At 39.9% G+C, this 72,089-nt stretch overlaps 4 protein-coding genes across 4 annotated transcripts; all 4 read left to right on the top strand.

Annotated features, from left to right (window-relative positions):
- The first annotated feature begins 23,179 nt into the window (after positions 1-23,179).
- LOC307123292 (UDP-glucuronosyltransferase 2A2-like) lies at positions 23,180-31,676 on the top strand. Its single transcript, XM_079811784.1, has 2 exons — positions 23,180-23,304; positions 28,987-31,676. Exon 2 carries the CDS (start codon positions 28,992-28,994, stop codon positions 30,585-30,587), a length of 1,596 nt encoding a protein of 531 aa, XP_079667910.1. The 5' UTR covers positions 23,180-23,304; positions 28,987-28,991; the 3' UTR covers positions 30,588-31,676.
- Positions 23,200-57,794, top strand: LOC307123293 (UDP-glucuronosyltransferase 2A3-like). Its single transcript, XM_079811785.1, has 3 exons — positions 23,200-23,304; positions 32,471-32,504; positions 53,735-57,794. The coding sequence occupies exon 3, from the start codon at positions 53,740-53,742 to the stop codon at positions 55,333-55,335; it is 1,596 nt and encodes a 531-aa protein (XP_079667911.1). The 5' UTR covers positions 23,200-23,304; positions 32,471-32,504; positions 53,735-53,739; the 3' UTR covers positions 55,336-57,794.
- On the top strand, positions 32,204-35,957 carry LOC307123295 (UDP-glucuronosyltransferase 2C1-like). The gene is made up of 3 exons (XM_079811787.1): positions 32,204-32,269; positions 32,471-32,504; positions 34,098-35,957. The coding sequence occupies exon 3, from the start codon at positions 34,106-34,108 to the stop codon at positions 35,699-35,701; it is 1,596 nt and encodes a 531-aa protein (XP_079667913.1). The 5' UTR covers positions 32,204-32,269; positions 32,471-32,504; positions 34,098-34,105; the 3' UTR covers positions 35,702-35,957.
- LOC307123294 (UDP-glucuronosyltransferase 2C1-like) lies at positions 37,899-39,494 on the top strand (the record flags this gene model as incomplete). The annotated part of the gene is made up of 1 exon (XM_079811786.1): positions 37,899-39,494. The coding sequence occupies one exon, from the start codon at positions 37,899-37,901 to the stop codon at positions 39,492-39,494; it is 1,596 nt and encodes a 531-aa protein (XP_079667912.1).
- Positions 57,795-72,089: the final 14,295 nt, after the last annotated feature.

Here is a 72,089-nt window from a genome sequence, read left to right as displayed (position 1 = left end):
AATGTTGAAACTGTGATACTTAAAGGAACACTCCACTTTTTTTGAAAATAGGCTCATTTTCCAACTCCCCTAGACTTAAACAGTTGAGTTTTACCATTTTCGAATCCATTCAGCCGATCTCTGGGTCTGGCGGTAGCACTTTTAGCATAGCTTAGCATAAATCATTGAATCTGATTAGACCGTTAGCATCTCGCTCAAAAAAATGACCAAAGAGTTTCGATATTTTTCCTATTTAAAACTTGTCTCTTCTGTAGTTACATCGTGTACTAAGATGGACGGAAAATGAAAAGTTGCGATTTTCTAGGCTGATATAGGAACTAATCTCTCATTCCTGCGTAATAATCACAATGATATGAAATGATTACGCAGTGCATGAAAATAGGCCAATTTTCGCCAACATAACCAACGTGACAACCTGCTTGCACAGAGTGTTCCTTTAATATTTTTGTGTCTGTTTTTAAAAAGAAAAACAGCATTTATTTGAAATATAAAACTTTTTTAGTCACTTTTGATCAATTAAATGTGTCCTTGCAAAATAAAAATAAAAATGTCTTAATAAAATGCAAATTCTTACACACTGACAGGCCACAATTATAACAGGTTTCATTTTTTGGATATAGTCTTAATCTAATAAATGTGCTAAATTTTTACATTAATGACATTGGATTTATTGTACATGATTGTTCTGTATTCCCTGGTAATATGCTAATCATACAGTACCATGGCATTAACGTCACTGTACCATGGTACCACCACAATACTTGTTCTGAGGGTATTAAATATGTAACAATATTCAGTGCACTTTATATGTTATATACACTTCCATTTTACACTTAATCTTTTCCCAAATATTAGACTGATTTCCCTGCATTATTCAATATTTCCAACATTATCATATAAGTTAGCGCCTCAAGCATCTCGGTTACCTTTCATACAATTAATTTCTTGTTCATAGTTTGTGTGATGTTTTAAATGTAATTTTATAAACCAAAAGCCCTATATAACTTATACCCAACCCAATTGATTAGACTTTCTAAACACACAACAGAACATTATATGTAGTGGAGTATGAAAATCTGAGACCACATTGTTATATTTTGTATTCAATTAAAACCAATGCAAAAGGCAAGCATCTTCAATATTGGGCTCAGACGTTTGGACCCACTGTATATGTTACTTGCGTAAGCATGTATCTGTGTGTGTGTTTCTACACAAGGAAAAGAGAACAATGAAAAGAAATGAGCTTTCTTGCTCTATTTCTTTTTCTGTCCATTTTTCTTTCTCCAACCACGTAATGAATGTGCTGTTCTGTTAGAAAAAAAAAGAAAAAGAAAATAAACTTTTATTGGAGAAGGAGAAACAGGCTTGTCGGAGGGGAGGAGGAAAGAGGAATGGATAAAGATATGCATTAGTCAAAGGACGGGAGTGCAGGAGAAAGCCCATGAATCTCAATCTAACTTTATTCAGCTGGGAACAGGAAAGAGCAAAGCTAGCAAGGTCATCTGAGACAGAGTGACGCAACAATTACACAAGCCTGCCAGGCCCATTGTGATTGGTCATCTTGCTCTTTGATCAGTGTCAAGGAATTTTTTTTTTCTCGAGCAATACATTTCAAGATTTCTGCCCACCTTTAACTCTCAATAGTTTAGAAAGAGAGGAGGAAGTATAGCTTACATTCTGAGTTATGGTGTAGGTGTCAACATTCATTATATATGAGGGATTTTCATTACAGAGGGCTTGTCAAAAGAAATTATGCTGTGATGTGGTGTGGAAATTTACAGTGGGTATTTTCCCAGTGTTAGAATATGGTATTATTTCAACGCAAAATACCATTCAAAAGTTTGGGGTCGGTAAGATTTTTGTTAAATAATAATAATAATCATAATGATCTTGTTCAATGTAAGGTTGCATTCAATTTCTCAAAAGGAATAGTAACACAGTAAATTGCTTAAAAAGTGACAGTAAATCTTTTGTAATGTTAAAAAATTAAAAAAGATTTATGTTTTCAAATAAAATACCGGCTCCAACATTTGAACAGCAGCATTAATTATTTAAATGCTCCATATTGACTATTTTCAAGTTCACCCAAAAATGAAAATTCTGTCATTAACCCCTACGGGTCTGAGGCAGTTTTGGCGCCCTGTAGAAGTTCTGACATGCTCTGACATTTGTGCTTTCTTCAGTTGCTTATAAACATATTTAAGGCAAACGTGTCATTACACTGTATTCACTGCCTTTGAATAGAAAGCACTCTCTGTGGGCGAGGCCGCATTAGCAGATAATCTCTCTCTTTTCAAACAGATTACATAAACAGAATATCTGTTTTCGATTTGATTGACATTATTTTAAACCTGACATTTCAACGTTTCTTTAGACATATGTCTCATATTTGTATTCGCCAAGTTAGAGTTGATTTTCTGACAAGTATCAGAATGGACTTCATTAAGAGATAGGCGGCAGATCATGCGCATCATGTTTGCTTTCTTTATTTTGCAGAAAGCACAACATTTTGTTTTTATTGTATGCACACAAATGAAAGTAGACACTTAACAGTTTTGAATAATGTATAACACGTGTCTATGACCAAAATAGTTTTTTCAGTCTCTTTCGCACTGATAAGAAAAGAAGTGAGTTGGTCACGCTGGCACGACCACCGACCCCTGGGGGTTAATTATTCACTATCATGTCGTTCCAAACCCGTAAGACTTTTGTTCATCTTCAGAACACAAGTTAAGATCTTTTCGATGAAATCTGAGAGCTTTCTGTCCCTCTATTGACTACGCAACTACCACATTCAAGCCACAGAAAGGTAGTAAAGACATCATTAAAGTAATCCATGTGACTCCAGTGGTTTAACTTCAATTTTATGAAGCGACGCGATTGGTTTGTTTGCGCAAAAGAACATAATTTATCATTTTATTTACAAAATATAAATCTTTGACACGCGTTCACGTAACAACGTCTGCTCTCGCATCAACACAAACACGCATGCGTCATGATGCTCTCGTGAACATATTGAGATTGATATTTTGGTAAAATTATGTTTTTTTTGCGCAAACAAACTTTCATAAATTGTTGTTGCTTCATAAATTTGAGGTTGAACCTCAATAGTAGTTGCAGCTGTCAATGGAGGGACAGAAAGCTGAGTAAATGAGGACAGTAAATGTGTCTGAAACTTCTAAAATATGTATATAGAATTTCCAGTTGGTTTGGGGTTGTAATTTACAACTGATTGTGGTGGAATACAATTAGAATCATGTGACATTCAACTGGATAAACTAAAAATAACGATAATAAATGGTTCTATAGGAATTCTTATTAGATTCCAATTATGAGAGAATTTCTTTTAGCAATCCTTTTCTCTTTAGATTGTTTTTTTACTTAGAGTTGTACTCAGTCTTTACAACAATTCTTTGTACTGCTTGTTTCCTAAAGTTGAATAGACAAACACCTTGGCAGTTTTCACATGGCATCTAAAACAATCACCAGGGAGTGTATAATTTGTCTGTAAAGGACAGTCCTGCGCTGTGAAGTGTTTGAACATCAAGTGCCTGACTGAACGATATAGTAAATGCTTTCAGTGCCAGAACATTCTGTCCCGAAATCAAAGCTTTGAGTGAAAGACCACATCACCAAGAGGTGCAGTACAGAGAGAGACCATCAGAATGAAGCTACAGACGTTTAGCCCTGACCTCTGTGTCAGATGTATCATCACAGCAAAACTAAGAGAAATTACTGTACATTTGACCCTTTGGCATTGGCTCTCTATGGCTCAACACTATTGACAATGTGTGTTTGGATTTGGTGGCATTATGTGTTTTCAGTTTACAAAAGCAAATTTAGCATAATACCAGTTTATACTTCCGCCAGTAGCGTTCCTCATTTGCAAATGAGATGGAAATGGAATATTTGGAATATCCTTTGGTCATCATTTATCAAATGTGTTCACTATCATTAAGCCATAACTAGAGGTCAAAATCGTGTATCTGTGTAGATGTGGATGTCCTACCCACACATCTGATTGGTGCTCCCGGTTTCTCAAGTATCCAATCAAAGGCCCTTTGAGAAAATCTGCAAACACAGAGATAAAGACTTGAGTCATAAGACATTAAAAATTATTCCACAGCACTCCCATTTATCAAAAAAAATATGTATTACAATATTAGGCAAACATGAATGATAGCCGTAATCTTTTTGTTTGTTTGTCTTTGCCTGCAGACAAAAATCAGGCAGAATAAAATACTATAAACTCATATTGAAGCAGGTACCTGAGCCATATCTATGGACTAGAAAATCACAGAGGCCCGTAAGCCAGTATATACTCATAAATAATTTAGATTTATGTATTTAAATCACATACAAAATTTCAATCCTACTGGATTACACAGTTTTATCATAAACAAACTAATAAACTTAATGTGTTGCATACTTGTCAGTCATATATGAAAGTCTAACCGTTTTTATTGTGTATTTAAAAGACATTCAGTTTATTAGAACTATTATAGAAATCTTGCCTGTTTCCTATCCATTTTATTAATAAATGGCAGAATTATGTACTGCATTCTTTTCCTCATAAATCGTAAAAATGTAATCTGACATTGATACAGAGGTTTGAATATAACAAGGATTAAAACGTCCTTAAAAGGGCTTACATTCAAATGCTTGGCCTTCTAATTTTCTAGACAAGTAAGGATACCACTGCTTTATCATAATATAATTATTTGACATGAATAGACGTTGAACGAAGTTGGCATACAGTTGCAAGAAATGTGAACCGCTTGAAAATGTGAATAATTTGAACAAAATGAAAGATATCATACAAAATTCATTATTTTATACTGTCCTGAATAAGATATTTTACATAATTTTTTTTTTTTTACATATAGTCCACAAGACAAAAAAATAGCTGAATTTATTAAAAATGACCCGTTCAAAAGTTTATGAACCATTGATTCTTAATACTGTGTGTCGTTCCCTGGAAGATCCACGGCTGTTTTTTTGTTTTATGATGGTTGTTCATGAGTCTCTTGTTTGTCCTTAGCAGGAAAACTGCCCAACGTTCTTCAGAAAAATCCTCCAGGTCCTGCACATTCTTCAGTCACTGCTGGAAAGGGTTCAAATATGCAAAAGATGCTGGAAAACTGAAGATTGTGCAGGACCTGGAGGATTTTTCTGAAGAAGGTTGGTCCGTTTAACTGCTCAGGACAAACAAGGGACTCATGAACAACCATCATAAAACAAAAAAACAGCCGTGGATCATCCAGGGAACGACACACAGCACTCAGAATCAATGGTAAACTTTTGAACGGGTCATTTTAATAAATTCAGCTATTTTTTTGTCTTGTGGACTATAAGTAAACATTTTCTTATGTACAATATCTTATTAAGGACAGTATTAAATAAAAAATAACATGCATTTTGTATGATCTCTCTTATTTAGTAAAAATGATTCCCATTTTCACAGATTCTGCAAGCGGTTCACATACTTTTTCTTGCAACTGTATATAAAAGCATTGAATTCCATCATAATGGATGCTTTTTCCTACATATGGATTCATTTGAAGTTGAGTACACCCACAATGTCTATTGTTATATCACCATCATTGTGGATTTGTAATGAAATGAACAGCCATATAACAGAAATCATTTCCTCTGCACGCTTGTTTAAAAGCCTTTGTAGAAAAATCTACTGCATGCTGTGGAGAAGATACCGTTCCTTCATTATGCCCACATTTTATGAGATGATAATGCTCCATGTGCAATATTTAACAAATTCAAGAGGGGTCACGTGCAGCACAATGCTTTCCATGGGCTCTAAATCTTAATATTACATTGCCTCTGCAATGACTTCAAAAAGACAACGTGCCAAGAAACTTTTGACCTCATTCATCAAAGTCCTGGAAGCGTTCCATCCTGAAGAATCTTTTCCAATTTAGATTGTGTACAGCAGCAACATTACAATTGAATTTTCTTGTTCCTCTAATCGCTGTTTAATATGGAATAATTGGGTAACGACTTACTGTAGCGGTAACTTACTGTAGCATCTCCTAAGAGACACGTAGCTGACATTAATTTATGTATTTATTTGCTTTTTGACGAGGAAAAACTCTCTTGCTCTGATCCACCCATCTGTGTGGCCTACATACAGAACCTACTGTTCCTAAAACCTGCTCTATTAAGTCACACTGACCCAGGATTGAGAGGCCTCCAAGGAATATGCCCTGTGGCAATCTCTCTCTCTGTCTCCACAACCTGACACCTTTACAGTCACACATAAAATAGGCATCCGAGATATCACAAATCTGAGATAGCAACCATTTCAATATATTTCAATAGCCTGTCTCTGACAGAATCACAGCAGACTGTGTTGACGGGAAACTAGACCATTTTGTCTTTCTAAGTGGCTGTTTGTATGTTTATGCCTTTGCAAGAATGTTCTGTGTGATTGATAGGTTTGTTTTTTTTTACTACCCAAGTCTCTAGAATCTTGCTGAGCAACTTAGTTACTGTTAGTTAAACTGCCAACATTTATGATTAGCAAAACACATGGTTTAACCCTTTAAGCTGCACTATGTAACTTTTCCGTCCACTAGAGGTCACCTATTCAAAACAAAGGCGTAGTTTGATGACGCCAAGTTTGAGCGCAGGATCTTGGTACATGTGGTCTTCACCTCACAGCTGGTGGGAAAGAAACGGGATAGGACACGGGCAGAAATCATGTTCATGGATGCAATTATTAACGTTACAGTATGAAGCAGAAGCAGGAGCGATTGTTAATAAGAAGAGCGCAACACAAGCCTCGCGAGCACCAGAACCTTTATTATGGCATAGTTGCTGGCGGGACTTTTATTATGCGCCATTTCCTCTTCTCCGGTCATGAGTATGAGGTAACGCAGCTCTGTTTATGATATCAGATACATTTGAGTGTGGTGAAAATTAAGTTATGACATTACTTTGTGCGTTCGCTCGGTGGCTGCTATGACACTTGTTCACACTGCAGTGAGAGTAAAGCGTTTTTTGCTAAATAAAACCGGAAACTGAGGGGAACGCAGATATGACGCCATCGACAGGCGACTCCCTCACACGTCCCGGTTCCTCGGGTAAAATAGCAATTTTCTCACAAATAGTTGGAAACATTTGGGATATTGTAAGTACTCAACTGAACAAAATATATTACACTGGCCAGGTGGTTGTTGGATATTTTACTGAAAATTTTTTACATAGTGCACCTTTAAATGCATGAATGTTTCGCCAGTCATTATTACATATTCAGGTCTTATCGACCCGGATCTAAATCTAACACAGATGGCTGTATACACTGTAAAATCCAACAGTGATTTTACTTAATGTCTTAACTTAATTGTAAAAATCTAGTAATCTGTACTATTCACATATTATTCCTTGTTTACTCAGAAAACACAAGTTAAGATTAATTGATTGGTTTGAGTGCCATTTTTTTGATGCAACAAGAAATCACAGTTATTTGGTTTCAAAGGAAGAGAAGTAATAAATAGGCTGCTTTTAATAGCTGACCTAGCTTTTTTGATTTAGTCAGAAATTAAGGTCATCTTTTAAAATTAACCTATGCAATGTTTCCCTTTATGTCATATAATGATCATTTACAATTTTATTGCTAACACTTACGTCATAAACACCTGTGTAACTTTCAATTGGGTTGATATTATCTCTCTATATTTGTAACAATATCTTGCAGTTGATCATGCTTGAGTCACACACAGACTTCAACATTCAGCATGCAAAACACAACAATGGTAGCTATACTAAGTAAATCTAAAGTAAGAGATCAAGTACTCTCTACTTAGTTATTTTTTAGTTACTAGAACTCTTGTGTAAGTAAACTATACTAAGCATTTGTTAGCACAACATACTATTCACTTTACTTGTTTTTTTACCTAATTCAATTTTACAGTGTACCTGTTGCGATGATTCTCCTGATATTAGAGTAACAATTACAGAAGAATAAAATACAGCATATTTTGTTACTTTTTGGAATTTGGAAGGGTTCAGTTTGAGCAGATGTTTTATACCATCATCACTGTTCTTGTCAGAGCTCATTTCCCAGTACATTAAGCATCTGGCCAATATTCACAATCTCAAACACATTCTCAAAACTATCATTTTCAACATCTTCTATAAAAAATATATTTTGATCGCTGACAGCTTCTTCACCAGATCCACCATCAAGTGACAGTGGCACTAATATTTGATTGGGTTAGGGTTAGGGTTAGGGTTAGGGTAGGGTTAGGGTTAGGGTTAGGGTTAGGGTTAGGGTTAGGTAATTAGCACTAATATTTGATTGCGTTCAGTACTGTCTCTGGAGTAAATAACTGAGCCATTTCAAGTTTTGCCGATGATACTTTCTATTCTTTTGTTTTCTTTCTGCGGTAACTATGAGTGAAACGTCACTTCATCATTGTGTATCAGACATTTCCACCTTGTGGAATAAAGGTACTTATTCAGTCATTAAAGATTCAATTATTGTTGTGCAGAAAAAATATACTTACACTGTTACACACCTCGGAGGTTAGCGTTTTCTTGTTATATAATTCATAATGAATTGATTGAGGAATACAAAGAAGGCTGATGTCTAACTTTAAAAAATTAAAGAGGAGGAGGGTAGTGAATGATGTCCTTGGGTCACTAAAGACCTGATGTATGCATTTAAGGGTTAATAGCTCAGACATTTAAAGTTAACTCTATCGCCGCCTGTACTGTAGTTATTTAACTAAATGCTTGAAATGCATTTGCCAAGCATTCATATTTTCATTTGCATATTTGTATTGAAAATGTGACAGCATCCGTAAATGGAGGGATACAAATGAATCTCATCTTCTCAGGAAAAAATTATTTGTTAAAGGATGTTTAGATGATTTTACTTTTGCTAAAACAAGACAAAACCAGCTAACAGAGAACATTCTGGAAAGGTTCTATCAAAGTTCTAAGTCCTGTCCCCCATGTATATATGTACTTATTAAAGTAATTGCAATAACTGGGTAATAAAACTAGGTATTAATCCTGAGCCTACCCATAACCTTAACCCATTTAGTTACCTTATATTACTAAGTACTTTCTTAGGTAAGTACACTGTAAGTACACGTACTGTAAAATGCAGGTCAACCAAAAGTTCCTCCATTTTTTTAAAGATATCTGATGTTTAATAACGTTCTTAAAACATTAGAACAAAAACATTTTATTTATACATTGTTTGTGGATTTCTGTAATGTATCTTTGTATTAAATTTTTTGCTCATGTGTGAATCTTTGAACATTAATTCACAGATAAAACAATGATCTTGATCCTAAAAATATTGTCACAATGACTCACACAGGTCACAAGGAATGTCAGGCATTAAAGGTGCAGTATGTATTGACAGCTAGAGGTTGAAATGGGTACTGCAGTCCAAACTCAAAATATTGGGAGTTGTTCACCCGCTCCCTCCTCTTCAGACTCGATGCTCATATGGGTTGCCAGATTGAGGACAGATGAGTTGATTGATCCACATTTAATATGTCTCTGGACATACTGGACAGATGGATGCTGAGGCTTTTTATGTTGGGTAGCATCTGGGATCTCTAACCCAGTTCGTTTGCGTGCATCCATGGCTGCAATAAGCTGTGTTTCCCGCCAACTGGCAACCCAGGGATGTCAAATACTATTGGGTAAAATTGGCAGTGGGTGCCTAAATATCTGCAAACATATTATGGTATTTTTATGGTGTAGTACAGCCAATTACATACAGCACCTTTAAACATAGATGAAATTGATCAACGACATTGCTGTACTACAGTATGCAAACCTGCATCTTTGTAGCTGTTAAAACGTGTGCCATTATGAAATATGAGCTTGTCAAGTTATTGAAAAGTGAGTCTTTTTCAATCTTCAATCTTCTCTAAAATCAAATTTCTGTATAATGCTTACTGTGAGTTTGCAGTTTCCTTTTTATGCACATTAGAGATAAAAGATAATTACAAACCGAATTCTTAGAAAAGAGAGAAAAGTGATGGTGCATTCTGGGAAATTCAAGGGGGAAAATGTTTCAGTGCACTGGAATGGTTTTGACATTGAGGCATCCATAGAAATGTCTGACTCCAGTGCAATAGTTACAGAACTATGAAGCAGATTGATACTGATTAGGAATTTGATATTTGGCAGTCTTTCATTCCAACCATCCATTCATCCAAATGAAAGAGAGATTATTGGGTGTCAGATTCAGATAAGTCAAAGATGTAGTATCGTATTATCGAGAGTCATCTCACTTTTGCACTACTCTCTCTCTCTCTCTCTCTCTCTCTCTCTCTCTCTCTCTCTCTCTCTCTCTCTGTTTCCCCATTCAGTGACTGTTCTTTTGTCCTTTTAACTGGTGGTAATTAAATGAACAGGGTGCTTAAGGAGGGGTGTCTTTCTGTACAATTAGCTTGACATACTGTGGTACATTACTGCCATCTTTGCTGTGACCTAATATAATGTAGATAAACTTGCTCCAAATTAATTGCCAGGTTAATGAGTTCACAGCAGGTTGTGCATTTCAGCAAATGGTTTCTAGAGTGCCAGCAGGAAGGGGATGTATGTCTTTTTGCTGGAAAAAGAAAGGTTTTATGTTTGGGTTCACTTTTTTTTTTTTCATTCTTAATAACTTACATTAACTTTTACAATACTGCATTTGGGCCCCATTTTTTTATTACATTTTGAAGAATGTTCACACAAATCCTTTCCAAGGATCATGCAAATCTATCATGTGGCTTCAGGAGCATAGTGTACAAGTCATATGAATAACTTTAATGGTATTTTAATTGAGCTTTTTGTCCTTTTTGGAGCTTGACAGCCTGTGGTCATTATGTATAAAATAGCTATGTGAAGGCTCATTGGAAAAACATGACTCATACATTTTTGCAAACTCCAAAAACTTATATATAAATACAAATACAATTCACTGCAGTTTCAAGCTGGAATGAACACTAGTAGCACTAAAACTACTCCAACTACTTTTATTCCTGTTCACACAATTTTTATTTTTATGATTACAGAGCAGATGATCAATAAATATTTTCATACTATGTTATGACCTCAAAACACTTTTACTGTAGTGCATGATTTGTAAACAAATACATTTTGACTTCTTCATCACCTAAACAGCTCCATGTGTATGGCTTTTCTGAATTCAGGTTAATTGGGACAGGTCATCTCAATGACAAAAAGTGTCCCAAATAACCTGAATTCACCCAGTAATCTAGCTCAGTAGCTCACTTACGAGTCTCTTGAAACACGAGTCTCAAAAGATGTAGAAGACAACTAACTGGCATGGTTGCTTTAGAAAATATCTCACTAATTTACTTTACTACTAATGTTCTATCTTCATGCAGAATATATTCTCTGGCTCTGTAGGCATCTTACAACAGTTCCCACAAGAGCGATTTATAGACTATCATGACAGAATATGCTAATCGATGACTTGAAGATAACTCCACATCAGCTACATAATTTCATCAACTAACCAATTTAGAAACGTCCTGTTGCATTTCTACATGTTGTCACTTCTTCTTGAGTCTCTCCATCATTGTCCGATTCCTGTTTGAATATAAAAGGCTGAACAGTTTCTGACCTTTTCAGTGGTGTCTGCATGAGGTTGGCGCTGCTACCTTGAGCTCTTGAAGCTCCGCCCTCTTCTTGAAAGGGGCCGAGAGCAGCAGCTCATTTACATTTAAAGGAACACATACAAAAATGGTGCGTCTTTGCTCACCCTCAAAAAGTGACAATTTTAACATGCTATAAAAATCATCTGTAGGTTATTTTGAGCTAAAACTTCACATACACACTCTGGGGACATCAGAGACTTATTTTACATCTTGTAAAAAGGGGCATTTTAGGACAACCTAAACCATTTAGTGCTATGGACATTTTACGAACTGCCACAAAACTAACAACCAACATAATGACCAGCTGAGAACTGGTGAAGAGCTTATAAAATGTGTAAAGGAGTCAAAACAATGGCCTTCCGACACACACACAAATGAAGATCTGCTGGCAGGAGATGCAGTTCTGTCTGTACTGAACTATGATGAGAAAAAAACTTGTGTAACGGACATAGTCCAGTAATAGGCCTTGTTAGCGCGCCTCCTACCCCAGAGACCCCGGTTCGAATCTCGCTCGGAGCGGGTGGAGTTGGACAGGTTACATTTGGTGCAACATAACAGATTCAGGCCAGTAAGAGCTGTGCTTTTAAACCTCACTCCCCTGGCCTCAAGGACATGCCAAGTGTGAACACACCCAAGCATCATGAAATGTGAAATAAGCAACATAATATCATTATGCAGAAATATTGGCACATGCAGTAAGAGCTGTGCATGTAAACCTCACTCCACTGGCCTCAAAAGTAGAGTCAAGTAGGACCGGTTACATTTGGTGCTGCTACCCGGATGGGAGTGAGGTTTAGGCTGGTGAGTGTAACGGACTTAGGCCAGTAAAGCTGTGCTTTTAAACCTCACTCCCGTGGCCTCCAGAGGTGCACTAGCAACTGACGCAAGTGGCTGCAGTCTTTAGCGTCCTTGTTAACGTGCCCGCCTCCCACACCGGAGACCCTGTTCGAGTAGGACCAGTTACATTTTTTGCCCTGACCTAGATGGGAGTGAGGTTTAGGGGGTGAGTGTAATGGATAATAGGCCAGTTAGAGCTGTGCATGTAAACCTCATTCCCCTGGCCTCAAAAGGCGCTCTATAGGCTGAAGTCTTTAGCGTCCTTGTTAACACTAGAGCTGCAACTAACGATTATTTTTTCTGTCGACTAATCTATCAATTATTTTTTCGATTAGTCGACTAATCTAACGGTTATTTTTCCGGATTAATTTTATGATTCTTTTTTACTGATTATTGTATTTCAAAGAGGGTAGTGAATTTGTATATTATTTTAACATGAAATCAATGAATGATGACAATATTAATTGTATTTCAGGAAGGGTAGTGTACATAGTATGCCATTTTATAATGAAATATATTGAGCCAAGAAGCATTTTAAACAACATGTATAATGATACTATTCATCATAAAATGTATACAGAGTAGGCCTAATTAGGAAAAGTTGTTTACTATAGTAGTTGAGTATGATTTACTTATTGATTTGTGTCAATAGTAAATGAAAATGCTCTTGTATTTATCTGCAAAAGGTTCACATACAGGAGCTTTCAGCATAGTTTTAATGTATAACTAGTCGTCTATTTTGAAGATATACATGTGCAAAAACAACGACTAAAGCTGCCAGAAGTTTTTGCCCAAACTTCAAAGACACATTTAAATGATTAAAACTAGAGGCATATCTTAACTTTAATGTTACTTTAATCATGTAAACTACCTATATACAGCATGTTATTATGCATATGTGTTTGCAACAGAGGGGAACCAGGTCGCATTTACAGCAGATATATGCAGCCCATAATAAATAAAAGCACGAGACGTACTGGGGTCGGAGAAGAACACCGGAAAATGTGACCGTCTGTTGCAATACACGCGCCACGGTTCAGCTGCTCGAGACGAACACTGGCAGCAGGGTTGCCAGGTTTTCACAACAAAACCCACCCATTCGTTACTCAAAACTAGCCCAAAACAAGCCCAATCGCGTTTTGGGGAGGTTCTCCGGTAAACTTCGCGTTCGGGGGGTTAAATATGTGGGGGTTTTTTTTGCAGGGCTGCCTGCTAAAATTCTCATTCCCGGGGATAAATATCACATAATTGGGATCGCTTCAACCCGCGGACATGAGACATAGCCCGCGGCAACAGTGTAGAAGTAGCCCAATTCCGCGGAAAAAACGCGGACTTGGCAACACTGACTGGCAGTGTGAAAGCTCTCGCTCTCCACGCGCACAGCTTCTGCTCTGCCACTGCGCGCAGTGTGAAGCCGGCGTTACAGAGCGAACAAAGCACAGTTTTATTCGGCTTCTGTTTAAAGTACTCCCACACTTTTGAATGTCGCTGTCTGGCTTTATATGATAAATTATAATTTTCACTATGTCCGGGAGCAGAAGCCGCCATTATTTTAGATCTCCTGTTCTATTCTAGAACGTAAATAATGTGCCGCCGACGCGTCGTTGCAGCCCTAGTTAACACCCTCGCCTCCCACTACGGAGACCCCGGTTTGAATCGCGCTCGGAGCAGGTTGAGTAGGACCAGGTACATTTGCTGTCGTGACCCGGATGGGAGTGAGGTTTAGGGGGGTGAGAGTAACGGACATAGGCCAGTAAGAGCCGTGCATGTAAACCTCACTCCCCTGGCCTCAAAAGGCGTTCTAATCTTTAGCTTCCTAGTTAGCACGCTCGCCTCCCACTACGAAGACCCCGGTTTGAATCCCGCTCGGAGCAGGTCGAGTAGGACCGGTTACATTTGATGGCATTGACCTGGATAGGAGCGAGGTTTAGGGGGGTGAGAGTAACGGACACAGGCCAGTAAGAGCTGTGCATGTAAACCTCACTCCCCAGGCCTCAAAAGGCGCACTAGAGGCTGCAGTCTTTAGCGTCCTTGTTAACACCCTCGCCTCCCACATCGAGACCCCAGTTTGAATCGCGCTCGGAGCAGGTTGAGTAGGACCCGGTACATTTGCTGTCGTGACCCGGATGGGAGAGAGTTTTACGGGGGTGAGAGTAACGGACATAGGCCAGTAAGAGCCGTGCATGTAAACCTCACTCCCCTGGCCTCAAAAGACGCACTAGAGGCTGCAGTCTTTAGCGTCCTTTTTAACACCCTCGCCTCCCACTACGGAGACCCCAGTTTGAATCGCGCTCGGAGCAGGTCAAGTAGGACCGGTTACATTTGATGCCACTGTCCTTGATGGGAGTGAGGTTTAGGGGGTGTGACCGACATTGGCCAGGAATAGCTGTGCGTGCAAACCTCACTCCCCTGGCCTCAAGAGCATGCCAAGTGTGAACATACCCAAGCATCAAGAAATGTGAAATAAGCAAAATAATATCATTATGAAATGACTGGACCTGGTTTGGAAGAGTCTTTTGATTTGAAAGATTTTTGTGTGTATGAAGAAAGTCATAAGGGTTTGGAATTAGCTTGAGTAAGTAATTATAGAACTGATGGTAGACTATCCATTTAAAGTTTCTTTTTGTTATTTTTGGAGATAGCAAGGGGAAAGAGGAATGACATAGAATATGAGGATATAAGGGATTGGCAAGGACAGGAGTGGATGCATTTGCATTTCTAAGCAGAGCAGCATGTCTGAATCAGTATAAAATGTGGGTGCATTTATTCCACGTTAGTGGGTCATTTGTGAGAGGTATACAGTCTGTGTAAGCTTTCTTACTGTATTTTTGCTCTTAAATTCTCTCACACACCATTATGTATTTGTCTCTTGGCCATTACATTGCAGTGACCCAGAAAAGCATAAAATTGCATCAGTAAGCCACAAATCATCAAACCCAGTTCCAATAACCTTGCAGAACACTGGGATAGCGCATGTTTGGTAGAACAGGTGCTGTAATTGTGTCGGCAGTGTGTGTATGGTTTGTTTCCAGGCGTATGTGTTTGTTTTGTGTGAGCGATACTTCACTGAGTGTTCTACAATTTCTTTCAAGGACCTCCTGGTTGCATCACCTGTTTCAGAAATCAATGGGTGAATAACCAAACACTTATATATTCATTTGTATTCCAGTCACAGTAGGATGAAGCAGGCATTCGGTACAGTGAGCACCATCCTCTGGGGTAGCGAGGGTGGAAATACTTCATCAAGAAAGTACTGGGAAAGGGGCAAGAGTTGTTTTAATAAAATGTATTAATTTAGTAATTGCAAACATTTTTGGCCAAATAGTTTGATTTTTTCCCCCCTCATAAATAACATTTAATTATTGGAATCCAGCCCACTAATTCAGATTAAAACAAATTTTCTAACTTTCTTAAATGTTGTACAGTATGTGCATTTTTGATTTGCTTTATATTTGCAAAAGAAGAAAATGCATCTACATTAGCATTTATGTGAAATCTGCCCACTCGTTTGGACTGCATGGCACAAAAAAGACGACACAGTGTTCTGGTAAACAGCACATGGAGAAGCATCAGATCTGTTGAATACTCAAATGAAGCATCCACCACACGCCCCCAACCAATTTTACGCCGCTTGGAACCCTCCACACACAAGCAGAATCTTAATCAACAGAGGTTACTGCAGATCATGCCGTTTTAATTGATAGCTAGGGATGCCAGCTGAATTTCAAGCTTAGTAGGTGATAGTATCACATCACCGGGAATGAGTGATACCTCATTATTTCGAGATATCACAAAGAGAAAGTAGAAGTACAGAGATTAACATGAAATGCAAAATTAATGATGGCATGCAGAGGGTTCTCCCAAAGCGAATTACATAAATAATATACTCGCTGCAAAAATTAGTTTCTTAATCAGTTTTTTTGACTTATTTTCCCATTAAAATATCCTTAAAACAAGATATATGTAAATGAGAAACTAAACTGCATAAGATATTAAGACTTGTTTTCAGAAAATATATCTTATATTAAATTGAATTGTCTTACCCCACTCCCAGACTGCTTTCTTAAAGCATATATTTCAATAAACTTGGTCAGATTTATGCTTAAAGCAAGAAAAACAATTGCAGGGAAAGTTAATTTGCCTAAATTCAAAATATATTACATGAAAACAAGCCTTAATGTCTTATGCAAATTTTCTTCTCAAGTAAATGTATCTTTTTTCTTTTAAGGATGTTCAGATGTTGTTTTACTGGAATACAAAACATAAATACTGATTATGGAAATTATCTTTCTTTCTTTCAAAGTTTTCAAGGTTCAGGTAATCATAACGTCAGCATTTATGCTGTGAATAACCAAAATGAATATGCCATTTTGTGGCACAAGGTGTTTCAATGGGGCAAATGATCACGAGGAGTCGATCGGTAATCGGAATTAGTAATATATTAGTGATTTTACATGCACTCACAACTTGCACAAGGCATTCATACTATTGCAGTCTGATTTAAATGAACTGATTTAAATGACTCTTTTTGTGGCGTATGGCGTTCCATTAACTGGGGCTGGAAATAAGGCACAAGTAAAGTTTTCACTGTGTTTGAAAAGTGCATTGCGGCCGATTTGTCTAATCATAAATAATGCAGCCTGATTATGCTTCATTTGTATGTGAGTGAGAACAGGGAAAGAAAATAATGAAATTGTATGTTTGACCATGAGGGAACAGATCAGACAAAAATGAAAATGGCATGACTTTACATTTAAAAATAACTAAATCAAGACAATAGTAATAGCCTAGGCTCTAAGAATTAGTATCAGATACAATTAGTATCAAGAATTAGTATCAGGTCTGAAACTTAGAACTTTGTATGGTTACTTTAAAAATTTATTTCACTTCAGAATACAAAATACATGCTTTAAAGACGTAATTTGTAATGTATTTAGTTAGATTACATACATTTTGTAACTTAATCTAAATATTTTAGAATACTTTGGAATATTAATAAGGTGTGTAACACAGAGACCACCGGACATAGGACTTGGTTTTCCTATGCATATTGTTTTAAACAACATAAATTTTCAACAATAATTCATTAAAAAAAAAAAGCTGACAATCTTAGAAAAAAATAAAAAAATGATGCTCAAGGCAACACGATGCATTAAGATCTGGTGTATGTACAACCCCAAATCAGAAGAAGTTGGGACAGTATGGAAAACGCAAATGAAAAAAAAAAAAGAAGTGATTTCTAAATTTACTTTGACTTGTATTTCATTGCAGACAATATGAACACAAAATATTTCATGTTTTGTCTGGTCAACTTCATGTCATTTGTAAATATGCATCCTTTCCTGTCATTCAGACCTGCAACACATTTCAAAAAAAGTTTACCACTTTGTAATGTTGCCATTCCTTTTCACAACACTTAAAAGACGTTTAGGGACTGAAGACACCAAGTGATGAAGTGTTTCAGGTGTAATTTTGTCCCATTCTTCCTGCAAACAAGTCTTAAAGGCCAATTTATACTTCTGCGTCGAGTGCACGCAGAAGGTACGGCGTACCCTACGCATAGACGCGTTGGATATGCCGTACCCTACGGCGTAGCCTGACGCGCACCTCTCCAAAAATGTAACAACGCGTCAATTTTACGCGGACCGCAAGCGCTGTGATTGGTCTGCCAGAATCCTTCCCTCAGGTCAATAAATAAATAAAAAATCTGCGATAGGAGTGTGTGTGTGTGTGTGTGTGTGTGTGTGTGTGTGTGTGTGTGTGTGTGTGTGTGTGTGTGTGTGTGTGTGTGTGTGTGTGTGTGTCAAGAAATTGGATGATAGTTCCTTACGTCTGCTATAACACAATATTTTGCAGTCCAGCGATTCTTTATGGTAGTAAATAAATACATAGATCCGCTGAGTATAGTTTATTTATTTTCTCATTAAAACCAAAGATGTTAATCAGTAATTGTATATCAAGAACAGGGACACATTAGGGTATATTTCGTGAATGAAGTCTCCGCAACAGCAATCGATTGCTCGAGCCACCGCTGCTGAAAACAGCGGCCACGAGCTCTGCATGATTTCACAAACACATTCCAGCGCCAGATCGCCTTATTTAACTTTACTAATCAACTAGAGATGCTTAATTTGTATTAGATACAACAACTCAAGCTGCAAGAAAAGCCGCTCTCTCACTGCTGCTGATACTCCGACATGAATGCACACATTCTACACAACAAACTGCTTCTTCTTCGGCTGTTGTCTTGATTACACCAACATGCCCGAGGACACTGCCTACTAGCGTCTGCATGTGGAATTGCACATTGACGCAGACAACAGCGCAGAAGTATAAATGCTCACGACGGCGTCGGCTATACGCGTAGCCTACGGCGTACACTACGGCGTACTCTCGACGCAGAAGTATAAATGGGCCTTTAGGTGGGCAACAGTACGGGGTCTTTGTTGTCGCATTTTGCGCCTGCAGGCAGGCCAGTCAAGTACCCGTACCCTCTTCCTACGCAGCCAGGACTTTGTAATGTGTGCAGAATGTGGTTTTGCATTGTCTTGTTGAAATATGCATGGACGTCCCTGGAAAAGATGTCTTCTTGAAGGCAGCATATTATGCTCCAAAATCTCTATGTACTTTTCAGCATTAATGGTGCCTTCACAGAAGTGCAAGTTACCTTTGCTAAGGGCACTGACACAACCCCATACCATGACAAACCCTGGCTTTTGGACTTGTTGCTGGTAACAGTCTGGATGATCCTTTTCTTCTTTGGTCCGGAGCACACAGCGTCCATTCCTCCCAAAAAATACCTGAAATACTGATTCATCTGACCACAGTACACGTTTCCACTGTGTGATGGTCCATCCCAGATGCCTCCGAGCCCAGAGAAGTCGACGGCGCTTCTGGACACTGTTAACATAGGGCTTCCTTTTGGCACAGTACAGTTTTAACTGGCATTTGTGGATGTAACTACATATTGTGGTACTTGACAAAGGTTTGCCAAAGTAGTCCTGAGCCCATGTGGTGATATCGCTTATAGATGAATGACGATTCCTGATGCAGTGCCGCCTGAGGGATCGGAGATCACGGTTGTTCAGCTTAGGCTTGCGCCCTTGTCCTTTACGCACTGAAATTCCTCCAGATTCCTTGAATCTTTTAATTGTTATGCACTGTTGAATGTGAAATATCCAAATTTCTTCCTATCTTTCTTTGAGGAACATTGTTTTTAAACATTTCAATAATTTTCTCACGTATTTGTTGGCAAACTGGCGATCCTCGGCCCATCTTTGCTCCTAAAGGATTAGACCTTTCTTGGATGCTGCTTTAGTACCAAATCATAATTACAATCACCTGTTGACATCACCTGTTTCAAATCACATCATTATTTAACCATTTTACCTCATTACTAGCCCTAAATTGCTCCTGTCCCAACTTTTTTTGAAATGTGTTGCAGGTCTGAATGACAGGAATGGATGCATATTTACAAATGACATGAAGTTGACCAGACAAAACATGAAATATTTTGTGTTAATATTGTCTGCAATGAAATACAAGTCAAAGTAAATTTAGAAATCACTTCTTTTTTTCTTTTCTTTTTTTGCGTTTTCCATACTGTCCCAACTTTTTCTGATTTGGGGTTGTAAACTCAACTCGTTCTCACTCCCAAGGCGTCAAAATCTGAAGCATGCTCAAGTGCCTTCACTATATCGACACGCAGGTGCTCCATTGATTTCAATGAGAAACCTTTGGCGTCATACACAGACCCATTGGGCATGGGAACGTTATCGTCATGATGAAATTATATTGGGTTAGGATTTTGCCATTATGACATGTTGGAGTGTGATTCTCAATTTAATCAGCCAGCATAATTTTATTTACATTTATTTTATTTACTCTATTTAGACACGTTTGAACATGTAACCCAACCCCATTCCATCCCTAAACCTATCCATTTGTGTATTATATGATATAAAACACAGGATATAACAGGCAGATACGACTGCATGCACAATTTATTCAAAAAGGACAAATATTCGAAGTGTTCCGAGACCAAACAATTGATTTGTGTGAAGAAAATCCCCAAAAGCGATCAGCGTCTCCATCCGCCGAAGATCATACACACATTCAAATTTCAAATATTGCTGCCCGAAGAAAAGTTACGTCAGATTTCATAGTGAAATTGCATTGGCTCTCGTATTTCTCGTGACCAATTGCGTCATTACATCAGCATTGATTGTAAATTGTCATTGGCTCTTGTGTGCCTTGTGACCGATTGCATCATGCTCTAGAGTCGTGTGTATCATTCGAATGAGATATGAGTGCGTTGACGGAGCGATCATCATTTCAGCGATTAAAATATTAAGATCAACTCTGTTCTTTACATGAAGATATCGTATGACTTCAGAAGACTTGGAATGCAACATGAGTTCATATTTTTATACTGTTTTTGGTCAGTTTTTGCAATAAATACCTGTGACTGTACATTTATTTGCCTGTTATGTGTTTAAATTGTTTTAGAACTAAAAGTAGCCTATAAATATTCATTAAATCATTTCAGCTTTTACAATTCAAAGAATTAAATGCATCTTGATCTGACGCATTGGGAAAAACAACTGAAATCAATGGAGCACCTGCGCGTCGATATAGTGATGCCCAGAGGTACCTTTAGCGTCTTCATTGTGACGCGGAAGGCACTCGACCATGCTTCAGATTTTGACGCCTTTTTTTGACGGTTGAGTTAATAGCTTCTGAAGGGTAGTACTAAATGAAAAATATGATCTTCAAACAAAATAGGAAAAATGTACACATCATCCTGTTCAAAAGTTTTCACCCCTGCTCTTAATGCACTGAATTTTAAAGTCCTCGTGAAATCAAAATTGATCATATTTACTTTGTTAGCGCAAATTGCTAGTTTTGTGGTGAACAATCCATCCGTGCAAGTCAATCCGCATCAAAAAATTATTTGGCTTCGTAATCTTTAATCAAAATCTGAAAATGCTCCTCCCCTCTACATTGGTAGGCCTTTTTTGATGACGTCTGTATGACGGCTTGGGCTTCGACACCGACATGCCATCATTAAACACGCCCATCCAACTGCCCGCGAGCTAATAAACAGAGATGGCGAGGAGGTGCGTTTTTTGAATGAAACGCCTATGTTTCTATATCCAATCAGGTCACAAGGAGGAAAAAACAAGCCACGCCTTCTGTTCTGCTCATTTAGTATTCCGTTTCTCTCGGAAATACGTCAAATCACTGAAATAAAGTCGGTTGCAACTTCCGGTTCACTTAAGGAAGCTTGTTTCCGCCACTAAATATACAAATAACAAAGGTAATGGTGACTTTTTATCTCACAATTCTAATTTAAACTCACAATTGCGTGATAAAAAGTCGCAATTACCTTTTTTATTTTTTAAATTAAAGTCGCAATTCTGAGAAAAAAAATCATCAGTCTATTTTCTCCCTTTTTTATTTTTTTCTTCGCAATTGCGAATTTATATTTCAAAGAAGTCAGAATTGTGAGATAAAAAGTTGCAATTATCTAAACAAATGACTGAACATGAAACATGAATCATCTGTAAGGACAGACAGTTAAGGTTCAAGGTTATGTCAATTTTTGAATGTTGCGATTTGTATAAATTCAGTCATTTTGTCTTGTGGAGTATATGTAAACAACTACTTTGTGAAATAGCTTATTCAGGACAGTACTATAAAGTAACATGCACTTTTTATGATCCCAGATTCCTCTTATTTTGTTAAAATTATCAAAATTGCACATATTCTGCAAGGGGTATGAAACTTATGAGCAGAAATGTATTTTAGGATGCTTTTGCAGACTGTCTGAGTCTCCGAATCACCAATCGTTTACATTAATTGGCCATTACAGTTTATATTAATGTTAAAATTAAATAAATGACAATAAAATTAAAAGTAATCACTTTGGTAATCTAAAATACTATTTTGGATGTAACTGTAATTTGATTACCATGTACACTAATGAAATACAATTACTCAAATGTTGTATTTTAAATACGTAACTAAGTTACATGTATTTTGTTACTCCCCAACCCTGTTTGTATGTGAGTTTTCAAAGCAACATACAGCAACCACCATATTGAATGAGCTACCGAGAGGCAAAATAGCCAGTGTCCAATTTTCCAGAGCATCTGTCACCAAAACCCACAACAATTTTTCATCTGTCAAGGGGCAAAGTCTAAAAATAATAATGATAGCATATGGTAAAACGGATAGTTGCTAAAATGACATTGAAATACAGACACATTATCACACAAGTTTGTAAAAATCAATGAAACTTTATAAACAGTTCAGAGGTGCAGGGTGCAAATTTGAGGGTTTTTTTTTATGTGTACCTTATTCTCTCTTTCTGAATGATTAATAGACATGTCAGACTTTCCCATGGAATAATCTCATTCACTTTACGAACCTGCATGAACCAACACTGAGTTGAATAATGAACCTGTTCAAACTTGTCATGTTTGTTCTTCAAATCAGACTTTGCTTGTGTAAAGTTTAATTCAAAACCCTGATATGCATGTGAATGCATGTAATAAAGTTCTGATCTGCAGACAAATAATGAATTGTCCTACAGTCCTTTTATCAGACCATCCCATAACCATAACCATATATCCTGTAGCCTATATCTGTCATATCACTCAAACCCAACAGGGGGGAGGTGCCCCAGACACTTTCAGTAGAAACAGAAAATATTATGTTACTGGCTGAAGGAAAAGACGAAGAAAAAAACGTGTTTAAGTTAAAGCTGCAGGACGGAGTTGTTTGGACGTTGTGGAAGTTTTCGCCTCAGGTGAACTCTCATGTTGATTTCTAAATTAGTTTTTATACAGCGACTAAACGTGTTATGTATTCTGGTCAGTGGTGGCATGTGCAATCAATAGTTTGTTTGCATTGCTCGCCCAAGGTGTTCGTGTTATTTCAAATTGCGCTGCTTTGGTGTTTATAGTCCCTGAAAGCATCGGTATTGAATTCATCTTTGAATTGAACGAATCGTTCTCGTGTACTTTCATATTTCCCGTTTTGTTTCAAAATAAAGACTATCAGGAACAAGTTCAACGAATGGAACCGCTTCACTGAACAAACTGAACATTTGGACAAAACTATAGGCTGAACGAACATCACGTGAAACGGAAGGAAGAATTACGAATGTATCAAAGTAATAACTAATGACTAATGAATATTTTACAATTCTCTGCTGTCATTTGTGGGGAAAACACTATCTTATTATTATGCTAAAACACACCTGATCTGAAGTCTCGTAGTGACTCACACTCTTTAGTGGTGTCCGAAATCTCATTCCCTACATTCTTTCACTACTTTTTACCCGCAATCCCACAAAGTACTAGCTATTTCCCCAAATCCAATGCGGAGAGGACAGAGCCCGTGAAAGAGAGATTTACAGCTTTCTTATTTCTGCTTTAACATTTATTTCACGCTAGTTCTATTTTTTTTTGTTTTGTTTTTTTTTTTACTTTTTTTTTTTCATTATTACTTGAATAAAACATTAAAATATAGCAAGACAATATTATGTAGATTAATTTTAATTATATAAAATTTTAGCCTATAGGCTAAATAAGGTAAAACACATATATTTTTTTTTTTATTAAAATATATATTAGCAATACCTCTATTTAATGTGTTTTACAAACAGCCAGGTGTTTTAATAATTTGTGGCATTGTTAACTCACAAAACTGTAAGGAAGAGATAATTTGGTGGATGATTTCAAAAAATTTGAAATCATAAGGCACAATAAGGTTTTTGGATTAAAATATCCCAAAATGTAATATATTATATGTTTTATTAGACAAGGGAACAACTGTTTGGAGACATTTATAGACAGAAAACGAATTATTGCTCAGTAATACAGCATTTTCTCAGTCTAAAAATACAGCACTTTCTCCGTCATTTTCTCATCTAAAATGAATTGCCTGCCATTTAGCAACACAAGCCATCCAGCATTTATAAATATGATATTCTAATATCAATCTAGCTTACTGCAGTGTGCAACAAGTGTTTCATAGCAGCCGCGGAGCATTATTAGGTAATGTTATAACATAATTTTCAATACACTCAAATAGGGCTGTAACGATTTGACCAAAAATAAAAACCTCGATTAATTGAACATTTTACTTCGATTACGATTAATGAACGATTATTTTTCTTTTTTTCTTTCTTTCTTTCTTTTTTTTGCTTTCCATTTTTTGCCCTCATAAGGTTTGAGTAAATTCCTGATAAGGTTTTTACTGTAAATATTTTCTACTATTAATGAGAGTGATTGTGTATGTGAATTACTCATACCGTCTCTATTCATTATGAAGCTGTGGTTTGTACTTACTTCAAAGGTATTCAAATATATGCCTATAACGGTTGAGTTTCTAAGCTCCTTTAGTGACTTTACTTTAGTCACAGGACAGCGTTGACGCTGCGTTTCTGCACTGCTCTCTGCGCGCGATCTTCACGTGATGTGCGAGCTTCTGTCTGAGTGTCCGTGTGTCACAATATATCAGTCCTTAGTTCAACATAATACACATATGGTCTAAAATCGCTCCAATGTTCAAACTGGCAGCCCTTAAAACACATACAAATGACAAAGCTTTGTGAGGACGCAGGTGACAGAGGTCTGCCTTCAGGGCGCGCGCGCGTTATTAGAGACGCGACACGGCTCGGCTCGGCTTTCTGTGTCACAGAAAAAAGCTGAGCACTGAACGGATACGTTTTCTGTATTGTTGTTTTTGAATAGTGCACAATAGCTTTAAATGTTCAAGCCTTTAAACGCATTTACTTGACAAACTTTATGAGGACGAATGTGAAAGCGATCTGGCTTCGGAGCTTGCGCGCGCCGTCTGTGTATGTGTGTGTCGCAGCGCGTAGGCGTAGAAGAACGGCAATTAACTTACTGTATACTGTGTAAAACATGCAGTTACTATAGTGATTATGAGCATTAGGGATGGGCGATATGGACTTAAAAATTTATCCCGATATTTTCTAGTATTTATTGCGATAACGATATCAATGACGATAAATGTAGTATCATTCCCCATGTTTTTGGATACAAGTGAAAGCTGCATGCAGACTCAGAAAAACAAACAATGATCTTAAGTAAAACGTACGTCATCAAATAGGCTCCTATAATACATAATATATATACTTTTTTTTTAATGTAAAATTCCACACCAGCCTTTTCAGAAATGGAAAAGTTGCAGATATAATTGTCTTCTGTAAAAGTGCAGGTAATGTTTAAATAGTGCAACTGTGCTGAAAAACATCACACAATACAAACAATAATAATTCAAATCAATGACAAGTTTTAAATGTAAACCGATTCTGTATTTAATCATACACTCATGGTGCAAACAGTGGTAAAAATAGCAGAAACAGCAAAAGTAATTATCCCAAAAATGTCTTCAGATTACAAAAAAGTTACAAATAATGATTTAATGATAGAACTTCAGTAATTTGAGTTGATAAGATAATACCACGAATTCTTCAACTAATAAAAATAAACTGCACTAAGGAATAATGAGCTTCTGGGTTCATGAATATTAATCACGTTGTCAATGCTCATTCAAACTGATTTGTTGAAATCAAAACACAGTAGATGCACGCCAGCCAATGAGATTCCCGTTTGTGCATTCGTTTCTTCCTGTTCATGAAAGGCTGAATAATTCCAAATAAACGCCATTATTTTACAGGAAAATACAACAAAGGGTATTATTTACATGTAGCACGTCAATTCTGTGTGGTATAAGACTCTCGCTCTCTCTTTGAGTGTGTGTGTGTGTGTGTGTGTGTGTGTGTGTGTGTGTGTGTGAAACTCTCAGCGCTCTCAGTCGCGCGCCTCACACTAGTGTTTAATGTGCGTCAAATACACTGCGCATTCATTGAGATGAACTGAAATAATATGCTTTACCGATCGATTGAGACAGAGCGAATCTCTTAAGCACTCAGTCCAAGTGCTCAGCGAGTGAAAAAACATCTGTATGTACAGGTTGATTACCCTCAGGTAGCCCCTCGTTTAGCTATGAACTCTTCCGCAGCTTTCGCTGTTTTCGCTCTGCACGTGAGATGCGGATTCAGTGCCGCCGCTCTCACCACAGGCTGCGCTTAGGGCACCAAGTGCTGTGGGGGGCACCACAAGAAAATTCTCTCTCCAACCCCCGTTCAGCTATACAAAGTGATGAACGCAGCCACCGCGGCCATCATAAAGTAATAACGGCCAGCGGCGGCACTGTGCGGATGGGTCGTGCCATCAACTTGGCTTTATCGTTATTATCGCGGGAAGACAAATTCTTATCGTGGGGAGAATTTTTACCGGTATATCGCAAACGATAAAATATCGCCCATCCCTAATGAGCATCTATAAACACAGATAACTGCTCCTGCATCTCTGTGTTCCTGCAAACTGCACTTGATGTGACTGACGGGGCGGAGTCACGTGACCGACATGGGAAAAATACGTCGGTTAGAGGTTCTGAATTTTGGTTTCGATTATTTTTACAAACTACGCCTTTGTTTTGAATAGGCGACCTCTAGCGGCAAAAAACTACATAGTGTGCCTTTAATCTGTATTAGGTAGCATATTCATTCTCATGTAATCAAAACGGTCGCCTGAGGGCGCTCAACGACCATATACACATATCTGCGAGCAGGAGTTTCTAACAAACTTTACTAAAAATAATAAATACATTAAATAATGTGTCTTGTTAATGTGTGTTTATTTATTTTTTTGCAGTTTTTAAATTGTATTTAATGATTATGATTACAAATGAAGCATGACAAACCAAATTAATTTAGCCTATAGCTATTCAATAGATGAATCCACAAAGCTAGCACTGGTATAATTAAAAAATAAAGTCATTATGATTGTTATTGACATTAATATTATTTTATAAAATAAGTTACATGCCAAATAAACAGCGTTTTATATATCAAGGCACGCTCAAGACAGGTCAGTGTGCCCTCCATCTTGCAACGGTCAGTGTCTATGGTTCTGTATATGTCAGGGTGCTCTGATTGTTCTGTGTTTCTAATCGAATAGAATTTGGATTAGAATAGAGTGTAAAAAAAGCATTGATGGTTGGAAAATGGTTGTTTATTATTATTATGTTGTCTATAGGCCTACCTAATGTTCCTCCAAAGCAGCTGCCCAAATATCAAGTCTACTACTCAACTTGATCGGTGTATTTACACAGTTTAACAAAAGCTCAAGGTAAAAGGCAAAATTAGAAACTCAAGATCTGTTGAATACCCTTTGGACCTTTGGAAACATGAACTTTCACTGTATATACACGTGCAATAGTACTGTTGTGGGAGTGAACAAAAGGGACAAAGAAGAGTAAACTCTGCAACTTGACCATGATTTAGTATGTAACATACAACAGAGGTCTGTTTTCGAGAGAAAATATTCGAGAGCACATATAATAAAACTGGGCAGACTTCCAGTCGGGACAACAACGAAAAAAGATTGATTGAATTAATTGTATATTTTTCCATGTAAATTACACTTCTGATACTCTCTGAAGTAGCTGAAATCCACATTGTTCTTCTGCTTATGGTTCCATACAGTACTTTTTGTTTTTATGGAAGATCTTCCATGGGATGCGAATCCTTTACTCTCATCATCATCATAAAAGTATATATATATATATATATATATATATATATATATATATATATATATATATATATATATATATATATATATATATATATATATATATATATATATATATATATATATATATATATATATATATATATTTATTGCAGTTAGTTTAATGAATTTATAAGTAATAAAGTTGACTTTGCTACTACAGCTCGGTAATACTACTTGGATATTAGTTTTATATCATAGTGAAACAATATTTAATTTTGTATTGCTTTATTTATTTATTACATTTGTTTAGGTATGCAGTAGAGTAGAGCAACAGGAGAGTGTGAAATGTATACTTTTAAAACAAGTCGCTTAGAATAAAAGATTCTGCCAAATGCATAAATGTAAATGTTAAGTAGAAATACTTTAATTTGATGGAATTGGGGCAGAGATGAAGATGGAGTTCTGAATCTGATACTGTACCACGTTGAATGGTAGCTCATTAACTAGACCTCTGCGTGGAAGTGCTCTTTTCGCCTTTAAAGACTGAATGACCCTTCACTCACATTTAAGTGTCTTGTCATGCACACTGAGGCTGAAGGAGAGTATAAACTGTGCTTGTAAATCTTTGACTTAACTTACACTCAACAAAGCTGTTCTGGTAATGGTAAATTTTTCATGGGTAAGAACATGTTTCAGCATGCAATGAACAGCATATATATCAAAGGAGCAATAACTTAATGTTGACTAGACTTTCGACTGCCAAATATCCAATTGTTAGGTCTTTCTTTAAATGTTTTGTACTAATATAATCTGACATGCTCAACTGAGTTTGAGGTCTTTCAGTGGATCACTCTTGTTCCCTTGCTTTACCACAGGTGCCATGAACAAACAGATTTTTCAGTCATGTGGCCAAATCTTGATAGTCCTTCTGCTGACGACTGTCCCAGTTGTTCAGAGCGGGAAGGTTCTTGTCTTTCCTGTGGACGGCAGTCACTGGGTCAACATGAACATCTTGGTTGAAGCACTTCATGCCAAAGGTCACAATGTTACAGTCATTCGGATGTCAGACAGCTGGTACATCAAAGAATTCTCACCTCACTACACATCAATCACCATAAGTTCTCCTGGGGGATTTGGTGAAGAATTCTTTGAGACATTTGCATTCAGACTCATGAACATTCTGAGGGAAGGTTCTACCTGGGCTCGTCTGAAGCTGGAGCTAGAGATGTGGGCAAGTACTTTTGAATTGACAAAAATAGAAAGTGATATGATAAACATTATGATGGAAGACCAGCAGCTAATGCAGTCCTTTAGGGATGCCAAGTATGATTTGATGCTTACAGATCCACTCTTGTTTGGAGGCATTCTTTTGGGCCACTTCCTTAAGCTGCCCATTGTCTACAATGTCCGTTGGACAATGTATAGTGAGGCTCATTTTGCAATAGCTCCTTCACCACTTTCATATATTCCTTTTCCAATGGTGGAGTTATCAGACCGCATGAGCTTTCTTCAAAGAGTGAAGAATGTAGTGATGTACACTGTAGCTGAAGCACAAGGCGCGTTCCTGTTTGCTCCACATTATAATGCTCTTTGTGAACGATTCATTGGCCCAGGAGTGTCCTTCCTTACCTTAATTCGGGGTGCTGATCTGTGGCTCCATAGAGTTGATTTTATTTTTGAATTCCCACGTCCCACTATGCCAAACATCGTCTACATGGGAGGATTTCAGTGCAAACCATCAAAGCCTCTTCCTCAAGACCTGGAGGACTTTGTGCAGAGCTCTGGTGAGCATGGTGTCATCATCATGTCTCTGGGCACTCTCATTGGTCAACTTCCTGATGATGTCGCTGAGGCAATTGCTGAAGCTTTTGCAGAACTTCCACAGAAGATCATCTGGAGGTACAAAGGAAAGAGACCATCTACACTCGGGAACAACACCTTAATGATGGACTGGATGCCTCAGAATGATCTTCTGGGTCATCCTCAGACCAGAGCCTTTGTGGCACATGGAGGAACCAATGGAATTCAAGAAGCCATCTACCACGGGGTGCCAATCATTGGATTTGGGCTGATTTTTGACCAGCCTGATAATCTTGCAAAAATGAGAGTAAAGGGTGTAGCCAAGAATGTAGACTTTGCCACAGTGGATAAGGACTCCTTCCTTAAAACTGTCAAAGAGGTCCTTTATGAGCCCTCTTATCGGGAGAACATGCAGAGGCTCTCAAGGCTTCACAAGGACGTCCCAGTGAAACCTCTGGACAACGCCATCTTCTGGATTGAGTTTGTTATGAGGCACAAAGGTGCCGCTCACTTGCGCACAGAGTCTTACAAAATGCCCTGGTACTCTTATCATTCTGTTGATGTCATACTGTTCCTGCTTTCTGCTCTGGCACTCATAATCTTGACTATATATGCAGTTATCAGATATTTCTGCTGCAGAATATGTTTAAGAAAAACAAAAAACAAAACTGAATGACTGTCCTTTTTTATTTTTACTCAGGTATTAAGCAACTTCAGGTCAGAAATGTTCCTGTATTAATGACTAAAGCTTTCAATCAATATGATATTCATTCCCAATGGTGATAGATGTTGATTTATTGGTTTGTGCACATGTTTTTAGTTTTGTTATTGTTTTAGAACCTCTCATATATGAATTATGTCAGCTCTATCATGCTTTATATTTCTATAAACTCATGTGTTTTTTCCTTTTCTTTTACAGTGTAATTATTTCACCATCTCCATGCATTTGATTGTAATGTTGTTAGTTAGTTAGTTATTTTATGTTTTAATTAATTAATTAATTTATGTTCTGCACAATTTTGTCTGTTAAAATATAAAACAGAAAATTTGTATAACACTATAATACTATAAGAACTTTAATATATAAAAACAAAACTTTTAAAACTGTACATAATTGTTTCTTATTCACTATTCAGATGTTTTAATGCCTTAGCCTTCCATTTAGCGGGTGAGCAAAGTTCATTAAAACAAGTACAAGTGCAATGACCACTCACTTGGGACCACCCATATCCATTAAATGGCAGCTTGGAGTTTATAAGATATTGAAGTAGTTGATGTGTACAGGCGAACACCACTCACATATTTTAATAAAATTTACAATTTTAGTTTTTCTTCTACTGTTGTAATAATTTTATACCACATAACTTTCAAATTGTTCCACATCATGCTTGTTATTTGCAACAACACTGCTAACTTCAATACAGCAACACAGATTGGCCTACTGCAGCTTTGTTCAATTATCGAAAAAATGATTCTTGATAGTGAATCAAAACATAAAGCACTGTATCCCGCTTTCTGAATAAATGACTGTTATAAGCTGGTTTAGTGAATCAAATGCTGAATTCATAACCGCGTACTGGCATACTCCTACTACTTTAAACATATAAAATGGGTAAAGATACCCACTTAACATTATCTGAAAGGCATGTTAACTTTTTAGATTATATTTTTGTTTATACATAGTTAAAATACTGTATGTTCTTTGAATGACAGCATTCAATTAAAAGTTATGAAGTATGAATTTTGTCAGCAGTAGCTATTTTATAAAAAATAAAAATAAAAATGATTGGCTGAAATTTTTCGAATTTTTTTTAGTTCGGTAAAAAAAATATTTAAAATGTTTATGTTTTACTATACTATAGCATCAATAACATTAATATCGCTGTGCATATTATATATGCACAAAGTACTTAATGTGAGCAGAGACACGGGACAGTAGTTGTATCAAGCACACTCTCCTAGTTGTTTTTCTGTACTGAAAATACAATAATAAGTGCAGTTGTTTTCCATTAGCCTATATTTTTTATCTCTTTAATTTGTTTGTGCCAAAGACATTCTGGACTTTCTTTTAAATGCACTAAATGGAGTCTAATCATAGTATATACTGTTGAAATGAAGTATTGGCCATTTAAGTATAGCTTCAGTGCACTTAGCTATAGTCAACATCAAGGTAAAATTACATGTGCAATTTTGAATGGTAGCTTATTAACTAGGGCTGTCCAGGTAAATGCCCTTTGCCCTGTTAAAGACTGTTAAATGAATGTATATCAGCATGCACAACGAGACCAAAATAGAGTATGGTTCAAAAAGTAGTTTTGTTAGGTACAGTATATTCAAGGCTGACCTGCTACATATTGGGTAAGACTATACATTTTATATGAGCAGCATAGAGATCACAAGGAACAATATTACTTAATATTACTAGTACACATGTTTGCTGTTTTCACACCAATTACAAAAATGAGAACGTTTAAGATTTTTACCTGACATTTGCCTTGCGAAAGTTTTTTTGTTTTTAAATGTTCATATGGGTGATTCTTTTTTCTTTCTTTTTCGCAGGTTTGAATGCCATCATCTAGTTAACACAAACCAGGTGAGTAAATGTTGGTTATTAGAACTAATGTAAATCGAATATTGCTTTCTTTCATTGATTCTATAAGAAAATCATATTAAAGCTGGAATACACTAGGCGACATGACTTAAATCTGAACAGATTTTAAAACACAAGGGCCTAGTTTCACTGACAGGGCTTAGATTAAACCAGGAATAGGCTTTGGTTCAATTAGGACATTTAAGTAGCTTTTATAAACATGCCTTAGAAAAAAAAAACATTACTGGAGTGCATCTTGTGACAAAACAATGGCACTGACATATTTTAAGAAAAAGTACAAGTTCCTTAAATATAAGACTGCTCAAACATGCATTTTAGTCTGGGACTAGGCTTAAGCCTTGTCTGTGAAACCGGGCATATGCATTATACACCACCAAAGCGTTATTCCCTAGGCTAAGGCATTTTTCAAAAATGTTTCAATGGGAGTGGCACGTTTTTTAAAATGGCTTTGGGTAAAATGCAGCTGCCCAATCACAGTGGAGGAAGGGCGGGACACTGAAGACAACAACAAGCACAGAAATGGAACAAAATCAGTGAAAACAAGAGCCAGAGCAAGTACTTTGCACTGTATCAACATTTTTACTGTTTTTATTTTTATGTTCAGAAACAAACTATCTGGGAAATCAAATACTAGTAACACTTTCATGGATATTCCGTATCATGGCACACATCATCTCAACTGAAAAAAAAAAAGAAGTTTTATTTAACAAAGTTCGGGAGGAGCACGTTCAGCCTGTGAACCAACCAATCAGCGCAAGAGTAAGCCGGTATATATAGCCGTCTCTCACCTCTGTCCCGCAAGCATCCCTCCACATCCCTCCACCTCCACGACCCATTGCCTCACTCTTGGCTGTTTCTATCCCAGCCAAGGAAGGTGAGTACTCTGGGTTTGGGCCAAATTCCAAGCTCTGAGCCCTACCCCGAACAGCACGGCAAATACGCATAAATTACTATATTTGATTTCATGTACGTGTAAACTCGTGAAAGCACTCTCAAGCGCCTGCAGCAAGGTATTTTTAAAGGGGCACTGACATTTTCAGCTGGCTAAAGATGCTTTGGTGGACACATGGCCTAACAAACTCACGCAGAAACATGCAACTCATTGCTAGAAGACACATGAAAAATGAAAACAACGCGTGTTCTTAAAACGACTAAAAATTTCAAACATATTTGACATCTTCCTACTGAATGGAATCATAGTCTGAAAAAAAACCTTAAATCTGTGCCCACTGTACACATTGTTTTCAGTGAAATCTGTCAACTCCGAAGGCTCAACATCTGCAGACTAGCTCTGACTTTCGGTAACTAGCATTGACGCCTCCAGACTGCAAATAGTGGCAGAAAAAAACTGTGCAAAAGCCGTGTAGTGGCTCCTTTGCTATGGCTCCTTTTAGTGCAGCTGCCCTGCCACAAAGCTTGCTAGCATTTCACATTCACAATCTGTTACAAAATGTCACATTTTCAGATGCAATGTTGAATGAACAATTTACACTTCACTAATACTACAACTTGACATATTCATCTGGTATTACAAAGTCTATCAAAACATTATTGTTACTCTGCTCTGCTTTACAGCAGGTGCCATGAACAGACAGATTTTTCAGATATGTGGTCAAATCACATTAACCCTTCTGCTGATGACTGTCCCAGTTGTTCGGAGCAGGAAGGTTCTCGTTTTTCCTGTGGATGGCAGTCACTGGGTCAACATGAACATCTTGATTGAAGCACTTCATGCCAAAGGTCACAATGTTACAGTCATTCGGACGGCAGACAGCTGGTACATCAAAGAATTCTCACCTCACTACACATCTATCACTCTGAATTCACCTGGAGGATTTGATGAAGAATTCATTGAAACATTTGCATCCAGACTTATGGAGATTATGAGGACGGGTTCCACATGGGCTCGTCTGAGGCTGGAGCTAGAGATGTGGGAAAATATTTTAAAGATGTATAAAATAGAAAGTGAGATGATAGTCAACATGTTTGAAGACCAGAAGCTAATTCAGTCCTTAAAAGATGCCAAATATGATTTGATTCTAACAGATCCCGTCAAGTTTGGAGGCATTCTATTGAGTCATTATCTCGAACTGCCCATTGTCTTCAATGCCCGTTGGACAGTTTACAATGAAGGTCATTTTGCGATAGCTCCTTCACCACTTTCTTATGTTCCTTTACCAATGCTGGGGTTATCAGACCGCATGAGTTTCTTGGAAAGAGTGAAGAATGTTGTGATGTACATCATAACTGGAACACAAGTTGCTTTCATGATTGCTCCACATTATAATGCACTTTGTGAACGCTTTGTTGGTCCCGGAGTATCTTTCTTTTCTTTAATCCAGGGTGCTGATCTGTGGCTCCATAGAGTTGATTTTATTTTTGAATTCCCACGTCCCACTATGCCAAACATCGTATACATGGGAGGATTTCAGTGCAAACCATCAAAGCCTCTTCCACAAGACCTGGAGGACTTTGTGCAGAGCTCTGGTGAGCATGGTGTCATCATCATGTCTCTGGGCACTATCATTGGTCAGCTTCCTGATGATGTGGCTGAGGCAATTGCTGAAGCTTTTGCAGAACTTCCACAGAAGTTCATCTGGAAGTACAAAGGAAAGAGACCATCTACACTCGGGAACAACACCTTAATGATGGACTGGATGCCTCAGAATGATCTTCTGGGTCATCCTAAGACCAGAGCCTTTGTGGCACATGGAGGAACCAATGGAATTCAAGAAGCCATCTACCACGGGGTGCCAATCATTGGATTTGGGCTGATTTTTGACCAGCCTGATAATCTTGCAAAAATGAGAGTAAAGGGTGTAGCCAAGAATGTAGACTTTGCCACAGTGGATAAGGACTCCTTCCTTAAAACTGTCAAAGAGGTTCTTTATGAGCCCTCTTATCGGGAGAACATGCAGAGGCTCTCAAGGCTTCACAAGGACGTCCCAGTGAAGCCTCTGGACAACGCCATCTTCTGGATTGAGTTTGTTATGAGGCACAAAGGTGCCGCTCACTTGCGCACAGAGTCTTACAAAATGCCCTGGTACTCTTATCACTCTGTTGATGTCATACTGTTCCTGCTTTCTGCTCTGGCACTCATAATCATGACTATATATGCAGTTATCAGATATGTCTGCTGCAGAATATGCATGAGAAAAACAAAAAACAAAAGCGAATGATTTTTAAATAAATTGACATTTTACTTAAGACTAGAGTCTCTATAGCGGTTTCTGTTTCTGACTATATTCAAACCTATTTTCATCTTGTGCAAACATCTGTCATTTATTGCATCACAGCATTCAGTGGTCAGATATTTCTTAATATTCACCATCTTGCGTCTCAGTTTTTGACTGTATTCATACTCTGTTGTAGTTTTTTTCTCTGCTCCTGATCACCCTGTCATCATTTATTTTGTAATAAAAACCAGCTGAACGTACGTGAATCTTTATATACATTATGTATGGAGCCCCTAGCAGGGGTGTCCAAACTCAGTTCCTGGATGGCCACAGCCCTGCAGAGTTTAGCTCCAACTCACGGGGTTGAAGATTTCTAGTGATCCTAAAGAGCTTGATTAGCTGGATCAGGTGTGTTTAATTAGGGTTGGAGCTAATCTCTGCAGGGCTGTGGCACTCCAGGAATTGAGTTTGAGGCTGTTGCCCTAAAGCAGGGGTGTCCAAACTCTGTCCTGGAGGGCCACTGTCCTGTAGAGTTTAGCTCCTACTTGCTTCAACACACTTGCCTGAAAGTTTCTAGTATGCCTAAGGCCTTGATTAGCTGCTTCAGGTGTGTTTAATTGGGGTTGGAGCAAAACTCTCCAGGACAGGGGCCCTCAAAGGGCAGGATTGAACACCCCTGCCCTAAAGGGATATGGTGGTGGAAACAAATATGAGATGGGAGAAAAAATATATTTCAAAACGTTTGAGTTCCTCTGAGAAACTGCGTTCTCTTGCAAAGAATTCAAAAGTTTTACGAGGGAATGCAAAGTAAAGTTCCTCAGGGAATGCAAAACATTGTGAGAGAACACAAAAGCATTGACACATTTTCTTTTTTAATATATATTTTAAACTGAATTTATTCCTGTGATGGCAAAGCTGAATTTTCAGCACCATTACTCCAGTCTTCAGTGTCACATGATCCTTCAGATGATTTGGTGCTCAAGAATGATATATATTTTCAGGGTTATTTGATTAATAGAAAGTTTAAAAGAACAGGGTTTATTTGAAATATACATTTTTGTAACATAATACATGTCTTTACTGTCACTTTTGATCAATTTAATGCATCCTTGCTGAATAAAAGTATTAATTTATTTTCTTTCTATTTAAAAAAAAAAATAGTACTGACCCCAAATGCTTGAACTGTAATTAGATCTCAATTATAGGGCAGTGGATTAATGAATAATATATTGTTCATTAAATTGGGTGACCAGAAGAGCACAGTGCCTGTTGTCCCTTTCAAATTATGTTGTGATAGAGTAAAAAGAAAAGGCCAAGTACCCATAATCCAGCACTTGATAGAACAAAAAGTGCTCTCATCACAAGAGTTCTTATTAAATCAGTTTCACATTAAAATCCCAAGCATTACAGTAGTTTACTAAAAGATACAAACAGAGCGTGACAGGAAATTTACAACCCAGTCCATCAAAGTATACCAATAAAGATTATAAACAGATACAATTGCAGCTAAAATGTCTCCCAAAGTTGTTATTAATGTATTGTATGATTTTTTTATACCTTCCTGGACTTAACATTGTGCTAATTTGTTAAAATTCTAATATCTAGATAGTTTGGGGTTTTATGGCCTTTACTTTGTGTTGCAACTTGACAAATTCATTGTTTAAATAGATCACATGACTGTGACTTTAGATTTTCTACTATTCTCGTTGAAATAAATGTATTGAATGCAATATCCCCTTCTCTGTTCTTACAGAATTACAAAAAGAAACATGACTTCTACTACTGTACAAACAGCATAGTTAACTAGCTTAGCAAGTTCAAGTGAAGTGGACACTTTGTAGCTTAGCATGTCACCACTTACAGTCAAAATATTAGGGTTACAGAGGAATGCTTTTATATATATATATATATATATATATATATATATATATATATATATATATATATAAAAAAAAAAATATTAACATCCTAAAATACATAATGCCATTTTTTTTAAAGTATTATTATTTGTGAAAATCTTGTAAAACCTCTGGCCAAAAAATAGGAGTCACTTCTTTCCTTTCCTTTACTTTCCTTTCCTTTCCTTTCCTTTCCTTTTTTTTTTTTTTTTTGGTACAGCTAAATTCTAGGTTTTCTTAGATAATGCATATATGCAACTCATTTTAAGATGTGCTTGTTCTCTTGCTTTGTAACAGGAACAATGAACAGACAGGTTTTTCAGGTGCTTGGACCAATCACGCTAACCCTTCTGCTGACGACTGTCCCAGTTGTTCAGAGCGGGAAGGTTCTCGTCTTTCCTGTGGATGGCAGTCACTGGGTCAACATGAACATCTTGGTTGAAGCACTTCATGCCAGAGGTCACAATGTTACAGTCATTCGGATGTCAGACAGCTGGTACATCAAAGAATTCTCACCTCACTACACATCAATCAATCTCAAGTCTGAAGGAGGATTTAGTGAAGAATTCCTGGAGATGTTTGCATCCAGACTTATGGAGATTCTAAGGACGGGTTCCACATGGGCTCATCTGAAGCTGGAGATAGAGATGTGGGAAAGTTCTTTGAAGATTATTAAAACAGAAAGTGAGATGATAGTCAACATGATTGAAGACCAGGAGCTAATGCAGTCCTTAAAAGATACCAAGTATGATTTGATTCTAACAGATCCAGCCATGTTTGGAGGTGTCATATTGGGTCATTATCTCAAACTGCCCATTGTCTACAATGTTCGTTGGACAATGTATGGTGAGGCTCATTTTGCAATAGCTCCTTCACCACTTTCATATATTCCTTTTCCAATGGTGGAGTTATCAGACCGCATGAGCTTTCTTCAAAGAGTGAAGAATGTAGTGATGTACACTGTAGCTGAAGCACAAGGCGCGTTCCTGTTTGCTCCACATTATAATGCTCTTTGTGAACGGTTCATTGGCCCAGGAACATCCTACTTTTCTTTAATTCAGAGTGCTGATCTGTGGCTCCATAGAGTTGATTTTATTTTTGAATTCCCACGTCCCACTATGCCAAACATCGTCTACATGGGAGGATTTCAGTGCAAGCCATCAAAGCCTCTTCCTCAAGACCTGGAGGACTTTGTGCAGAGCTCTGGTGAGCATGGTGTCATCATCATGTCTCTGGGCACTCTCATTGGTCAACTTCCTGATGATGTGGCTGAGGCAATTGCTGAAGCTTTTGCAGAACTTCCACAGAAGATCATCTGGAGGTATAAAGGAAAGAGACCATCTGCACTCAGGAACAACACCTTAATGATGGACTGGATGCCTCAGAATGATCTTCTGGGTCATCCTCAGACCAGAGCCTTTGTGGCACATGGAGGAACCAATGGAATACAAGAAGCCATCTACCACGGGGTGCCAATCATTGGATTTGGGCTGATTTTTGACCAGCCTGATAATCTTTCTAAAATGAGAGTAAAGGGTGTAGCCAAGAATGTAGACTTTGCCACAGTGGATAAGGACTCCTTCCTTGAAACCGTCAAAGAGGTCCTTTATGAGCCCTCTTATCGGGAGAACATGCAGAGGCTCTCAAGGCTTCACAAGGACGTCCCAGTGAAGCCTCTGGACAATGCCGTCTTCTGGATTGAGTTTGTTATGAGGCACAAAGGTGCCGCTCACTTGTGCACAGAGTCTTACAAAATGCCCTGGTACTCTTATCATTCTGTTGATGTCATACTGTTCCTGCTTTCTGCTCTGGCACTCATAATCATGACTATATATGCAGTTATCAGATATTTCTGCTGCAGAATATGCATGAGAAAAACAAAAAACAAATTTGAATGAATGTTTTATGTACTATTATTATAATTAAATTTTTGTAAATTAAATTAATTCACCAACGTTTTTTATTTGGTGGGTGATACGCTACAAATCCTGTAACAAATCTGTACTTTAGAGGGTGTGTGAAACCCTTTCTTTATACAATAATGTATCTTTCCTATCTTTTTACATTGGTACAGTTTGAATGCTTACATTTCTCTAGAATGAAGGCTTCATCAATATAAATATAATTTATGTATATACAGATAATAATAAAATCATCTAAGGATTTTGGTTGTCTTGTCAGACAGTATAATATGTTTTCTTACAAATATCTCAATCCAAAAACAAGTGATAAGGACCACACACACACACACACACACACACACACACACACACACACACACACACACACACACACACACACACACACACACACACACACACACACACACACACACACACACACACACACACACACACACACACACACACACACACACACACAAACAGTGTTGTGATATAGGAATTGCAGTTAAATTAAGTTCTTTCATGACACCTCTCTGAGTGTTTGGCATGGTAATGACAATGTTGATATGTTTGGTCTTGGTGGAATAGATCTGCTACGCTGCTGCTGCAGAGCAAGGACGGGCCTTGCTACTGCAAATACATACACAACTCGCTACTGTCAGCAAGTAAAACATGCTGCTGTTGTACATGAATTACCCCCCAAATGAGCAGGTGACAATGATATTTGAACAATAGTAGTCTACTGTACATCAGAAAATCCCCCATCATGCAGGAGACAAAGAGATGACGATTCACCCCAACACCCGCAAAAAAATATTTGTACTGCTGCTCTGAAGAGCCATAGGAACCGCGTGTATGTGTACCTGGCCCTTTAGTTTTGAGTATAAGAAATGGGGCATATGCTTGGTCTTGGCGGACTAGATCTGCCCTATTCCCCCAAGAAGATCTAGCCATTAGACATGTGGGCTGCCATGAGGTGCCTGGACTATGTGTTCTTGAGCCAAAAGGCTCAAACATATCCAATTAGAACGCACATTATGTGTGGTTTTAACAATGATATCACATTGCAGGCTAATAGAGATCAGAAAAGAAACCCCCAACGACCACCTCAGCAAATAATATGATGACACACCACATTTCTTTATAAGAGTGTCCCGAAATTGATTATACCCTGGATCGTAGAGTAAAAAAAGTTTGTGAACCTCTGCTCTAAAGAGTTGGAAGTGCTCAAGGTACCTTTCCTGCAGAATCACTACACATGCAAGAAGCCAATAAAACCCAATGTCACCCTTGTTTATAATGGAAAACCATTCTTTTTATTTTGATATTGTATTGAATATATTCACATTGGTTGTTGTACTCATGGAAGTAGTATTCAAAGAGGTATACTAGTCCACAAAAAAAAACTAAATCATAAAAAACGTCTCGGTTACATATGTAACCCTCGTTCCCTGAGGAGGGAACAGAGACGTATGTTAGTGACTAACGAATGGGGGTTTCGCTTAGAAGCCTATTACCTTCGAGAATATAACAGCGCCCAATGGCGTGCCAATGCCATGGGCATGCGGAATTTGCATGCGTAACTCCGCCCCACCTCGTGGGTATATAAGGAAGTACGCTGGCAACATCGCATTATGTATCTGCTGCGGAGCCAAGATCTGAACTCCACTTTCCAGCAGCACAGCTGACGTGGCAACGGAACGTATGTCTCCGTTCCCTCCTCAGGGAACGAGGGTTACATACGTAACCGAGACGTTCCCTTTCGTTCAGTCACTACGACGTACGTTAGTGACTAACGAATGGGGGTTCCAATATAACAGCGCCACTCAGCTGTCTTCCAGTGCCCTGCGTAAGTGTGAGATCCCGCCATATAAGGGCCGAAGGACTCCCACTTATCACAGGAATACCAAGGTACAATGGGAAGCATATTCCAGTGGAGATATGCCAAAATGACTACCCGTAGGGAGGACTTAGAGAGTACACATATGACCCGCTAAGGGCTGCATATGGGAGTACTCTAGGGTACCAGCCGAAGGTGGATTTTTAATCCTAGGGGTGGCAGGGGTTTGCCAAGGGAAATACACCTGCTCACTGAGGAGGCTTACGGTGGAAATACTCGTGTGGGGGTTCCCGGAGGGGAACCATGCACACGGGGCACCTGGACGGACATGAGGGTCTGGGATCGAAAGGGCAGACTGAACTGATGTCGGCTTCGAAAGTGCTGGAGGAACTCAGGGCTCTCGGGGAGCTCACCTGAGGAGAATATCGCACGTATCCAGTCTGTGGAGTGGAATGGCGAGCAAGCGGAAGACACCTGAGCCTGGTCCATTACCGGCCACTAGTAGAGGCGAGTACATAGCCGGACACTGGCTCAACTCAGAGATTGTAGAATCTGGCAAATGTGTTAGGTGTCGCCCAGCCTTCAGCTCTGCAGATGTCTGTTAGCGAGGCGCCATGCGCTAGAGCCCAAGAGGAGGCCACACTCTGGGTGGAGTGTGCCCTCACACCAAGGGGACATGGTCGACCTTGCTGCTGGTAAGCCAAAACAATGGTGTCCACAGTGAGACAACCTCTGCTTTGAGAGAGCTCTTCCCTTCCGCTCTCCACCATAACAGACAAAGAGCTGGTCTGAGGTCCTGAAACACTGCTTCATGTCTACGTAAGCGCTTCGTCAACCGAAAATGCCTGCAGGTCCCCGACCCTCTTAACGGAGGCAAATGCGGTCAGCAGAGCCGTCTTCATTGACAGGAACTTAATATCAACCGACCGCAAAGGCTCAAAGGGAGGCCTTTGCAGAGCACTTAAGACTACTGAGAGGTCCCAAGAGGGAACGAGAGGAGAGCGAGGAGGATTCAGTCTCCTCGCCCCCCTCAGGAACCTGATGATCAGGTCATGCTGACTTACCTTTTTGTCCCCCAAGAGATCGTGATGGGCAGATATTGCAGCCACATACACTTTAAGGGTGGAGGGAGACCCCTCTTGGAGGAACGAGATTACGGACCCGATCAGGCATTTCCAGGGGTCTTCTTGGTGGGAAGAGCACCAGGTGACGAAGAGGTTCCACTTCAACGCCGTGTCATGTCGTGTAGACTCTGCCCTAGCGGAAGTGATGGTGGCGACCACCGCAGGTGGTAGGCCACTCAAACCTGCCGCGTACCGTCCAGAAGCCACACGTGGAGCTTCCAGAATGCTGGACGTGGGTGCCTGTCTCTGAGTAAGGAGGTCCGGTCTCAGAGGAATAGGCCAGGGAGGGGCTGTCGCAAGGAGTAGCAGTTCTGAGAACCAGGTCTGGCCGTGCCAATACGGGGCGACCATCATGACCTGCTCCTTGTCCTCCCTGCTACTTGTCCTCCCTGATCTTGCACAGTACTCGTGCGAGAAGGCTCACTGGGGGGAACGCATATAAGCGTAGGCCCCGCGGCCAGCTGTGCGCTAGTGCATCCGTGCCGAGCATGCCCTCAGTCAGGGAATAATACAGGCTGCAATGGGAAGAGACGTGGGAGGCAAACAGATCTACCTGTGCGTCACTGAACTGTTCCCAAATCAGCTGGACCATCTGGGGATGGAGTCTCCATTCTCCAGGAAGTGGCTGAATCCGTGAGAGCTCGTCGGCTGCACGGTTCAGGTCTCCTGGGATGTGGACAGCACAAAGGAACCTCTGGTGCTTCTGACTCCATAGGACGATATGGCGGGCAAGTTGAGACATTCGGCGGGAGCGTAGACCACCCTGTCGGTTGATGTACGCTACTGTGGCCGTGTTGTCTGCCGGACTAGCCCGTGCTGACCCCTCAGCAACGCTCGGAAGCGGTGCAGGGTGAACCATACTGCCAGTAACTCGAGGCAATTGACATGCAGAAGGCGCTGGGGTCCTGTCCAGGAGCCCGCGGCTGCTTGTCCATTGCACATGGCACCCCAGCCCGTGGATGAGGCATCTGTTGACACAACAATATGCCTGGAAACTCGTTCTAAGGACACTCGGGTCCGTAGAAAACTGAGGTTCGACCACGGGGAGAGAGTCTGTAAGCAGGCCCAAGTCACTGGGACCCGGAGCGTGCCAGACTGCCATGCCCATCTCGGGACTCGATGTAGCAATCCGAGCGGTGTTACCACGGCTGCAGATGCCATATGCACCAGGAGCCTCTGAAATAGTTTCAGTGGAACCGCACTCTTGCTCTCGATTTGATGGAGACAAGTCAGCAGAGACTGCGTGCGCTCGCTCGTAAGCTGCGCGCACATGGCGACCGAGTCGATATCCATACCGAGAAAAGAGATCCTCTGCACGGGGCAAAGTTTGCTCTTTTCCCAGTTGACCCGAAGTCCCAGACGGGCTAAGTGATGGAGCACTAGATCTCTGTGTTCGCAAACCTGCTCTCGAGAGTGACTCATTATGAGCCAGTCGTCAAGGTAGTTCAGGATGCGAACCCCGTGCTGCCGGAGAGGCGCAAGGGCTGCCTCAACAATTTTCGTAAAGACGCCAGGGGACAGAGATAGCCCGAATGGGAGGACCGCGTACTGATATGCCCGCCCCTCGAAAGCAAACCGTAGGAACGGTCTGTGTCGAGGTAGGATGGAGACATGGAAGTAGGCGTCCTTCAGGTCGATCGCTGCAAACCAATCGTCCCGACGAACGCATTCGAAAAGGCGTTTCGCTGTCAACATCTTGAATGGAAGCCTGTGAAGGTAACAGTTCAAGATGCGCAGGTCCAGGATCGGTCGTAACCCACCGGTCTTTTTGGGTACAATGAAGTAGGGGCTGTAGAACCCGGACTTCATCTCGGCTGGAGGGACAGGCTCGATCGCACCCTTCGCATTGCCTCAGTCTGCTTTTGGGCGTTTGAAAACTGTTGGGCAAAGTTTTCAACCGCGGGGCCGAAGAGGCCAGCCTGGGATATGGGGGCATCGAGGAACCGTGTCCGCTTGCTGTCCTGCATATCGGCCAGGTTTAGCCACAAATGTCGCTCCTGGACCACATTTGTGGACATCACTTGACCCAGGGAGCGTGCGGTCACCTTCGTCGCCTGGAGGTGCATGTCCCTGAGGATCCTGGCCTGGTAGACCTGGAGGATCGCCATGGCATGCAAAGAGGCGGCAGCCTGCCCCGCAGCTCTGTACGATTTCGCCACCAAGGTTGATGTGAATCGACAGGCTTTGGAGGGGTGCTTAGGATCGCCACGCCAAGTTGAAGCGCTATGCGGACACAGCTGCATCTCTACAGATCACTCAACTGTGGAGACCCCAGTGTACCCGTTGGCCGTGGCCCCATCAAGGGTGGAGAAGGCAGAGGAGGTCGCCGAACGGTCACGGGAAGACAACGGGGACTTCCAGGACCCCTCCTCATGCAGCTCGGGAAAGAAAGGTATTCGAGGCAGGGACTGACGGGTGTCAGCGCGGGCTCCCAAAAACCAATCATCGAGCCGCGAGCGCTCGGGACAGGGCGGAGGGTTCCACTCTATCCCCAGACTCACGGCTGCCCGAGACAGCATGGCTGTCAGCTCTGGGTCCGACTCGGGCAATGCTGGCGTGCCCGAAGGCGGCAGCACAGCCGAGTCATCATCCTCAGAGGACTCGAGCCCACCTTGTGATGCAGTGACCGACATCGCATCATCCTCCGGAGCGCCAAACGAGATACGCGGGGGGGCCGGAGCAGGCCCCGCGATCTCCGCCTGGACTCTCGCGGGTTGCGAAGCGCTAGAGGGGGGTGTGCGCCGAGGCATGAGCATCGGGGCTTTGTTCCACACCATCACCCTCAAGTACCGCTCCTCGAGGGAACGGTAGATCGGGGAATGGTAGAGGGGACTCTCACTTCATTACGAAGATCATGGAGTCTCGACCACAGCACCGCGATGGTCATGTTCCCGCAGTGGGAACATGACTCATCCACAAATGCTGCTTGAGCATGCTGAACGCCCAAGCACACCAAGCAGAGATTGTGCCCATTGGAAAATGACAACGACCGGCCACACCCAGAAGTACACGGGCGAGACATCCTGAAAAGGACGTGCCACGTGTAAGCTCTTTTATGAGAGGAAAGCCTCGCAGAGAACGCTAAAGCGCCTAGGGACCACACACCAGCTGTCTAGCGGACCACTGCGCAGATCAGCAGGCAGGCAGAATGCGATCACTGGAACGCACCGTTGACACCAACGCCTCTGGAAAGCTGATCGTCTCGAAGGCTGACGAAGACTACTACTTGATACTCTTGAGATACTCTTGGCTCCAAATCAGAAAAATAATGCGATGTTGCCAGCGTACTTCCTTATATACCCACGAGGTGGGGCAGAGTTACGCATGCAAATTCTGCATGTCCATGGCATTGGCACGCCATTGGGCGCTGTTATATTCTCGAAGGTAATAGGCTTCTAAGCAAAACCCCCATTCGTTAGTCACTAACATACGTCATAGTGATTGAACGAAAGGGAACTAGATAACCATGACGCTCTTATTGATAAGACTTATTGTCTCACAGCTAAGCCTTCCTCAGGGAGAGTCACATGACAGCTGATAGGTGATTATGTGATTTACTGAATAAATAATTACTTATAAATTAAAAAAAATTATTCAAGCTTGTGTGTTACTCTCTACCTTTGGTCATTGTTTAAGCCAGGTATACTAACTAGTTGGAAACTTTATACTTTGTTGGTTTCAGACTTTGTTGGATTAATGCATTTGCAGATTGTTAAAAAGAAAGGTTTTTTTTGTTTTTTGTTTTTTGTTAATGGGTTAGTCCAACCAAAAATGAAAATGTCATCATTTACTCAACTTCATGTTGTGCCAAACCCAAACAGTAAAGGGAGTTCTAGTTTGTACCATAAACGTAATGTTAAATAGTAGATCATTAACTAGATCTTTGGAGGTAAAGGCCCCATGCCCTTTAAAGATTGTTTAATGAACTTTCACTCACATATATAAATAGATGTTGACATGCATAGCCAGGACAAAGGCTGTGCTTGTAGTTGGATGACTTGCACTCGTTTCAACAAAAGTTAACCAAGTAGATTTTCCATTATTCACAATGATGGGTGAGAATTTTTTTCGAGTGGTGATTTAGATTACAGCCCGGAAAAAGTACTGTGTAAGCAAAAATGAATTTACAGCATTACACTATAATCACAGCTAGAAAGTTACGCTATAAAATCGTTCCCTTTCGAGGGAACTCGCACTGCATCGGGACGACGCTTTGGGGATGCTCCCTTAGCATCAGCGAATCTGAAACCAGAATGCCAACTAGGCCAATCCGATTGGCGTGCGTGATGACGTCATTGTGACGGCATACCCGGAAGTATAAAAGGGGAGCTGGAACGTAATGGCGGTAGTTATTGCTCTTCAGCAAGCGCTATCTGTCAAACTGTCTGTCTATTTACTGTTGTATGTCAGTGAAAGTGTGTGATTGAAATGAAGTGTGAAAAAGTGAGAGAGTTCAAGCAGTGTGTGCATCCTTGCCCTCGCTACATGTCGGGCTCGGATACACACCTGCTGTGTGTGCACTGCCTGGGCGTTCAGCATGCTCGAGCGGCTCTCGAGGGAGCCGCTTGTGAGCATTATGAAAGCTGACGCTCAGAGTGCTCCGCTCTCGGCGTGAGCCCCGTGGATCGGTCCCGCATCCGCCGAGGCGGTGCGGCGAGGCTGGTCATGGGGCTCACGGATGGACTGTCAGCGGGACTGGGACTGCTGAGGCATTTTCCCAGTCTTTATCTGACAGTTCAGATGTTCTTCTTCCCCGTGTGGAAGCCCGCGCTGCGGCTTCTTCCCCCGGGGCGGAGGACGCGATGTGTGAGAGGTCTGATTCTGAGGAATTAGACGTACTCAGCATCGAGGCAGTCAAAGTCATAAGCACTTCTTAAATATGCAAGATTCCATCCACGCGATTGCTGGAAAAAAAAAAAAAGGAAAAAAAGGCAGCGCGCAGGTTATGGGTCTGCAATTAATGTGAACACACGCGATCGGTGTGCATGAGATACTGGTTGGCTTAACGGACGAGTCCGTATAGTAAAATAAATCAGTATTTGTCTGATATGGCTGCATTTAAGTCTGAGGATTTAAATGAGATATTATCTGACTCTGAGGAGTTAGATATTCAGTCATTTCAGACCATGTTTCACTGTATTGTGTGACACTGTTTGGCTTTTTTCTCGAGGGATGAAAGCCAATTGTATTATGACGGCTTGAACCACGTTGCTGAGGCAACGCGGGGTCTATGAGTCCGTATAAATACAAATAAAACAGTGTCGTCTGATTAATTACGGCTACATTTAATTCTAAGGAATTAAAATTAAATATGATCTAACTTTGAGGAGTTAGATATTCAGCCTATCATTCAGACTATGTTTCACCTTATTGTGGCTGCATTTAATTCTGAGGAATTAAATTGAAATATTATCTGACTTTGAGGAGTTAGATATATTTTTTATTCAGCCTATTATTCAGATCAGGTTGCACGGGTTTGGTGATTATGATGGCATTTAATTCCGAGGAATTGAGTGTCATGTTATCCGACTTTGATAAGTTGGATACTTTAATTCTGTCACCCAAGCGTGTTTAACTTGTGAACTGGATATTCATCTAAGATGGAGCCCTCCTGAAGTTGATGTCGTTCTCGCCGCCTTGTGGCCTGCGGGACACATCAGTTTCAGGCAATTGCTAATCGCAGTGTCCGCTCTAGGGTTGTGGCCCTGTTGAGCTGCTCCCTTAGATGAGGCCCCCTGCTGGCCAGCCCCCTCTCCCGGGTAGGAGCGATCGAGGTCGCCTCCCCTGTGGAGTTTTCGGGAATCGATGCTGTGTTCCCGCCGTCTAGTACGCTTCGGGCCACATCGTTTCCCCGTGCACGCGTGCTGCACCAGCCGCCTCTAGCAAGACTTGCGGTGGTCCAGCAAACGCGTACGCACACCGAAAATCTTCCTCGATTTCGCCCTGCCGGTAAGCCGCTTCAGGGGGTCGGGGAGGAGGCTCGGTTGACACCCGAGACCGGCCTCGAGAGGCTGGTTCCCTTAGCAGATTATCTCGGCGCATGGTTATGCCTCCGAATATATCAGCTTGGGGCCTGCGACTGTAGGAAGGGGCATACAGACTGCAGTCCGGTTACCTTCCCCTGAAGTTCAGTGGGGTGGTCTGGACGGCAGTGGTCCCTGGGCAGGTTCGGGTAATGGAACAGGAAGTTCACTCCCTGTTGGTAAGGAGGCCACAGAATGTGCTCCTCCGCCAGACAGGGAGTCCGGGTTCTACAGCCAGTACTTCATAGTTCCTAAGAGGGATGGCGAGTTGCATCCAACTTTAGACCGGAGGTACTTGAATCGTTCTCTGAGGAGATTCAGATTCAAGATGCTTAGCATTTCCTCCATTGTGATTCAGATCCAGTCTGAGGACTGGTCTGTCACGATGGGTCTGAAGAGGACGCATACTTCCCTGTATCCATCCTTCTGTGTCACAGGAAGTTCCTGAGGTTCGCTTTTTGGGGCAAAGCGTACCAATATCGGGTTCTTCCAGGCGGCCTGGTCTCTAAAATGAAGCTAGGCCACAGCATCACTGTGAAGCAGTTTAAGGCTGCTGGGGCTCATTGCGGCTGCGTCCAACAGAATATCTCTTGGCCTGCTGCATGAGACCCTTACAGTGGTAGCTGGGAATCAAGGGGTTTTCCTCGGGGGGGAAAACCATTCTGTATGATCAGGGTAACGCGCAGATGCCTTCGTTCCCTAGTCATATGGAAGAAACCTTGGTTTCTGTCCCAGGGGCCAGTGTTGGGAGCGTTCTGTTGCCGGTAATCCGTTTCAACAGGCGCCTCCCTCACTGGCTGGGACGTGGTTATGGGAAGTAAACCAGGTGGCTTTCCTTGAGGGGAAATCCATTCTGTATGATCAGGGTAACGCGCAGATGCCTTCGTTCCCTAGTCATATGGAAGAAACCTTGGTTTCTGTCCCAAGGGCCAGTGTTGGGAGCGTTCTGTTGCCGGGAATCCGTTTCAACAGATGCCTCCCTCACTGGCTGTGACGTGGTCATGGCGGCCGCTTTGCGAGAGGTCTGTGGGAGACCAGGCATTTCTCCTGGCACATCTACTGCCTGGAAATGCTGGCGGTCTACAAAGCTCTGAGGAGCTTTTTCCCGGACCTCCGCGGCCACCATGTACTGATACGGAGGTAAACCAGGTGGCTTTCCTTGAGGGGAAATCCATTCTGTATGATCAGGGTAACGCGCAGTGGCCTTCGTTCCCTAGTCATATGGAAGAAACCTTGGTTTCTGTCCCAAGGGCCAGTGTTGGGAGCGTCCTGTTGCCGGAAATCCGTTTCAACAGACGCCTCCCTCACTGGTTGGGGCACGGCAGGGGGGTTTGAGGTTGCGCCCTCTTTGCAGACTGGCGCATCACATCCTCCTGTGGTCCCAAGGGAAACTGTTGTCCATCAGGGCAATGTATGTCCCGGGGGTCCAAAATCAGGGAGCAGACATCCTGTCGAGGCAGGGGCTGAGGCCCGGGGAGTGGCGACTCCACCCAGAGGTGGTGGAGGCCATATGCAAGAGGTTCGGCCCAGTGGAAGTGGATCTGTTTGCGTCTCGAGAGACGTCCCACTGTCCACTGTGGTTTTCCCTCACGCATCCAGCTCCGCTGGGGCTGGATGCCATGGTGCAGACGTGGCCGAGGCTGCGTCTGTACGCATTTCCCCCGATTGCTCTGCTCCCGGGAGTCCTGGAAAGGGTCCGTCGACAGGGGGTCAGTCTACTTCTGGTAGCACCCCGTTGGCCGACTCGAGTTTGGTTCTCGGATATCATAGCTCTGCTAGCAGGTCAGCCGTGGGAGATTCCTCTGAGGAGGGATCTCCTATCTCAGGCGGCGGGTACGATATTTTACCCCCGCCCGGAGATTTGGAACCTGTGGGTCTGGCCCCTGAGGGGACCAGGTTCATAGAGGCTGGCCTATCGGCAGACGTGATAGAGACCTTACTCAGCTCCAGGGCTCCGTCTACGAGGAGACTGTACAGCTTCAAGTGGAATGTATTTTCCACTTGGTGCAGAGAACGTGAGGTGGACCCAGTTAACTGCCCAGTGGCTTCAGTGCTGGAGTTCCTCCAAGATCGTTTCTCTGCAGGGCTTACCCCGTCCACACTCAAGGTGTACGTGGCTGCCATTGCGGCTTTCCACACTCCTTTGGGTGATGGGCCTCTGGGTAGGCACCAGCTGGTTGTACAATTCCTCCGTGGGGCTCGGAGGATGAGGCCTGCGGCTCGGTCCAGAGTTCCAACCTGGGACCTGGCAGTGGTTCTCGAAGGATTGGCTGAGGCCCCCCTCGAACCATTGGAGTCGGCTGGACCAAAGGATCTGACCCTTAAGGTGGCTTTTCTCCTTGCCATTACCTCTCTCAGGAGAGTGGGAGATCTCCAGGCCTTGGCGGTAACGCCGACCTGCCTGGAGTTTGCCCCGGGAGGAGTAAAAGCCATCTTACACCCTAGGCCGGGCTACGTGCCTAAGGTGCCATCAAGGGTGGTCAGGTCATTGGTCCTGCAGGCATTTCATCCTCCGCCTCATGTGACGGCGGAAGAGGGGAGACTTCACCTACTCTGCCCGGTTAGGGCGCTCAGAGTTTATTTGGCGAAGTCTGCACAGTGGAGGAGATCACAACAACTGTTGGTGTGTTTTGGCTCACCTAAGAAGGGATTGCCTGCGTCTACTCAGACAATCAGTAATTGGATTGTCCAGGCGATTACCATGGCCTATCAGGTGCGCAGTTTGCCTTCACCTGTGGCCGTGAGGGCTCATTCCACCAGAGGCATGGCCTCTTCGGTGGCCCTTCTTTCTGGGGTCCCCTTGCAGGATATCTGCGAGGCGGCCGGGTGGGCTACCCCACACACTTTTATCAGGTTTTATAGCCTGGATCTCCCTACGACGCCTGGTGCTAGGGTGCTCCAGTCCTAGCTGTGCCCGGTTTCCGGCTTCACACTAGGGCAGGCGCTACCCTTCGGTGTGGCCTAGTGGGTACTCGTTCCCCAAAGCGTCGTCCCGATGCAGTGCGAGTTCCCTCGAAAGGGAACTGCTCGGGTTATGTATATAACCCTTGTTCCCTGAGAAGGGGAACGAGCACTGCATCCCGACGCCACACCTCGGCGCGCCTGGAGCGCATGCTTCAGAGCAATTACTACCGCCATTACGTTCCAGCTCCCCTTTTATACTTCCGGGTATGCCGTCACAATGACGTCATCACGCACGCCAATCGGATTGGCCTAGTTGGCATTCTGGTTTCAGATTCGCTGATGCTAAGGGAGCATCCCCAAAGCGTCGTCCCGATGCAGTGCTCGTTCCCCTTCTCAGGGAACAAGGGTTATATACATAACCCGAGCAGTTTTACTTACGCAGTATTTGCCGGGCTTTAATCTAAAGCATTAACATTTTTCTTTCATTTAAAAAGATACAGTCTCTTTTATTGTGATTCATGTTTATATCGCTGGGTAATATTTAAATGTTTCCCTAAGCAAATAAATACGGGTCATAACATAAACAACAAAAAACGCATTATAGACATGCGTAAACGACTATAGCCCCATCAGAATATTGAATAGCAATGGTTTAGCCCCACCCCCCCCCCCCCCCAAACAGTTGAGTATGAGATGGACCGTTTTTTGACAAAGAAGACAGAGTGCAGGTAGGAAACCCTGTCTCCGATGGGGGCCAAAGAAGGAGAAAAGAAAGAGGAGTCAGAGAGAGAAAGGTCTGAGAGAGAAACTCCAGACATAAACATATCTGTCACACTGCCGGTAACCTCCGCATCATGTGAGCGCTGTTTCCCTCATTATTAGGCCTCCTGTCCACCAAAGCATTTTTAGCCAACTGAAAACACCTAGGTGTGGGTGCTTGAGAGCGCTTCGGCTTTTTTTTTTAGTTAAGCTCTTTGCTTGCTATGATACGTAATATCCACGGAAGTGTTACTACTATCTCATTTCACAGATTGTTTGTATCTGTATTAGTTCTAAATACAAATGTCGATACAATGTAAAATATCTGCTGTGGCTCTTGTTTTAAATTATTGTGATCTGTTATTATGCTTGTTGTTGTTATCTGTTGACGTTGAACAAGCCGAATGTGGCGGTTGGTCAACTGTGATTGGACGGCTGGGTAAAAAGTGACAGTGATGAGCGCTGCGTTTTACTCAAAGTTGAACATTCTTCAACTCTCTGTGACCGATAAAAGCGCTGAGAGCCTCGTTGCGCTCATGGCGTTCTATTGAAAACAATTGGATATGCCAGCCGTGTGAAAAAATGCTTAAAAAGCTACATCTAATCCATTACACAATCACTAAGATTGTGATGTGGTGTTCGTTTATTGTTTAATTTAAGTGTAAAGTATGCACAGTTCTGATTATGCATATGTGCTGAAATCTTTCACCTTTGCATGTAAAAGGTTTTTGTTATTGTCGTTTGGTCACTTATATTAAGCTAAATAAAAAAAAAATCTATTTTGTTGCCTATATTTGGCCAAATATAATTTAAAAGTACACTTCTGTTGAATGTGGTGTGTACCATAGCTGCTTTTATAAAATAAAAATAAAAAACGACAACTTCTAATGAAGTAACTCTGACGTCATGAATATCGATTGGTCTAGCCCCCCTTCACACCGGTAGAGAAAAAGTTCTGCCGCCGTGCATGTAGCTCATTAACTAGATCTTTGGAGGTAAATGCCCCTTGCCCTTTAAAGATTGTTAAATGAACCCTCACTCACATGTATAAATAGATGTTGACATGCGTAGCAAGGACAAAGGCTGTGCTTGTAGTTGGATGACTTGCACTCCATTCAACAAAAGTTAACCAGATAGCCTAGATTTCCATTATTCCTAATGATGGGTGAGCATTTTTTCTCTTAAAAAGATGCAGTCTCTCTTACCTTGTGATGATTATTGAATGATTTTGTATGGAGTGTATATAAAGATTTATGTTTATATTGATGTTAAATATTTGAATGTTTTCCTATGAAAATAAAATTGGGTCCTGGAAATTTGGGCTGTCAATAATGTTGTTTATTTTTTCTTTCTTTCTATGGAGTTGATGCAATTAATTTAATATTTTTTTTAAAGCTGAAATTTGCCTACATATTTCCTCTATAGATTCAGTTTAATTGTATATAGGTTCCTTTTTAAGCATGAAAACAAGAATGATATACTGTATCTTAATCATAATTATTTACATTTACAAATACTGTTATTTAACATAAACTTATTTACTTAATTTGAAATTGTGTCTTTTATTCCCTTACATTTCAACAGGAGCTATGAATGGACAGGTTTTTCAGGTGCTTGGACCAATCACGCTAACCCTTCTGCTGACGACTGTCCCAGTTGTTCGGAGCGGGAAGGTTCTTGTCTTTCCTATGGATGGCAGTCACTGGGTCAACATGAACATCTTGGTTGAAGCACTTCATGCCAAAGGTCACAATGTTACAGTCATTCGGATGTCAGACAGCTGGTACATCAAAGAATTCTCACCTCACTACACATCAATCAATCTCAAGTCTGAAGGAGGATTTAGTGAAGAATTCTTGGAGAAGTTTGCATCCAGACTACTGGGAATTATGAGGAAGGGTTCGATCTGGGCTCGTTTGAGGCTGGAGATAGAGATGTGGCAAAGTTTTTTAGGGATGCTTGAAGTAGAAAACAAGATGATAATCAACATGATTGAAGACCAGGAGCTGATGCAGTCCTTAAAAGATACCAAGTATGATTTAATTTTAACAGATCCAGTCAAGTTTGGAGGCATACTATTAGGTCATTATCTCAAACTGCCCATTGTCTACAATGTTCGTTGGACAGTTTACAATGAGGCTCATTTTTTAATAGCTCCTTCACCACTTTCTTATGTTCCTGCTCTAATGCTGGAATTATCAGACCGCATGACTTTCTTGGAAAGAGTGAGGAATGTTTTGATGCACATCATATCAGAAATACAGCTAGTTACCATGATTACTCCAACTTATAATGCTCTTTGTGAACGGTTCATTGGCCCAGGAACATCCTACTTTTCTTTAATCCAGGGTGCTGATCTGTGGCTCCATAGAGTTGATTTTATTTTTGAATTCCCACGTCCCACTATGCCAAACATCGTCTACATGGGAGGATTTCAGTGCAAGCCATCAAAGCCTCTTCCACAAGACCTGGAGGACTTTGTGCAGAGCTCTGGTGAGCATGGTGTCATCATCATGTCTCTGGGCACTCTCATTGGTCAGCTTCCTGATGATGTCGCTGAGGCAATTGCTGAAGCTTTTGCAGAACTTCCACAGAAGATCATCTGGAGGTACAAAGGAAAGAGACCATCTACACTAGGGAACAACACCTTAATGATGGACTGGATGCCTCAGAATGATCTTCTGGGTCATCCTCAGACCAGAGCCTTTGTGGCACATGGAGGAACCAATGGAATTCAAGAAGCCATCTACCACGGGGTGCCAATCATTGGATTTGGGCTGATTTTTGACCAGCCTGATAATCTTGCAAAAATGAAAGTAAAGGGTGTAGCCAAGAATGTAGACTTTGCCACAGTGGATAAGGACTCCTTCCTTAAAACTGTCAAAGAGGTCCTTTATGAGCCCTCTTATCGGGAGAACATGCAGAGGCTCTCAAGGCTTCACAAGGACGTCCCAGTGAAGCCTCTGGACAACGCCGTCTTCTGGATTGAGTTTGTTATGAGGCACAAAGGTGCCGCTCACTTGCGCACAGAGTCTTACAAAATGCCCTGGCACTCTTATCATTCTGTTGATGTCATACTGTTCCTGCTTTCTGCTCTGGCACTCATAATCTTGACTATATATGCAGTTATCAGATATTTCTGCTGCAGAATATGTCTTAGAAAAACAAAAAACAAGCAACAGTAATTCTATCTATCTATCTATCTATCTATCTATCTATCTATCTATCTATCTATCTATCTATCTATCTATCTATCTATCTATCTATCTATCTATCTATCTATCTATCTATCTATCTATCTATCTATCTATCTATCTATCTATCTATCTATCTATCTATCTATCTATCTATCTATCTACCTATCTACCTATCTACCTATCTATATTTTTACAGTATGGTATGCAAACACATTTCATTACTTGACAAATAGTATACATGTCTTGTTCTGAATGACTCAAGTAGTAATGACAGTTCCATTGGGACAACCTTGTGATTGTGTATTGCTCAAGAGCTCAGCGGTGGTAGATGTCTCCAGTTTATGGTTCACATCTTTGACTTTTGTGTTAGCAGCCCAGATTAGGATATTATTTTAGATCCTCTAAGCAGGCCTAGTATGAAGTATATCACTTCACTTGTTTGTGTTGTGTCAGTCTGTATAAAAGTGGTGGGGATTTTTCATTAGGCCTCTAGGCCCTTTTCATTAGGCCCCTTTTCTCATTTGTGGTGGCTCAGTTCTTATTTTGCCAATTTACTGATTTGGGTTTAAAGCATGGATTACAGTTTTTACAATTGCTTGGACACATTTCTCAATACTAAGGGTACTTTTTCAAAGCTCTTCACACAGTTTTCCTGACCAACTTGGCACAGCACTTAAACTTTTTTTGTTTAAAATATCAAAAAAACACTAGAACAGTGTCATATATTTTGTTGACTTGTGTCCTTACATTATTCCAAATGTTGCCAAGCATGTTTAAATCGAGAAATAAGCAATTTTAACCAGAGGACACAGAACGTGTCCACACTGTAAAAAAAATTCAGGTCTCCAATTGAAAATTTTCTAGTGACTGATCACATCTAAATTTTTTAGTTGGCCAAATTTAATTTCTGTGAATTAAATTAAATTCACAGAAATTCAATTTGGCCAACTGAAACATTTTTATGTGATCAGTCACTAGAAAATTTTCAATTGGAGACCTGATTTTTTTTTACAGTGTGGACACGTTCTGTGTCCTCGGGTTAAAATTGCTTATTTCTCTGGATTTAAACATGCTTTAAACATGTTACCCTAGATTTCCGTTTTATGTTTTATTTTGTAGAAACCATGGAAACTCCAAAGACGCTTTAATATATTATGTGTTTTATTAGACAGGTGAGCAGGATACATTCATCCACAGAAAACTAATCATTGTTGCTCAAAACAGTTAGTCTTATTGTTTAAATCTCATTTTCTTGATTTACCGTAGTACCATGTTTTACCATGCCCAATATCGATCTAGCTTACTGCAGTGTGCAACAAATGTCTCGTAGTAGCCACCGAGCGAACATACAGAGTAGCATTATAACACAACTTTCAGCACACTCAAATAATGTATCTAATATGATAAAACAGTGCAGTTACCCCATATAAGCATGAGCGGAAGAAGCGGAAGTGCTGCGGCATAATAAAAGCTCTACGAAATCCAGGCGTCATCAAGCTATGCCTTTGTTTAGAATAAGCGAACTCTAGCAGTGAAAAAATTACATATTGTGGCTTTAATTTCACATTCAAATTGCACTAAAACTACCAAAACACTTCATGTCTCATTCTTCCGTAACAATAGTAAAGGTTTTCATACAACAAACACACTTTGTCACTCACTACATTTTTCTAAAATTTTCAACTAAATATCAAAATAAATCTAATTATTAAACTAAATTAACCATATAAACTCAATTACTGATCTTATTACTGATCTAAAGCCCACACTGTCACTGTATGATAATTTAAATGAACTGATGACATCACCGTTTTCTCCGGAATGGCTAGACGGCTGAAAAAAAATTCTGTTGCATTATTTTCCTGTTTAACACTGTAAAGCTGCTTTGAAACAATCTGCATTGTTAAAAGCGCTATATAAATAAAGTTGACTTGACTTAACTCATAAAACAACCACCTAAAATCTTTTCACGATGTTGTACAATTTCTTTACAAAACAAGAATGACACTGTTACATGATTCATGTTTACCCAACAGTACAAAATTATAAGTTTACCCTTTTTTGTAGATGGTAATGAAATTGAAAATCTCTGTAGGTGTTCAGCTACATCTATTTGGTTTGATAGTATTTCAATTTTAGATTCAAAATACATTTCAGCATGGTATTACTATAGAAATTGCTGTCTTGTTCAGTTTTGTATTGAGCTAAGTTTTTAAACTTAAGTTTTGAAAAGACTATGTAAATGTGCAAAATAACCTGAAGGTACATAGACTTTTGGTGGTGTTTGTGTCTAAGTGAGAAAAGAATTCATGTCATTTGCATTATGTAGTCATTGTATGCATTTTGTGCCAAAGCAATGGAAGATGATCCTCAGTTTAGCATACTTTATGATTGCATCCGCCAAATCTTTAATTGAATCCCCCACAATAAACTTTAGTTGTAATTAATATTTTAATATTCGTCTAATAATGCTCTTTAATGTGATATGTTGTTTGTATTGTATTCTTGCAGTTCTGCTATAACATAAGGTGATCAGACTCTGAAGTATTGCGCATACACATACAGTATGACTTGCACCTTTCACAATACTCAATTAATGATTGTTGGTGTCTTTAGAAGAAGTATCTGTTATGAATTTTACATAAATAAATCACAACAATCCCGTACTATGGGCACAGCCATAAAGGCTGCAAATACATTAAATGGTTATTCAAACATACAGTACATGACTGAAAGAGCAAGAGAAAACGATATAGATGTCGTGGGGAAATCAAATAAAACAACAATCACTAATGGTTCTCTCCTCCGCCAAAGTAATAGAACACAAAAGCATACCATATTCATGGAGTGAGCCAGACTTTTATATGCAGGGTTATTGGTAGTTTTACAGACTGCCCTACTCATCACACTAACCACTGGGCTGCAGCTACATGCATTTCTGCTGCCAGATATCAGTGCGCTATACACATACACAATCTGGAACACGCATAATCTGTATGCGTGTTTGAAAATTTCCTGACTTCACGCTTTACAAAACACACAGCAGAACTTTCTGCTGCTTTAGTGCTTTAATATGCTGCCGAGCTGCTAAAAATACAAGCGTAATTGAAAGCTTTTATCCGCGCAGATATACAAAGCATTTCTTCTCTTTTTTTGACATGCAGTTTAACTGAGGTTTTAAAGAATATTCATCTAGTGCAGGCATATTTTCTGTGTGTGTGTCGTTGTTTTCGATTTATTTTAAGGATTGTTTGGCATCATCCCCATTATCCTTCACCTAGACAACATCTAGGCTATTTCTGGCATACATCAGAGAGGAAACGACAATGTCTGAACATCAGCAGTATCAGCAGGTGCAGTATATATGTTTAGACATCATGATGGTGATGCTCACACATTTTTATTATGCTCCCTGTGGGTAATGTAGAATGTCAACACTAATACAAAAAAAACTATATTCATATGAATATCCTTGTACAATAGTTCCTGTCCAACTGTATCTGTCTATATGTGTATACGAGTAACTGAATTGTTTGCCATAAATGCACTGCAAGTTATATTAAAGCACATTTTTAATGCAGTATTTAGCATTCAAATTGCATGTTAATATGACCAAAATACTAAAGTACTCTAGAGCACAATGAAGCAAGATAACAGAAACCTTTTCATCATTTATCCAGGTTACCATGACAGCTTGAGGGTAGCAGCTCCTTCTGTGTGTGTGTGTGTGTGTGTGTGTGTGTGTGTGTGTGTGTGTGTGTGTGTGTGTGTGTGTGTGTGTGTGTGTGTGTGTGTGTGTGTGTGTGTGTGTGTGTGTGTGTGTGTGTGTGTGTGTGTGTGTGTGTGTGTGTGTGTGTGTGTGTGTGTGTGTGTGTGTGTGTATCTTAATGTCCTTCAAAGGGTGCTCTGTCCACTTAAATAGGACAAACTTCCTTTTTTCTCTCCCCCTCATTTTCCTTGAGGAAAAAGAGCACTTTCACCCCATTAGTCATTCTAAAAAATGAGGATGTGAGATGTGTGAAAACTGGGCTAAATAATCCGGACACATTAAAGTTTCTCTATGGCTCATATGTGCTTCTATTTTCTAAAACAAAGCCGCTGCACGGTGTGAAATGCTGCCCCCCAAAGGACAACGTGCAGTTGTTTATGTTCAGTCCCAGAGCTTTTGTGTGTATATGTATGCTAGAGTAGAGTAGTGTTCTGTCAGAATATATGGATACACAGCATAAGGACGTTTTTTATGAATGTTTAAGTACATTGAAACAAGTAATTACAGCTATTCCCCACCGCCCTCAGATTTAAACCATGACACACACTCATGCAGAATGCTGGAAATGTCCTTCAGTTGTTCGTCACGCTTTTCGGACAAACCGAAACCGATTCAGTGAGGGACCATCAACCACAGTAAACATACAAAATGAAATGTAATATCAAGCTTGATTTGACTTGACTTGACTTTAAATTAAATAAAATAGTGTTTCTGGAGAAAAACAGCTCACAAAAGCATCAAGGCTTTATTGTGTTTAGAAACTGTAAATCTAGTCAATTTTTTTAAATTGATGAATTACATTTAATCACATATATTTGCTGACATGTTCATAGTTCATCACTGTGTGGTAAACAAAAATAGACATTACAAAAAGTGACTTTAGAGATAATTCCAGCATTTACAGAGAATTGATTTTGCATTTCTCCTGCCACACACAAGAAAATTCTGTGACCTACAAAAACACCAGGGTTGTGAGGTACTTAAATTCCTGTCTAAATCGACATTTTGGTTTTAAAGGGTTCATGTCATGGATTTTTTCATTATTTGAATATGTTCCTTGAGATTAACTTATAATGTTAATGAAGGTTTATGAGGACACAAATGTGTATAATGACATGGGTATTACAACATATACATGGTCTATGAGGACACTTCCTGTGTATCCTGCTGTCCTCGTAAAAACAAATGGCTAAAAAAAAACATCGTTTTAAAAAAAAATTCAAATAATGACAAATGTTTTGTGTGATGGGTAGATTTAGGGGTAGGGGTAGTGTAGGGGGATAGAATATATGGTTTGTACAGTATAAAAACTATTACGCCTATGGAGAGTCCCTGTAATCTACAAATTCAAGAATGTGTGTGTGTTTGTTGGAAAAAGATTGTTCTGATCCTTTGTCTCAAATTATCTGTTTTTAAAAGTGTAGTGTGTGAATTTTAGTGGCATCTAGCGGTGAGGTTGTGAATTGTAATCACCCATCGCTCACCCCTCCCTTTTGAAGCACATAGAGAAGCTACGGGGGCCGACACAGGACAAAATTGTCATTGTCGGAGAAAGCAGAGAGTTACTATCACTCTGTAGAGAAGTTTGTCCGTTTAGGGCTATAGAAACATGACCATAGTTGCCAAGTCCTTTTTTTGGCAAGTCACGTTAAAAAATCACGAGTCGCGGGTTGCAGGTTTTTTGGGCTTATTTAAAAAAAATGTGGTTGCTTGTTAAGAAAATATAATAAGCAACTTCGTTTCTTTACATGTATGGTCGCTGTTTTGTCCAATTCATTGACTGACACTGTCTTCTCACAGCTAATAGCCATTCAGTGCAATGATACAAGTGCTGTAGTAATCCGTCCTCATACCCGCCTCCTTCTCCCCCTCATTGAAGAAAAATCGAGTTCAACGTGCAGGCATGTGACGTTATATAAATGTACGTTATGAAAGTTAGTAGTAAATAGACTTATACATTTTTACAAACAATGCCACCAGCAGAGATGCACAGAGATGAAGAGGAAACAGGGAGGAGAGGCACCTAATTTAATTTTAAATGTATAATATGTATAAATGTAAATGTATAATTACAGGCTATTATAAAAAAACAAGTATACTAATAACAGTAAGTATGGTTTGAATTTATTTTATTATAAATATGTGGCTATATTGCAGTGCTCCCTTAGTGCTTGCCTGTGTCCCAATGTGCATACTATCCATCCTAAATAGCATGTGACATTATTAATTTCCAATACTATTTAGGGCAGATAGTATAATGCACATTGAGATGCAGGGCTTGTCTTTTTCACAGTTTGCAGTGTGTGTGTTCACTACTCAATATATGTGACTACTCACTATTCAATATATATAATCACTACCTAATATGTGTGCACTAACTCTGACTATGTGTTACAATAATTGGCCTTCACGTCACTTTTTTCTCTTTTTCCATCTCCAAACCTATTCTGTTCACAGCTGATCGGTTGATATTGCGTGTCCTTTATTGCAATTTGATGTTTTTTGTAAAATCACATCGGTTTTTGCTTTTGCAAACTCCGAGAGCTTTCAGTTTAATATGTTGCAGGCTAATATATTGATACAAAATAATTCATCATATATGATATTGATGATAATAAATAATATAATAATATTGGGCTTGTTTTGGGCTTGTTTTTGAAGCTGCGGTTGCTTATCTGTCTCGTGAGAGTTGGCAACACTGAACATGACGCCGAAAAATGGAAATTTCATTGTAAGGGGACCTGCGGTGTATTGAGATAGAAATGGCTCATTCTAAGGTAATAAAAACATAACGGTTCATTATGTAAGGTCTTTATACACCACTGAAAACATAGTTATGTAAATTATATTGCATTTCTGTCAATAGATCCTCATAAATACTACACACTGCACCTTTAAGTTGCAGCTTTTTTTAACCTTGTGAGTAAATGGCCATTGTTATGTTTGGATAACGTTATTGCACAGGAAACAGTATCAACGCCCACTCAATATTGCACACAAGTATGGGTTTTGAATACATCATCCATATAAAACCGTCATTAACAGACAAAGCATTATGTTGGCTGCTTCATCTGTCAACAAAAGTTTCTTTGCAAACTCTCCATTACACTGTGCCTCGTTTACAAAACAAAATCCTTCAATGCCATCCGTATAAATCCAGGACGCTGCCTGGAATCCTTCTGAAGTCTGTACAAAGACGCAAACAAGCTGTTTAAACTGGACGTGTCAAAGTGAGCGTTCTTTCACTCTTACATTTGTTGACAGACTGAAATTGTTTTTGTGGAATTTGTCCGAAACTGAAGGCGCATCTGTATACTGTATCCAGTGTAGACAGCGTCAGTGATTATAATGGGTTCTATTTGCTTTTGACGTGACACTCACATCCACTGTAAGCAAATGTCAGCCGTTAAAGTGATAGTTCACCCAAAAATTTAAATTAGCCCATGATTTACTCACCCTCAAGTCATCCTAGTGTAACCACTTCTGTTCGAACCGCCCGCTCCAAGCAGGACTCAAACTCTGGTCCACCGGCATGAGTTGGACGCTCTAACAAGGAGGCTAAAGACTGCAACCACTGGTGTCAGTCGCTAGAGCGTCTCTTGAGATCAGAGGAGTGAGGTTTACTCACACAGCGACTACTAGCTGGCCTCCGTTACACTCACCCCCCTAAACCTCACTCCCATCCGGGTCACGGCACCAATGTAACCCCTCCTGTTCGAACCCGGGTCCACCGGCATGAGAGTTGGACGCTCTTACAAGGATGCTAAAGGCTGCAACCTCTACAGTCAGTCGCTAGAGCATCTCTTGAGATCAGAGGAGTGAGGTTTACTCACACAGCGACAACTGGCCCATATACACTAGGTGTATAACAATCAGAGTTATATTAAAAAATGTCTTGGCTCTTCCAATCTTTATAATGGCAGTGAATGGGTGTTTCTGTAGATAAAAGTGCATCTATCCATCTTAAAACTGCTCCACAAGGCAGTTAGCGGAAGTTAGAGATTACAGTTTTAAATATGGATATTTTTTTTTTTACACAAAGGCATCGCTTCGCTTCAGAAGGCCGTATGGAGCACTTTTATGATGGATATATTTTTGGGTGAACTATCACTTTAATCGACTGAATGCCAGTGGGTGGGGCCTATAGTGTGATGATTAATAACTATTCGTCAATGTCTTGATCTGGAGGTGGTCATATGCAAATGTAATTGCCCATGTGACGTCACAGCAGTGTTCATTTCGTTGGCGAATCATTTTCGTCATCATTTTCGTCAACAACCTTTTTTCACTGACGAAAACGAGATCATGACTAAATAAAAACTAGTGTTGGATGACAAAAACTATGATGAAAACTTACTGTCATTTTCGTCAACAAATAAAAATGAGACGAAAATGTTAGGGAGGGTCGATCAGGGAAGGGATCCTGTCAGAACTGATATCCTGTGTAACAGATGCGCACATTTGATTTGAACGTGCTGATCTAACCGCTGGAACACACGGCGCTGTTGCACTTCTACAGGCTTACGCATCCCCAGTACAGCGCTCCAGAGCGGTTCAATCAATGAATAGCGCACATTTATGCCAGGCAATTGTTTATGAACTAATGCTGATGAATAATGACAATGTTTACTTTACGATGTTTATATAGTAATATGTTTTAGACGGTTGTAACAATGCATATTTTATCTCATGAACTTGAAAGAGCAGCTAAAACTGCAATAGTAAGTCGCAGACATTTCAAAATAAGAGTCAATGTGTATTTCGAGCTTGTTTATAATTAAAAGTCACGCATTATATATTCGTTTTTGCTTACACAACTGTATTTAATTTAATTCCCATTTAATTCATAGTCAGGAGGAAAGACCAGTATTTGACACATATTCAATACAGTGTCAGGGTTATAATAGTTAACTAAAACCATTAAAAAAAACTCATCCTAGTGTAACCACTCCTGTTCGAACCGCCCGCTCCAAGCGGGACTCGAACTCTGGTACACCGGCATGAGAGTTGGACGCTCTAACAAGGAGGCTAAAGACTGCAACCACTGGTGTCAGTCGCTAGAGCGTCTCTTGAGATCAGAGGAGTGAGGTTTACTCGCACAGCGACTACTAGCTGGCCTCCGTTACACTCACCCCCCTAAACCTCACTTCCATCCGGGTCATGGCACCAATGTAACCCCTACTGTTCGAACCACCCGCTCTAAGCAGGACTCGAACCCGGGTCCGCCGGCATTTGAGTCATGCAAAGTCACGGTTTAATTCTATGCTCTTTAATTCATAGTCAGGAGGAAAGACCAGTATTTGACACATATTCAATAAAGTGTCAGGGTTATAATAGTAACCTCATTACTTGAAATTAAAATAAATGTTAACTGAAATTAAAAAAAAATAAATAAACAAACTTATTTGAAGCTTTAGCTTAACCTGATATAGCCTACTAACTAAAACAGAAATACAGTTTAAAGAAAGTTATAAAAAATATAGATGTTTTTAAAAAAACAAACAAAAAAGTGAATTGAGCTCTCTTTCGTGTATTTTTAATGTCAAAAACAAAATGATGTCAAAATGTCAGTTCAAGTGACAGTCGGTTATGTAATGGTTAAATGCTTAATGTATTACAATTTAACTAAACTCATTAGATTTTAGGAGACTAAATCTACTGTAGATTTAATTGACTAAAACTAGACTAAAACTAAAAACAATTCAGGTGACTAAAATATGACTAAAACTGAATTCAGCAAATTGGGAATGGGAATGAAATTAAATACAGTTTATTGTGTAAGCAAAAACGAATATATAATGCGTGACTTTTAATTATAAACAAGCTCGAAATACACATTGACTCTTATTTTGAAATTTCTGCGCCTTACTATTGCAGTTTTAGCTGCTCTTTCAAGTTCATGAGATAAAATATGCATTGTTACAACCGTCTAAAACGTATTACTATATAAACATCGTAAAGTAAACTTTGTCATTATTCATCAAATAAAACAGAAATACAGTTTAAAGAAAGTTATAAAAAATATAGATGTTTTTAAAAAAACAAACAAAAAAGTGAATTGAGCTCTTTCGTGTATTTTTAATGTCAAAAACAAAATGATGTCAAAATGTCAGTTCAAGTGACAGTCGGTTATGTAATGCTTAAATGCTTAATGTATTACAATTTAACTAAACTCATTAGATTTTAGGAGACTAAATCTACTGTAGATTTAATCGACTAAAACTAGACTAAAACTAAAAACAATTCAGGTGACTAAAATATGACTAAAACTAAATGGCATTTTAGTCAAAAGACTATGACTAAAACTAAATCAAAATTTGCTGTCAAAATTAACACTGTGTCACAGATCCCGCAACATCAAGCCTTTTTTGGAGCTTGATTAAACAAATGCTTTGTTTATGGAGGACACTTTAAGCTATGAAACTTGCAAAATGTTTTAATTGTACAAAGATATGTCAAAAGAACAAGGCAAATTTGATGTGTCATGACCCCTTTAAGAGCAGAAATTCATCTAAAAATGTATTTTGAATCTGATTTTATATGTAGATTTATATGAAAACAACAGAAGCCTAGACCGAACAGACACTCCCATTTTCATAATAATTACACAGATCTGAATCGGTACATGAAAACAGACATCCAATGCAAATATTTGGATCTCAAATGTCATTCAGAAACCGAATCCCATCTGAATTATGCTTATGGTATGCCCTCATTTAGCTAGCTAAGCAAACACGTGTGAAAGCGCTCGTACATGATCGTACGTGATGAAGAGATAAGCCATCAGTTGTCTCTTGATCCTTTTGTTTGTTCGTGTACTCAAGGGTGTAGAAGAATGTTGATGGTTTTCTGCATGTAACACAAACACACACACACACACACACGTATGCATTACACATCTCACTGGCCTCACCATCAACTTCAGTCCAATTTGCATCTCATTAATTATGCAGAAAAGCTTCATAAATATGCAAACTCAATTCTTACTCTAACTCATTTGCTTTAGGCCATCTGGCCATTAAGCAACTTCTAAACAGATAATTTAGAGAGCCATCCATGCACACACACAAAGACAGGTATCTTCCTGCAGCCAATTTACAAACAGCACACAAACCACACACAGACTTGCTGATCCAGCTGAAGAGAAGACCACCAAGGTCAAGGTGTCTCTGTCTTCATTCCCACCAGCTCTTTTTCTCTCTATCTCTGTCTTATCTAGTCATTCCCCACTCTGCACATTCAAATGTTTTTCACGCTTAAGGCCGATTCACACGGCACCGACAGAAGGCGAGCAACGGCAACAGACACTGCATCGGGTTTTGTCAGATCAGTGTTTTACGTCTGTCTGCATCTGTCAGCGTTGGTCTGCTGTTTGTCGGGTCATGGACTGTCATAATCTGGTGATTGTCCGCTTTGGTTGGCGCACTGTGAATTGGCCTTTATGCTACTATCATTTCACCTTTTCTAAGGATATTTTTGGAATAGTATGCTATTTCTCTTTGTATGTTTACTGAACACTGTAAAAAAAAATCCATAAAAAAATGAACAATTTACTGGCAGATAACCAGTACATTGTCCAGTAATTTTACAAACATTTTCATGAACCCTAAAACGCAAAACTAAACAAATAAATAAGGAAAACTCTCTCCACACACACTCATACGGTCTCATTACTATCCTAGCATTCAAAAGCTCTGATTGCATGCATGGCTGTGATTATATAAACATTCAAATATGTAAAATATACATTCTAAGACAAGGACAAATGAAACAGTAAACAAGCATGCGTATTTTAGAGCATTTGGACAATTATACTCAATAGGTCAAATGTATGTGTGTGAATGCATATGTGATTGCGAGTGTGTTTGTAGTCTGATTGCACTTAATGACCACACAAAGTGTAAAGATTATGTGAAGACCTGTGTTCATTTATCAGATAAAGGTCAAGCGAAACAAAAGTAGCATTTTTTATGCCAAAATCTACCGCATTCTGGCTACTCATTTAGGGTTCAAATTTACTAACAGCTTGCGCCAGCGCAAACCCTCTTTTGGCAGTAAATAACTACTGTCAGGAGTTACTTAAAGCACGCAGTGAAAAATTTGCGCTGAAAAGGCTTGGACAGGGTTAATTTTGCAGCTAACATTATTGTAGAAGTTTCCCTTTCAGACGCAAAATTTATTACAGGAGAGTATTTAAATGAATTATGCAAGGTGATTTACTAAGGTTTGCGCTAGTCAACTTACTGGTATTTGCGCCATTATTTACCGCCCAATCATGTCTTAAACCAGACGCTAATTTGCTCTGCTGTTGGTAGATTGCTTTGGTCATTATGGAATTATCATTATTAAGATGCAGTGTCAAGGTCACACGCACACTCCCGCTCCCACAAGCTCAATCGCAAGCACAGCTGTCAATCATGACGCTAAACCCCTTTTTTTTTACCATGAAATAACTAAACCTCAAAAAAATAAGAACTACCTAAAATGACGAAAACCGTCTTTGGAAAAAAGTTTTTTATTTGAAGTGTAACTGGCTCGTGTCCCTTTTGATCACATGGAGTGGGGCGGGGTGTACCAATACTGCAGCCAGCCACCAGGGGGCGATAGAAATACTTTGGCTTCACTTTTCAGGATGTGTGCAGCACACTTGGAGCTGACTCATAGGAGTCATCACCCCCACATCATCTAAGACGTTTATGTCTTTCTTTCTTCAGTCGAAAAGAAATTAAGGTTTTTGAGGAAAACATTCCAGGATTTTTCTCCATATAATCACTCTAAAAAATGCTGGGGTTAAAAATAACCCAAATTGGGTTGAAAATGGACTAACCCAGCAATTGGGTTGTTTTAACCCAGCGGTTGGGTTAAATGTTTGCTTAAAACAACCCAATTGCTGGGTTAAAACAACCCAATTGCTGGGTTAGTCCATTTTCAACCCAACTCTGGTTATTTTTAACCCAGCATTTTTTAGATTGAATGGACTTCAACGGGATCCAATGTGTTGAAGGTCTAGTTTCAATGCTGCTTCAAAGGGCTCTACACAATCCCAGCCGAGGTATATATAAATGATATATACTTAAGTATAAAGTATTTAAAAGTATAAAAGGATCATGTAGAGCCCTTTGAAGCTGCATTGAAACTGCAGTTTGGACCTTCAACCCATTGGTTCCCGTTGAAGTATGGACTATGGAGAAAGATCCTGGAATGTTTTCCTCAAAAAAACTAAAAAAAACTTCTTTGTGACTGAACAAAGAAAGATATAAACATATTGGATCACATGGGGGAAAGTAAATTATCAAGAAATTTTAATTTTGAAATGAACCAATCCTTTAAGACCAATCATTGGATTGCTCGCATTAATGTCATCAAAAGGTCTGTGTAAAGACATCTTTTGCAAAAAATTTGTTTTACATTTATTATCAATTATTTTGCTATTTGTCATGTTTTCGATTCACTAAAACAAAGAATCCCCAACCCAAAATATGAGCAGTGCTAATACTAATGCTAACCTCAGCAAGCACCTCAAATTACACAACTACAAACATTTGCTTGCATAATCACAATTGGTTTTATTGTTTGATTTATGTTATGTAAATTGTGAATTACTTGGGACAGATTCCACACATAAAATTACCATTTTTGATTAGAAAGGAATATCTCATACACAGTCTCTGCAAAGCCTGGGGTTTGGGCACAGCATCTGACATGCCCCCTGTCTGTCCAAACACCTGTCCATTTACCACTTGCTCACCTTTCTCGCGCTCTCTCTCTCTCTCTCTCTCTCAAATAAATACACATTTTCTTCATGGCTGTACAGGTGAACCACACACACACACACACCCAACTGGTCTCCATCTGTTGTCTCTGCGCTGAAGGCACCGCTCTTATTGGCAGGTACAGAACTGGCTAAAGGTCACAGGATGGTGCTTCTTAATTACATGTCTCAGTCCATTATGACCTAATTAAAAGCAGAAATCAAAAGCCTGTGTGTGTGTGTGTGTGTGTGTGTGTGTGTGTGTGTGTGTGTGTGTGTGTGTGTGTGTGTGTGTGTGTGTGTGTGTGTGTGTGTGTGTGTGTGTGTGTGTGTGTGTGTGTGTGTGTGTGTGTGTGTGTGTGTGTGTGTGTGTGTGTGTGAGGTGAATGTGACGTTCCCAAAAGCATCAGGGTGCACTGCAATGTCATTAAGTCAGCTCTGTGTTTGTCTGCATGAACGGAACTCAACAAATATGCTTTTTGCTTTTTTAAAGGTGACCAATTATGCCCTTTTACAAAGTCTTGATTTTGTTTTGGGGGACTACTAGAGATTTTCATGCTTGAATGTTTAAAACTAAAAAAAAATTCACATAATTTACATTGTTGCAGCACCTCTCTTCCTAGTCTGTCCGTAACACTTATTTTTTGTTGGGACTTTTTTCATCATCAAACAGCAACATTACAAACTAAAGAATATTTGAAATGTAAACCAACAAAATCGGTCCTCTTTAAGGGATAGTTCACCCCAAAACACCCAAAAATTCTGTCATCATTTATTCACCCTAAAACACTCTAAAATTCATCCTCCCAACTTCTAAAAATGTCCATACAATAAAAGTCGATTGGGTACAGTGTTGTTTTTCAAAATATCTCAAGTTTATATTTTAGGTGAACAATCCTTTTGAAACACTGGTGTTTAGTTAGTTTTGGTTGGGTGCTGAAATGAAAAATGCCACTTATCACATCAACATTTCATTTACAGTACATTATGTTAGCATAACATTTTCAGTAATTTGTAATTTTTTTTAAAGAAGCTACTCTTCTCTTATATCGAAATCCTCTGATATTTCTCTCTCAATTCGACTTTCTCATGAACACTTGTAACAGATGTAGGTTAGTAAGAGCTGTGAGTGTAATGCTTAGTTCAGACTGCCCGATTTTAGCCCCGATTTTGACTCGCCGACAGGTTTTGCGAAATCGCAGACAAATGCCTGAAATCATAGGCAAATCGGTGCTCGTGCACTTGAGTGACAATCACGCAGTGTGAATGATCAAAGACGCGATCAGAGAGAATTGTAGATGAGTCGCCGACTCCCGCAAGATATTTGGCATGCTAAATATCTGGACCTGTCGGCGATTCAAACTCCTGCTGTGTGAAATGTGTTTAAACCTCACTCCCCTGGTCAGCAGTCTTTAGTGTTCTTGTTACCACGCCTGCCTCCCACGCCAGAGACCACGGTTCAAATCCCACTCGGAGCGTGTCGAGTAGGACCAGTTACATTTGGTGCCGTGACCCGGATGGGAGTGAGGTTTAGGGGGCTGAATGTAACGGATGTAGGCCAGTAAGAGCTGTGAGTGTAAACCTCACTCCCATGGACTCAAGAGGTGCGCAAGAGGATGCAGTCTTTAGCGTCCTGTTAGCGCCCGCCTCCCACGCTGGAGACCCCGGTTTGAATCCCGCTCTGAGCGGGTTCAGTAGGACCGGTTACATACGCGTACCATGGCCAGAAGCCAATGATTATAGTTTGTGAAATTTAAAATATATTTTTCTCACAAAAACCCATCAATTCACTTCAGAAGGCCTTTTTTAACCACCTGGAGTCGTATGAATTAACTTTATGATGGATGGATGCACTTTTTGGAGATTCTAAAACTTGCCATTTCAATGCTGGGAAGAGCCAAGATATTATTTAATATAACTGCCGAAACAAGAAAGTCATATCCACCTGGCTTGAGGGTGAGTCAATTATGGGATATTTTTCATTTTTGGGCAAACTATTCCTTCAAGGCTATGTGTAAAGGGGGCCACAGAGAAATACATTGTTATGACCGCTGTAATAAATGTTTTTATTAGTTGATATGTTAATAAAGCAAAATTTTGAAAGGTGATTTTAAAACAGACTTCTATTGATTTCTACGCATGACATCTTTCACGTCCTATTCATTTTCAACCCAGCCTTGTTTTACGACACAACCTCTAACTCTTATCTCTCTATCCATCTGTCATAGATCAAACCATTAGTGTTGGTTTATACTATTTTATTTTGATTCTTTACACTTTTCGGTAACACTTCAGTATGGGGAACACATATTAACCATTAACTACAACTCTTGCCTCAATAAACTGCTTTAATAGTTAGTAAGGTAGTTGTTAAGTTTAGGTATTGGGTAGGATTAAGGGATGTAGAATATGGTCATGCAGAATAAGGCATTAAAGGGTTAGTTCACCCAAAAATGAAAATTCTGTCATTAATTACTTACCCTCATGTCGTTCGACACCCGTAAGACCTCCGTTCATCTTCGGAACACAAATGAAGATATTTTAGTTGTAATCCGATGGCTCAGAAAGGCCTCCATTGGCACAATGCACTTTACACTCTCAAGACCCTTAAAAGGTACTAAAGACATCGTTACAAAGTCCATCTCACTACAGTGGTTCTACAATAACTTTATGAATCAACGAGAATAGTTTTTGTGCGCAAAAAAAACCTAAATAACGACTTACATAGTGACCGATTTCAAAACAATGCATCATGAAGCTTTGAAGCGTTATGAATCAGCGAGTCGAATCATGATTCGGATCGTGTGTCAAACCGCCAAACTGCTGAAATCACGTGACTTTGGCGATTCAAACCGCTGAATCGACTCACTGATTCATGACGCTTCTAAGCTTCATGATGCATTGTTTTGAAATCGGTCATCACAATATAAGTCGTTATTTAAGGGTTTTTTGTGCACAAAAACTATTCTCGCCGATTCATAAAGTTATTGTAGAACCACTGTAGTGAGATGGACTTTGTAACGACGTCTTTAGTACCTTTTATGGGTCTTGAGAGTGTAAAGTGCATTGTGCCAATGGAGGCCTTTCTGAGCCCTCGGATTTCAACTAAAATATCTTCATTTGTGTTCAGAAGATGAACGGAGGTCTTACGGGTGTCGAACGACATGAGGGTAAGTAATTAATGACAGAATTTTCATTTTTGGGTGAACTAACCCTTTAATA

The sequence above is a fragment of the Gobio gobio genome (genome assembly GCF_949357685.1).
Source record: "Gobio gobio genome assembly, chromosome: 3".
NCBI classification, from domain to species: domain Eukaryota; kingdom Metazoa; phylum Chordata; class Actinopteri; order Cypriniformes; family Gobionidae; genus Gobio; species Gobio gobio.
This window is presented reverse-complemented; position numbering and strand designations above follow the sequence as displayed.

Excerpts from the sequence above, each read along its gene's own strand:
- LOC307123292 (XM_079811784.1), top strand. The coding sequence starts at position 28,992 with ATGAACAAACAGATTTTTCAGTCATGTGGCCAAATCTTGATAGTCCTT.
- LOC307123295 (XM_079811787.1), top strand. The coding sequence starts at position 34,106 with ATGAACAGACAGATTTTTCAGATATGTGGTCAAATCACATTAACCCTT.
- LOC307123293 (XM_079811785.1), top strand. The coding sequence starts at position 53,740 with ATGAATGGACAGGTTTTTCAGGTGCTTGGACCAATCACGCTAACCCTT.